The following is a 72,089-nucleotide window of genomic DNA, read 5'->3' as shown; positions in this document are numbered from 1 at the left end:
AGACGCAAATGGGATCAAACTAACCATAACAAAGTGAAAGGTATAATCCCAAAATGCGTGATCTACAATATAAGAATCATGATGTCCGGTGACACGCTTAAGGATAGAGAAGCGGCAGCTTTAAATATGTTCACCGATACAGCAGTTACGGAAACATTGCCACAAACTAACAATGTAGAAAGCAATAGAAGTGGAAACACTCTTAATGATAAGTACAGACAGCTAGAAAAATGTATGCGCCAGGAGCAAAGCAAATGGTGGGAATCAAAATCCTTACAAGGTTACATCGATGTGGGACGTATACCACACGGCCTCAGAATCTTTATCGCTCCAAGTTACGAGAACCCAAACCCAAAAATGATGCAGGAATGGGCACAATGTAATCTTGAATCCTCCAGAAATTTAGTCCTAATTCTAATTAAGTATGCCGAAATTGACCGTACCGAATTATTGGAACAGATTGACAAACTGAATGAGGAAATTTCAAATTACGAGAAAACCGAGGCAAACCAATCACAAATTGATAAATTACGCAAGGAAATGTTGACACGCTTGAAAAAGGAGGAGGACAAAATAAAGGAAAGGAAAGCCTACAAATTCATAAGAGATAAGAAAGACTATGAATTGGGACAGATCTTCACCTTCTCTAGGAAATACGATTCTTTGAGACGTACCAGAGCAAACCTAAAGGAAAGTCAAAGAAAAGACACATCAACAAGAGATAAATTGGTTACCCCAATATACAACTCTGATCTAAGCTCCGCAATGGATAGTGGTTCGGACTCCGAACTAAGAGACAAAACAGTTGGGATATCGGAACCGGTGCCTGAGCCAGGAGATGAGATCAATTTTTTATGTATGGACAGACGGCAAACTCTACGCCCACGAGTTCAACCGACAGAAAGTCAAGAAATTACAAACGAAGGCATAGGCGCAAGGCGAGAATTCGGGCCATCAAATCCCAGAAGGAGAGCCAGGGGAAGATGGATGAGAAAGTGAGTTTAAGCAATGAAACTAACCAAACTATCATCAATTTATCTGACATTGATCTAACCAAAGCGGAAGAACAAATTCTAAGCCTAGGCCTATCTTTCTGTCCGGAAAGCAACTTCAATTATTCAAGAACCAGGATGGATATTTACAGGAGTATAAGAAAATTAAAACTAAAAAAACACTTTTTATTACAAGAAAAAGACAAAACAAAAACAGAAAAAGTTAATCCTGAGAATCCAACAATGACAACAGTGACAGGGGCAATAAGATCAAATCCAACTGTGGCTAATCAAGAAACTTTACTACTGGACACTCTCAATGATCTATGGTGCGAAGGCAATGTACAACTCGACAACGAACCAATGATGGAGCCGAACATTAACATCAGAATGGAAGGAGCAGAAATCCCATCACCTTTCAAGCCAAAATCCACATTCGTACCAATTAGTCAAAGAGACTCCATTGATGTTTTTAATGAACACTTAACTGGTGCCATCAAGAAGCTACATCACAAGGTACGGAATGAAAAAATTCGATACAACAAAAGATCAGCGGATTACAATAAATTAATGAGCAATGATCCCTCCATAGTCATACGAAATTCGGACAAGGGGGGTAATATTGTTATCTGGAAGAAAATGGAGTACCTAAAGGAAGCATTATCACAACTAAATGATGGTAAATGTTATGTAAAAATAAATGGAGCAGATCTAAAAACAATATACCAGCAGTACAATGTCAAATTACTAAATTGGAGAATTAAAGACCTTATAACCAAGGAAGAATACAATTTCCTAAAAAATGATAGCCCAACAACAGCATCCATGTACTTTATTCCCAAGATCCATAAGAACAAAACTCAACCACCTGGCAGACCAATCATATCGGCACGTGGGAGTTTACTAGAACACACCTCACAATATGTGGACTATTACTTGCAAAGTCATGTACAAGGTTTAAAATCATATGTAAGGGATACAAGTGATTTCCTTCACAAACTTAAAGACATCCAATGGCAGGAGGACTATCTAATGATGGCATTAGATGTAACATCGCTCTACACGAGCATTAAACACTGTGATGGACTACAAGCACTTCGACATTATTTAAGCTGGGGGACGTCAAAATTAACACACCACAGCAAAATGTTAATAGACATGGTTGAATTTTGTTTAAATAACAATGTCTTTATGTTCAATAACATGCATTATCAACAGTTAACAGGAGTAGCTATGGGAGCCAGCTTCTCCCCCAGCTGCGCATGTCTTCACATGGGTTGGTGGGAGGAGCTGGTTCTAGCCAATGAATTTAGAGAAATCTTGAAGAACAACATTATTATCTGGTTGAGATTTATTGATGATCTTTTTATAATATGGAAGGGAGGACAACAGGAGGCAGAAAATTTCCTAACCTCTATCAACAATAACAATTTAAATCTCGAATTTACAGGTATTATCAACAACTCATCTGTTAATTTTCTTGACACTACCATATACATTGATAAAAACTAAATTGAAACCAAACTTTACCGCAAAAAAACAGCAGGTAATTCAACTCTGCATAATTCTAGTGCCCATCCTCGACACTTAATCAACAGCATTCCCTACGGGGAAATGCTCAGATTAAGACGTATAAACAGTGACGAGATAGTCCTCAAACAGTAACAAATACTAGCCAAAAATAGATTCCTTGCCAGGGGATATTCTCATAAAACCATAGATGGAGCAATAGCCAAATCCATGAACAGGGATCGCTTAGACTTAATAAAACCTAAATCAAAGAAATTCCAGTCATTAGCAGTAAATGCTATGGAGGATAGTGCCAAAAGAGAATTTCGCTTCATTATGGACTACAACAACCAACATAAAGAGCTACGTAAAATCATAATGAGTAATTGGCCACTTATCCTAAGCGATCCAGTCCTAGGAGAATCTTTGCCTAAAAAAGTATCTATTACGTACAAGAGAGGATTATCCATGAGGGACAAACTTGTCTCTACAACTCCCGAGGTAATTGAATCTTGTAGTTGGCTCAAAACCCATTATGGTTTTTATAGATGCAAAACATGCAAGGCATGCCAGCTGGGCATAAACAGAACTACATACTCAACACCCTTTTGTAAGGAGGAAATCAAAATAAAAAAGCTACTTACTTGCAAGACGGAATATGTTATTTATGTTCTAATATGTCCCTGTGGGCTACAATACATCGGTAGCACTAAGCTACAAGCACACAAACGGATCCTACAACATATAAGAGCCATCAACAATCATGACAACACATATCCGGTAGGTAGACATTTCCGTGAATACCATAACTCAAAAAGTCAGGATTTAAGATTCTTCCTAATAGACTGTATCCCCCAAAGTAGACGTGGTGGAAATAGAGAGGTTAAACTGAGAAAACTAGAAACACAGTACATTTTAAACCTCGACACAAAGACCCCAGGTGGTCTCAATATCACGGAAGATCTATATACTTGCATATGAATAACCTCCTATCTGTCTAGCATGTACTCTTGGAAACCGAATAATATTGGTAAAGTTTTATGGAATTTTATGAGAAATTTGAAAACATGACATATTTATATATTTTAAATATTGGTGTATTTATGTGCTTATTTATATATTTATATATTTATATATTTATATATTTATTTATGTATTTATATATTTGTATTTATGTGAGCATGATTTTGCACCACATGTTTGAGATGTATGTTCAAGTATTACCAAAATACCCCTTATATGATGCAATATACATATTCAACCATACATTTCTCTAGTCTGTCTATACCTGATACTACTTTGGACAAGATCAGAGAAAAACATTTTATGAATATAATATTTTCAAATGGCAATGCCTACCAACAGCAATATCGGTGTGACAATGAAATATATATATATATATATTTTTTAAATGCACTTACACATTTTATTTCATATCAATGTAGCACTTTATAGCACTATTTGCACAATTTCGGATACAGGTCTTCTTTTGTTAAATTGAGGGTATTTTACACGAAAAAATTTACAAAATACATTTCTAGTATGATTATAAAATTCACAGAAACCGCATTTAAGCATGTATTATTTTAAAGCATACCATGTCAAAATATATTATTATTATGAACATTGGAAAAATTGCAAATCATAACAACATCTAACGCAAATTGTTATTGTTAAGAAATGTATTTGTGCAATATATGATAAACGTGACAAAAGCCACGTAGAATACCTCTACTATGTCCATAGATTTGTGTGAACCAATCACAGAGCACGTTATTACTTTAAAAATGCTTCTGCCGCTAAGAAACGTTACCATGTGAACAAGACTCGAAGGAGTTGAAACGCGTTATGGCGGCATCTGAATAAAAACGAAAATTGGCACAAATCTGTGGTCCGTGTCCCTGTGTGGCTGTGAAAAGGCTGAGACGCTGTGGAATCGCAGACATATATACATATATATATATATACTGATGACATCTCAAATGACATCACTGATGACATCAATGGTGACGTCATATATGTGATAAAATAGTACATCTTCTCCCACCCTAAAATAAATTTAGAAACACCTACTCAAACTTTCAGACGGCCAATTTGAAAACCATAGATACTCCAATACAAATAACTACATACCCACGCATTGACTCTTAGATCTACATGCACCTCCACTCACTCACCTGTACAGTCACTTATACTTACAGTCACTCCATACAAGACTTTCATATGCATTTATACACATATATAGACACTCACACACTACCAATCATCCATTGAGGTACTGACACACCTAGTCAGTTGTGCAAATAAATAAACACAGTCCAATTAACTCACCTATACAGTTAAACACACTCAAGTTCACTTACTTATAAAAATAATAAAACATTTTGACACTCTTACTCAATTTCTAGTACAAGCACACACTCATCCATACCGCCAGTTCCGCAATCACACACTGTCAGATATAGATAGTTATATACTCTAACACACATATACACTGTGTTTCATATATGTAGTTACTGTCACATCTACAACTGAGATGTACATTCAATCCCTAACACACCCATACATACACTCAGTCAACCATACAGTTCAACACAGATGTACTCTAAAAACCATGCACCCATATAATCACCCACTCATACATCTATGCACAGAGTCACACACACCTCACCCACTAATACACTCAGGCACCCATACAGATACTCAGACAACAAATAAATAACTCATATAGATAATCATATAGCTATTCACAAAACCATGGAGCCACTTATACACCAACACACAGACACATACAGACATTCACACAGTTTAGTCACTAGTCTGCAGTAATATACATTTAATGACTCACATATAGACTCAGTTACGCATCCAGAAAATCATCCATTCACAAACTTGTACATCCACTCATTCTTCAACATGCCTTTCCCTATATATATTAAACATATTAAAACTGTTCATAAACACATAGTCAATGGATGATGTCATCAGTGATGTCATCAGTGATGTCATTTGAGATGTCATCAGTGATGTCATCAGTGATGTCACTGACTATGTCATGAGTGATGTAATATGTGACGTCATCAGCAGTGGATTTCGGGCGCGCGAGTTATAGTTAGCTGAACTAACTATAACGGTGGAATTTCATTGGTTTTTTACGAGTGAAATGTCCAGCTAACTATAACATGTGTGAAACCTATGGTTTTTTCAGTGATATATATATATATATATATATATATATATATATATATATATATATATATAAGGTAAAGTCGTCCAGCAGGCACAATCTCGCTCTGACGAAAAGACGAAGCGACACCATCACCACCATGACGCGTTTCAGCCCACGTGGCGCCTTGATCACATGACACGTAAGAGGATGTACAATATTATTTAAAGTGCAAAGTGCATGACGTACTGCCTAAGATTCAATAGACATAGAAATCATCTTGATCCAATGCCAATGGAGAATCAGGTCCTAAATACTCCGAATATATGTAAAATACAGTGATTGAAAACAGTCACCTAAAAAATTTCTTATGTTGCATAATCACAATAGACAAACAGTACAGGGATTAATTAGAATACATTTCTAAAAATCTAAAATCACATCAATATTAATATTTGAATCGTTTAAATATATAAATATATAAATATATTTGTGAATAAATTTATAAATACTTAAATACATAAATAGCTGCGTTATAATACAGTACTGATGTAGACTTGTTGTATAAAATGTGACTGGTATTTGACCTTTCCATGTTGATATGAGGGAAAGACAATTAAGCCCATGTGGGCCTTCTAATGTTTGACCCCAGAATGGATCCAAATTTCTATGTGCAAATATAGGCAGAAAGATAAAAACAGTGCAAACTTAGTGCGAAGGTCAATCTGATTTTCATTACATAAATATAATTGGAACATGTTAAAAGGGGGATAAGAAGCTGTTACAATATGTTGATGGTTCTGAATCATCTAGTGGAGATAGGTGAAAAAATCCTCACTAGCATTGAGTCCATTGGGGGCTTTGCAATCCAAAAGGATGATGTGCCTTGACTCAAGTTTACGCAATAGTGACTCACGATCCCCACCCCTTCTCTGCGGTGGGACTGAGTCAATTACAAAATACTTAAGGCCTGTGTTTTTTTTGCATGTGTTTCCTCAAAATGTCTGGCCATAGGATACGTGGTGTCGCCGTTGGTAATGGCGCGTATGTGCTGGAGTATTCTCTTGTGGACCTGAAGTTTTGTGCTTCCCACATACCGCAGGCCACAAGGACACTCCAGCACATACACCGCGTATTCAGTTTTACAAGTCAATTTGTTAGGTATGCGAGTAGGTGTGTTGCTAAGAGGAGTCGTATAGTCAGTTTTACTCACCCCATATCTACAAGCTTTGCATACTGAGCATTTGAGGAAACCCTTGCTGCTGTTCAGCCATGAGCTGTTGATTCTAACCTCTGGGCTGCTTGAGACTAAAAAATTGCTCATAGATTTGGCCTTCCTGTACGTAATACTAGGGGAATGGGCCAGGTATTTACCCAACACGGGATCACTAGCAATCAGGGCCCAGTTTTTGTTTACAATTTTACGGATACTCTGATGCTGAGTGTTATAGGTTAGAATCAATCGTGTTGCCTGTTGCTCAATTAGCTCTTTCTCTTTTGTATCTTTTTTGTATGGTGTTACCAACCAACTGCTGGAATTATTGGCTTTACAGATTGCCTTATCAAGCAATTCCGGGAGATAACCTCTTCTCAAAAATCTTTCCCTACAGTTATTCTGAGCCTATATATATATTCACTGAAAAAACCATAGGTTTCACACAAGTTATAGTTAGCTGTACATTTCACTCGTAAAAAAACAATGAAATTCCACGTTATAGTTAGTGCAGGCAACTATAACTCACGCGACCGCAATCCTCTGCTGATGACATATGTGTCTTTATGAAAAAAAAATATTTGTAATATATGTATAGCTAAAATTCAATGGAAGAAGACATGGGCAAATAAGTGTCTAAATACAGTATTAGCATCAGCAGAGGATTGCGGTCGCGTGAGTTATAGTTGCCTGCACTAACTATAACGTGGAATTTCATTGGTTTTTTACGAGTGAAATGTACAGCTAACTATAACTTGTGTGAAACCTATGGTTTTTTCAGTGAATTTGCAAGGTTTTTTAAATGCTAATTCCTAACTATAACGTGTGTGAAACCTATGGTTTTTTCAGTGAATTTGTACGGTTTTTTAAATGCTAAGTTACTTTACGCCGTTCGTGCCGTGCGTGCCCACTTCACGCAGTTCGTTCCGTGCGCGCACGGTGCGCGCACAGTGAGCACGCGGTGCGCTCCGCGCACCGCGCGCCCACTTTACGCAGTTAGTGCCGTGCACGCGCGTAGCGCACCGCGTGCCCACGTTACGCTGGATGGGCCATGTACGCACGATGCGCTTCGCGCACCGTCCGCACACGGAGGACATATTATGCGCTTCGTTGTGAAAGGTTATCTATTAAATGTTCATCAAATGTATATGCCATGCACAAAAGGTGCACTGCGTGCAGCTTTTGCACAAGGGGGGGGGAATTTGTGGAGTTTGTTTTTTTTAAAATTTATTTATTGCCGTACGCGTACGGTAAGCACATTCGCCGTTTTTTCGACAAAAATTTTTTTAAAATTTTTGGCCTTGGGGGTCCTTCTGGGACACCCTGACCAAGGCTAGGGGGTCAGGAGCTGTCTAGCCTGCCCCTTTTCATGTTATCCAACTTTGTTTTTCCTCCCCCCCTCAGAGTGACAGAGAGAAAATGGCGGCCGACACTTCCTGGTTTCGACCGATTCGAATGTTTACTAAGATCTAACAGCCAATCAGAATCGCGCTCGCGCACGGCACCGTACGCCTACGGTAAGCTTACGGTGCGCGCTCGGAGCGCGCTTACAGATATATATATTGATTTAAATGCTATTTTCTTTGGAAATACTGAACAGATTTACACCAAACCTACAAAAGGCACATCCTTGACCTGTAGACTACCTCTCTGCCAAATTTCAAGTAACTCTGTTCAGCCGTTCGGGCTGTAGCTGTGTCTAAAGGTCCTATGGAAAAATGCATGGGGAAAACGCGTTTTGGGACCCCCCTTTTTTCTCAGCCCCCGCTTGACGAATCCCCCCGAGACTTTCAGGGTAGGAGCGGAGCGTAGCGCCCCATTAGTTTTGAAAATTTCGCGAGGATTCGTCGACCGGCGCCAAAGTTATTCCAAATAGAATGTTGCGGATTTCCTATAGAAACAGGGTCCTAACTATAACTACCTACTGGCGACCGCCAGTAGGTAATATACACATATATATACATATATATATGTATGAATACAATTATTGAAATAAAATAAAAATATTAAACATAATATTACTTACATAATAAAATCTGCACAATAAAGTGTTATTAATCTAACTAGAGTATTCCTCGTACCTACTTGTAATGTAATGTAATGTAGGGGAAGACTTTTATAGCGCAGCTGCCACCCAACGGGTATCCTGGCGCTGGGATTACCAAAAAGACACTGTGTGTAACAGAATTGAAGATCATCTAGGAATTAATCTCTCGGGAAGAGTCTAGTTTTCAACTCCTTCCTAAAGCGTGCTAAAGTATTAATTTGTCTCAGCTCAATTGGTAGAGAGTTCCAAAGGCGGGATGTGGCAAAGTTGAAGGATCTGCCGCCCAGCCTGGCTCTGTTGACACGAGCACTACATAAAAGATTGGCTGAAAAGGAGCTTAAGCTTCTAACTGGGGTATACCATTGAAATTTCTTCTGTAAAGGCTTAGATCCAATTTTATGTATCGCCCTATAGACGATACACAGCGACTTAAACTGTACTCTCTGCACCATGGGCAGCCAATGAAGATCTTTTAAGGCAAGCAAGGCTGATGCACTACGTTGTCTAATTAATGCAATCTTAGCTGCCATGTTCTGTATTCTTTGCAGTTTTTTCAGCAAATAAACTGAAGCTTCTAGGAGTATGGCATTGCAGTAATCTAATCTGCTCATGATAATACTCCTTACCACTTGAGGTCCAACTGAGGCGGGTAAGAAAGGGAGGATTTTTTGGAGGGCTCGGAGCAAAGATAGACAGGTGCTCACGGTTTTATTCACATGAGAATCAAGTTGTAGATTACTGTCAAGTAACACTCCCAAGTCATATGCTCTCTTGACAGGTAGTGGAGGATTAATAGCAGGGATTGGCCAGAAGTCTTCTGGTAGGGGGCGAGGGACTCTACTAGCAGCGCAGCAGAGTACTTCCGTCTTGTCCCCGTTGAATTGTAACAAATTGTCTCTGAGCCAGTCTACTGTCTCTCGCATACAGTTATGGGATTTCTCCAGAGGGACTGCATTATTACCCTCAAAGGAGAAGACGAGCTGAGTGTTGTCTGCGTAGTTTATGACATCAATGCCAAAGGATGTTATTAGAGAAATAAGAGGGCACAGATATAGGTTCAAAAGAATTGGACTGATCGCTGAGCCCGTGGAACCCCATGTTTTACGGTTTAGGTGCCATGTCCTGGCCGAAATCCAAATTGGACATCGTCCAAGAATTTTTTTACCTTCAGATGTTTCAATAGGGATTTGCTCACTACTCTTTCTAGGATCTTAATTGGATAGGGTAGCAGGGAGATACGTCTATAGCTAGACGGGCATTGAGGGTCCAGTGTTGCTTTCTTTAGTAGGGGGGACACCACTGCCTTTTTCCAGCAGTCAGGTACTGTGCAATTAGTTAGAGATTGACAACAGATTTTGTAAAGATATGGGAAGAGCTCATTCCCAAAGACTTTCCACATCTTATGTGGGATCGGGTCCAGAGGAGAGTCTGAAGTGATACTAGCTGCAATCACATTAAACTCTTCTTGTGAAGAGATATGGAAGTATTTCAGGGGTAGCGTATCCTCCCTAGTGGAAGTTACATCCGAAGGTCCACCACTTGGTAGTGGGTGCGTATCCGCTTCTCTATTCAGTTTATTGTCCCTGGGAGAGTTAAGCCCAGTTAGAATTTTGTTAATTTTCTCTGCAAAGAATACTGCCAGAGTTTCACATAGAGCTTGTGATGCTGGGATCTTAATCTTTACACAGTCTGTGTTAGACATATCTCTTACTAGGCTAAACAGGGTTTTAGACTTGTAGATGATAATAAGATAGTCTCCTCCAAGTATTTAGCTTTAGCCTTTCCTATCATTTCTTTGTAGCTATGTACTAACTTTTTCAAGGCTATCTTGTCTCTCTCCTGATATTTTCTCCTCCATCTCCTTTCTGCTTGTTTGCAGGCGGTCTTCAATATTCTCAGTTCCTCATTGTACCAGGGGGCAGACAGTTTCTTATTAGCTTTGACTTTCTTTAATGGAATCATCAGATCTAATGAGCTCGTGATCTGATCGCATAAATTCAGATAGTTTACATACACTAAATTATTATAGTCAAAGCTACTACTATCAACAAGTCTTGGGAGTTCTTTTAGCTTTAGGATTTTAGACCATTCCCTACCTGGTCGAGCACTAACTGGTTGGGAAGTTTGTTCATATAGGACAGCTAGGTTTAGGGAGAACAGGACCAGAAAATGGCCTGTCCAACACAGTGGAAGTATCTCCTTCACAGCTACATCCATTACACTGGCAAAGATTAGGTCCAGCACATGACCTCCCTGATGGGTAGGGCATAACACCAGCTGCAGTAGGTTTATATTTTCACATGCCTGGTTTAATTCTTTACAGGCCATATCAAGACTGCCATTCTCCCAGAGATTAAAGTCTCCGATAATCATTAATTTAGAGTGGGACAGTGATAAATTATATATCACATCTATCATGTCTTGATAGTGGGGGACAGCACCACCCGGTGGCCAATAGCAGAGAATACCAGAGCATAGAGTGCCACCATTATCTTTCAGTGAGAACCCGAGTAGCTCGAAACCCTGGGCCTCCTCTACCATCAGTGGGGCAAGGTTCCAGGTATCTTTAAATATAATACCTAACCCTCCACCTCTCCCTCCCCCTCTAGGTTTATGAAATACTCTAAAGCCCGGAGGCAGGCCAGTCCTAGTTCAACTTCCCCTTCTGGCCTTGTCCATGTTTCCATAAGAAACAAAAAATCCAGGTTTTGATCTTCCAGTAGTAAATAGATCTCTGCGTGATGTTTAACAAGAGACCTTACATTAATCAACCCACATTTAAGTTCATTTAGCTTGGCTATTTTAGGGGCAATCTTACCACCAGTCTCTCTCCTGTTTTCTAAGGCCTTATGCCTCTGTGCTTCAATCGAGATAAGCTCCTCTCTGGAGTATATACCGCGGGCAGCAAAAGATACAGCATGGCTGGCGCTGAGCGCAGCTGGTGCCGGACGGGCGCAGACGGGCTTGCCTTGGGCGCGCCTTCAGCGAGCCGCTGGCGGTCCCACTGCGCGCTTGCATCGCGTCTTTTAAATTGTAAAGAGTGCGATGGGCAACTAGACCGCTAACCAAGATGGTCGAGTTTCCGGTGTCTCGCTCTAACAGGCGAGAACACCAGCACACCCTGGAAGCGGTATAAAGTGGCTAAGTGCAAGTGCAAGCAGCAATTCTGTAAGTGACAGTACCCCCGATACGGTACAGTTTTTTACAAAAACGCCCCCTGTAAAATTATGTACTTTTTTAAAAGCCAATGTTTAAAATAGCGCGATTTAGATGCAGTCAAAAACGCAACAATTTCCTGTGCAAACAATTCCTAAAACGCGCAGCGGGTAATCAGTTGTTTACCGCGCGCTTGCATCGCGTCTTTTAAATAGTAAAGGGAGCGTTGGGCAACTAGACAGCTAACCAAGATGGTAGAGTTTCCGGTGTCTCACTTGTAAAGTGCAATGGACTGAAGGCCCTATTTAAAGTTATACAAAGCAGGAGCCCCTATAATGCGATGGTGCTTCTAACCTACCAAACACATTTCCACTACCATTTAGAGGTGGGAGAACCACTGATTGTGCATTGGGGAGCCTCTGCTGCCTCAGGTATTTGCACAATCTTTGGCTTTAGCCTGTCCACAACATGGCTTCTGTCTTAAGTGCTTTATGAGCCCTGCCCTATGGAGCATAGTACTCCCTATGTAGATTTTTCCTGTCTTTAAACGCCATGTGAAGCATGTCAGAGCTGAGCAGGGAAAATTAGCAATGGCCTACATGCCATGTCCAGAAGATATCTCCTTGCATGTTGGGTACATTCATTTTTTGATCTACCAGAAACCACTCTACCCTGCTTAACCCATACTCACGGACTTTAATCAGAATTGCATAAGAGTTATCGAGGGGGAGCAGCTTCTACCCCTGATTTGTCTTTTTACCTCCGACACTGCCTTACCGTCCCCACTCTCAGGTTCGCGAAGGCAGTACCAAGCAAAGAGCACCCTGCGCTCTACCTGCCCTCTTTACCTTTTGGTACGTTCAGCTCTTTCCTTCTTCCTCTATCAACTGAGCAGCAAATGAGAGGCTGCTGAGGTCCCTAAGGTATGACAAGAAGTTAATAATGGGATGATCCTGTGCATCAAAGCAAACAAAATATCAATTTCTCCCCCCTTGCTACATTCATGGACAGACACCTTTACAATAAACGGGTAAACGAGGATGGACACCCTACTTGTGCTAATACCTGCGGAGGGATACATGTTGCTTCAAAGGTGGTGAATGGAAACCACCTGCCCCTCTATAGATACTCACGGTGGTAATGCAATACCTCAATTTAAAGCCTCTGTTCCAAGATCCACCTAGGGATAGAAAAACGTGATCTTATCTTATAATATTTTATGTTCCTGGAGGCGAAACATATGTAGATTTCCAAATGCTGGCAGCCTTGCGCTTAATAACGCTCAGAGGAATTAGTGTATACGATTGCACTTTGTCTCACAAGATGTTTTGCAGAAGCGAGCCTCATTTATGCATTTTAACTAACTGTAAAGTCAACGAAGGGGCATCATTTGCTGCTAATTAGACGCCTAGAGAATTACCCAGTTGTTCAACAAAGCCCCCTGGCCTATTTATTCAATCTTTTCTAAGTTCAATACCTAAATTAATGATATTTCTTGTCACCTCGCTTTTCACTGCCAAGGTAAATGGTAAGTAAGTAATGTAGGGAGTGTATTCATTTCACCGTTTTGCCTCTTTTCAGAACAGTGCGTGGCTGAGGTTGTCAGAATGAATATCATGAGAGGTCATGTGTAAAGTGTGATAAACGTCACATTAATTTACAATGCAAGGAAGGTGGCATGATACAGCAACTCTAACTTCAAAAGTATCCTTTGAACTAGACGTTCACATAAGGTCACATGGTCTGTGGGTCTGGCTGTTGAACAATCCGCATGAAAGTACTAATAACAGTGAAAATCAGATCCTATCCTATGTTAGAAGTAGCTGTTAAAACCTATCATGTGAAGAGGCATCCAAGTGATGTTTAGTACAGGCGAGGTGGATTGTGAGGTGAGCTTTAGCAATTGTAGCAGCACCATTTTTGGAGGTTTGTCACTATGCAAGTTAATTTGAGATGTGCAAAAAAGTGTGATTGTGATTTTTAAATGCACGCACAACGTTAAAATGTCTCAAGAACACATTTTGCCATTTCACATCAGTCTCCCTGTGGCATTTGCAATGATTTTTATGCAAAATCCTCTTGGATGAACATGTTATACAAAATTGAGAAATCAACACATTTTAACGGAGTAATTCAAATTTCACCCAGGCCTAAAACTAACACTGTATATTATGCTCGTTTAAGTGTGAACTACCATTGCTGCAAAGAGGCCACAAGTCATGTGTAACACCATTGCTATTTCTACCTTTGTAGCTAAAGACATTTTGCATGCTGGAATATCGAGGCTCATACATGTAATGAGAAGTGTAGCACCCTCCCCAGCCCGGGAGCATTTAAGGACCAAAGGACCACGCCACACACAGAACTCTGGCTTGCACGTCTTTATTCAACTGCATGCAACCATTAACTGAACGTACTGCATCATGAAATTTATTGACCACACCCAGATACCTCTCAATCTATTGTGTAATGCTTGTAAGGAGTCCACTGAGGTCCACTAGAGTCCTCATGCGCATTAGCTCACAACACAACATCAAGCATGCATCAAGTCCCAGAATGCAAGATGTTCCACTATCAAACGTTAGGTCTAGCAGATAATAACCATGGGACATGGTAAGGTATCTGCAGTAGGGACTTACATTCTATTGGGTTTCTACTGCTATCTTAAAAAGGCATTGCAATGCATGCATGTTAAGAGGGTCAGTGTTTCCAGTGCCAGTTGGCATTTACCACGTTACTTTATTCTAGCATCTTGTGTTTTAGTTCAATAGATCTCACTTGCTCAGCAGACCTCAAAGCAACAATTTGTACACAGAAATTGCAGAATTGGCAATGTGACAAAGAGTCATATGATAACCCTATACTAAAGGTAACCACAAATACGTCCTTACAAGTGTAATAAGATGTCTGAGTTGCCTAGGGTGAACTGCTAGACCCAGGAAACCATAAATATATATATTTGTCTGGTCCCTCTGACCCAGGTCTAGGAGAAAAAAAGTTGCAAACTACTTCTGGTCTTAAGGAGAGCGACCCAAATTGGTCTCTGAATCATACAAGGTAACAAGATTCAGCTTCCGATCAATTAGTACTTTGTGTCCGGCAAAAATATGTTTTCACTGTGAAACAGTTTGCCTATAGTTACAAGCACCATAACATATTACTGTATTAGTGAAATCCCCCCATTCCCTGGGAATTGCCAAGAAGTTATTGCTGTGAGCGTGTTATGTCCTACAATCCGATGTACTAATGTTGAGTTTTGTTTTGTATCTGATATTGTGCTCATGCAAACTCAATTAAAAACTTAAACATTACAGAAAACAGCCTATGGACAGGTTATTTACTAAAATGAAGGTTATATTTCTGTGCTTTTAAGTGTTACGTAATGCACAAAAGAACATTTGCGTACATACGGGGGAATAGTACTTAAACCCCTCCAGGCGGCGAGTCGCCCCGCTCCGCTCCCCCTGTCCCTCTCCACCAACTGCGCACTTTTACCTTAAATCACCACTGACAACTTTCTTGGGTGCCTGAAAAGGTCGCAGTTTATTCAAACATAACTTTGTACATTTCAATAGTTCATGGACATATACACATTTATTGTCCATGTTATTTCTTTACTTTACTTATATTGCTCCTGCAACTTTTTTCTTGCTTTTCTGGACCCAGCCTCCACAAACCTGGGAGGGGAGGGCCCCTTTTTTGGGCTTCCATTTCACGGGTCTAAGCTTCAACTTGCTACCGATTTGGAGGGTATCCATCTGGACCTGCCCGGGCCGCAAGTGCCTTCCCGCTCGCCCTGTAACCCTTTTGTGGACCCTCCCTTCTCCCGGGGTCCCTGCTGCCCAAAGCATCTCAAGGACCTTACTTGAGCATCTACTTTACTTTACTTGTGGCTGAGTCCTTGCCATCTTCTCCCTCTGTACCCCTGCCATGAGGCATCCCAGGGGTCCTGCGGGAGCATCACATCTATTCTTTCTATGGTGGCACGCTGCCCTTTGACTCCCTCAGTGCCCCTGCCTTGAGGCATCCCAAGGACACTGTGAGAGCCTTCCATCTACCTTCTAGTAAGTTCTCTTTTTACAAATTTTTGTTGAGATTGTTCCGCTAACCCTCTACCCATGCGGCTGCGACGCCCGTTGTAAGAATTGGTTCACAACATTAATTTGTAGAAATAGCTGTTTATTCATAAGAAAGGATCCCATCCACAAGGAGCAGTTATATCAAGCTGGTGCAGGACTCTCAGCCAGGCTCTCAATGCCCAGAACAATACATTCAACTCATAACATTCTAAAGCACTAGGCAACTAGCACAGATGCTTGGGATGCCACACATCTCCCTTCTTAATAAAACCAAATAAATACATTTCATTTGATAAGATAAAAGAGAACCAAAAGGAAAACAAACTTACTCTAAACACCATAAAATAAACAAGAATGAGATAATGATGACTATCTGACAAAATCTCTTAAGTGACTTGGAGAGTACGATATCCTGCTGGACCTTCGGACGGTTTTGGAATTGTTTTGGGTAGAAGGAGACACACTAGAGGAGCTATTAGAGTCAGGAACAAAATCTTCCCTCACCACCACTACCCTGTTCAAGTTCCAAATCCGATGATCAGTGGTCTTGACCGCATTATTGAACATTTTGACCACTTGTATGGGTTTCAAAAATGCAGAAGAAGACTTTTTATTAGATGGATTCTTTATGAGAATCCAATCACCAAACGTGACTGTGGTTTGTTTTACAGATTTCCTTACATCATGAAGCCTTTTCCTATCTTCAATCTTCTTTGACTCATTAGATTTCCAATCACTTTTTTCATTCTCTACAAAACGGTCAGGTTGCATGTCATTAACCCAAGCAGGAGCAACTATTGTGTTGGCACATCTACCCCTAAAGAGCTCAAAAGGGGTTCTCTTCATGACTGCATGGGGAGACAATCTATACACCTTAACCTTCCTCTAAACCTCAGTACGCCAATCTAAACCAGACGTCTTAGCCATCTCAATGCTCTCTTTGATCACACGATTAAATCTCTCGGCCATACCATTTGTCTCTGGGTGGTAGAGTAAGGATTTTTTGTGTTTAATACCAAGCCTAGACAAAAACTGTTCCATTTCCCTAGAAACCAATTGTACACCATTGTCCGTTAGGATATTGCAGGGAATTCCTTCCCTCGCAAAGAGCTTTTCTAGGAATGAAATGACATGTTTCGTCTCAATACCACGAGTGATGGCAATTTCTGGCCACCTGGAATAGAAATCAACAAGAACCAGTATATACCAGTCTGTACCAGATGAGCAAATGGGGCCAACAATGTCCAAGCCTACTTCTTTCCAGGGACCATTTGGACGATCCCTTATAACCATGGGTTGTACCCTGGGCTTGGCTACTCTTTCACTCAATGCACATTCTATACAATCCCTAATTTTCCTTTCTATCTGTAAGTCCATCCCTGGCCACCAAAACGATAATCTTAGCCTTTCTTTTGTTTTGAAATGCCTAAATGTCCTATATGAGCCAACGAGATAAGCTCCTCCCTGATAGAATTTGGAGGGATGAGTCTCATACCTCTGACAAGCAGACCATTCAATTCAGAAAGTTGATCTTTGACATGCTAAAACCTCTCAAGAACTTTATTATTCTTAGGCTTAAGTCTCCAACCTACTTTAATAAACTCTAAAACTTTCATTAGATCATCATCAATGTGCAAGGCCTCTTCCCATCTGGCTTTATCAATAATATTTTCCTCAACGACACAAACTAAATCCTCATCTTGTTCCACTTCACTTTCAACGTCTACATCATCTTCAAGCACAAGTCGAGATAATGCATCAGCCACTTTGTTTTCAACCCCAGGAAGATTTTTGATGTCAAAACTGTAATCCTGCAGGCCTACCACCCATTTGGTGATTCTACTTGAGACTGCATCAATACCCCTTTTTTTGAAAATCTCACATAATGGCTTGTGATCAGTTCTTACCTGAAAAACACTTCCCCATAACAAATGTTTTAGTTTCTTCACTGACCAGTAAATCGCTAGGGCTTCTCTTTCCACAACGGAGTATCTCACCTCAGCACCACTTCTAGATAAAAATAGAATTACTTTGTCTTTTCCATTGACTCTTTGAAAGAGAACAGCACCAAGGCCTTTCAAGCTGGCATCCATTATGAGAATAGACTTCCTCTCAGGATCAAAACTGCTTAATTTAGGAGCAGAATTTAATTTTTCCTTACGGTGACAGAATTCTTTTTCACAAACCTGACTCCATACAAACTCACAACCTTTGTGCAGCAATGCTCTCATATTAACACACAAAGAAGCAAAACCTTGCACAAATTTACTATAGTGTTCCGCCATACCCAAAAAACTCATCATTTCTTCCTTGTTCGACGGTGAAGCCATCTTTTGTATAGCGGTAATCAGACTTTCTTTCGGAGAAACACCACCCTCTGAAATGGTGTGACCCAGATAATCAACTGAACTTCTCCTAAATTTGCATTTCTCAATTTTGACCATCAGACCAAAATCATTAAGTCTGTTCAGAACATTCAAAAGCCTCGCATCATGCTCTTTATTGTCAACTCCAAAGATCAATATGTCATCTTGATAGATTCTTACCTCACCAAGTCCTCTCAAAAAGTTTTCTAGTGCCCTTTGAAAAACTGAAGCGGCTGATACCAAGCCAAAAGGAAGTCTTAAAAAACGGTACGTACCATAGGGAGTAACGAAAGCTGTTAAGTCTTTAGACTCCTCATCTAACCTGATTTGGTGATATGCTGACCTCAGATCTATGGTGCTGAAAATCTTTGCCCCTTTAAGCAACATAAGCATGTCAGCAATTTTTGACAGAGGGAAAAGAATTCCCAAAGCGTTAATAAATGCAGAAACCCTGTTTGATAGTAGTGATCTCAGAGAGGTGGGAGTCTGTCTTGACTTGCTGGGTGTGCTTGATCAGGATTCATGTGAATCGTGATAATGCAGCGCTACTGACACTGTATGTGATTTCAGATGAATTAGCAGTATTTTAGGATTGATGGTGTCAGATACCTCTGAGAGGACTACGGATCAAATTTCAAGTCAGTCCCTGGTCTAGGTAATCAACAGTTCTGTTGTGATGTCCTGCATTATATGTTCACTATACCATTGTGTTGGAATCCTAACTGTATATCACATGTATATGTTACTAATCACAAGAAGAGATGAGAGTTGCTTAGTAATCACAGTTTTGAATGCATTTTTGATGGAAGAATAGGGGGAGTTTGTCAGTATATCTGGTGGATCAGAGCTTGAATTTTTTCAGGAGTGGTGTAACAACAGCATGGTACAGCTCGTGAGCGACGTTGTGAGTGGATAGGAAGGTTGGTGATTGTTGTAACAATATTTGGTAGAAAACATGCTGGTGAGTTTCGTATTATGGATGCATGCCAGTGGCCAAGCTTTGTGGTTATGATTAGCCGGGTAAATATATGTTTGAATATACACAGAACCAGAGGAACATATAGAATACATGATGCCAGATCCTTCCTACAAAGAAGAAGGGGTTAGATGGCACTATTTCCCCAACACAGTCTTTTTTTGTCATCGTTCACTTCAAAAGCACTGTTAAGGGGATGGGGAATTGTTTTACCTGTAAGATTCAATTTAAGGCTGAATGTTCTTTCAGATTTGAGTGGCAATCACCTTATGATACGTGTAATTCTAAAAAGCATTATTTGAATTAAATACCTAGACTCTAAATGTCCATGGCAACATCTTCTTTGAGACAGTGACAACCACGGCCCAATTTACCATGTTTCACAAATTAATGCACAGCTCTACTATATAGCGTGAACGATAGGAAACAGCTCAGCACCATAAGTACAAATAGTCACCTGCATGATGTTAGTGGCGATGCTTGCGCTACAAATGGCTCTTTTGAGCGACAAAAAGCCTAATGCAATGGGGAGTCTGCGATGTCCAGTATAGACTTTGTACTGGAGTTACAGCCTCCACCAAAAATCCCTACCAGTAGACAACAGCACAAGGCTCTTTTTTGGGTACAACCACACGTTTTGGTATAGCAGGCGACAGAACGCGTGTCCAGCAGCTTAAACCTGCTTTAACTAGGCATTAGGAACTGGGGCAAAGCCAACTCACAATAATTTTGTATATCTGTCTTTACACCAAACCCTAAGGTTTTGGCTCTGGACTACACCTACATATATATTAGTAAGGGAAAGACATTGGTATTACAGAAGGGGCCTCAGACACTTGTGCGGCCCCTTCTGTAATACCGATAGCTCTGGCGCACATAAAGCGCCAGCACTATCTGCAGGTGGGGTGTTCCCTCATTTGCATAGGGGTGTGGCCCATGCAAATGAGGAAATCCCTTTGCCTCTGCACCTGTGCCGTATTACAGACGCGGGCGCATAGGCAAAGAAGCTTTTAGGACCTAAGGTGACGTACTGTCATTGCGCCCCCTGACAGCAGCCCTAAGCAGTGGGTAAAGGGTATCCCATGGACCCCCAGACATCTCTTTGTAGGCAGGTGCAGTCACTGACTGCACCCGCCTGCAAGGGGATCTCTAATCCCCCTTCAAAGTACAGGCAGGTTGCCACCTGCACAATGAAACACTGAGCACCTGCTTCAAAGCCGCTCCATATTTCACTTCAATGCGATGCCCCAGGGTAGCACCAGTTTACAGCTGCCCTGGGGCTAGTGCATTCTTTGTATTAGAGCACACTTTCTTTATTTGCGTCCTGCACACCTGTTTTAAGGTGCAAAGGTGCAAACAGGGAAAGTGTGCCCTAATACATAATATGACCCCTAGACTTTTGTAGGAGACAATTGACTTTACTGGGGTTAGACGAAGTAAGGAGAGTGCTATACTCAAATGAACATGCTTTCTCTTTTTACTCCTCAATGCGTAAGGTACTCGCAATCATTGACCTTTTTAGTACTCTTGAGGAGGCCATTAGAAATGATAAAATGTTCATTTGCCCTCTAAGTACAAAGTACTGATTCAGAGACTAGGACCAAGAGGCAGAAATTTGGGTCCAGATTTACGAAACTCTCTTTCCACGCAGTTCAGCACCTAAAGTTACTGCGCTGCATTGTGTTAGAGGGAGCTAGAAGGACAGCATCATATCTACAGATGTATGCCACTATCCTCCTTGTTGCGGTGATTCTGCTCATGCACAGAACTATGCGCAGGAAACCAGGACCTCAGTGAATTGTGGTGTACCAAAAAACTAACCTCAGTACCCAGAACCCCTATCCGACTAGCATCAGTGTCTCATTCGTTCTCCGTACTACAGCGAAGCTACCAATGATTAGACAACCCAGAACAAGCGACTTCGAGTACTCTCAGGAATGGTGGGAATCAAGAACACGCATTTGTTTTTATTCTCATATCAGTCCACAACGGGAGTAATCAGAGACATGGAAAAGTTTAAAATGTTTATTTTTAACTAAGTGCTCTAAGATACAGTATCTGGGCTAACATAAGCAGACGAATGATTAGAAATAAAAACATCAGCATTGTTACAATTCCATAAAACACAAAGGGAGAAATCATATTATAATGATAGTGGAAACGGGTCTTATAGCGCCTTGTGTACCACCCTCCCCTGGCTTACAAGCTAGTTTTATAATAATAGAAGGTCTCTAGGCTTGAATGGGGAACCCCATACCTCCAAGATCAGCTTAGGTGAATCACATCACAGGATCAGCACTGCTCTCTGTGTCTGGAAATGTTTTCTCCAAGTGCCAGCATCATGCATGCAATGCAATATTAAAGGCACCCGAGTTTCAGATATTTGCAGCTGTGTGTTTTTTATGTCTAGAGCGTGGGCCGATCAACCTGAATTCAACAGCATACATTGTTATTTGACCTTGATGGCTTCTGCCCACAGTGTTCAGACTAAGGTCGTGGTGTGAGTCTAGGGATGTGAAAAACAAACCGTTCTCATGTGAAGAAAAAGCAAGCAAGCAGTTTTACTTATAATATCAGCTACCTGTAGTGTCGTGTGCAAAAGCTGCAAAGTGGCTGGATGGCGTTAACATCTAAAACGCTTATGCTAATGATAGAGCAGGTAGAATGAAATTTTGTATACCTCCTCTATTTTTGCATGAGAAGACTAACCATATAACTTACTGATTATAATTTTACTAACAGTGTGGTGTGTAATTCTAACTCAACCTTTGCATACACAAATTACACGTGGGAAATTGCTATTTGCATGGCTGAATAACTCAAATAACTAATCCAGATAGCAAGAATAGGTAAATATAATGACCTGCGATTTGAATTAATTGATCTAGAAATTCTAAAACTTTTGATGAACAATTGCTAATATTTTTTTTTTTTTTTTTTTTTAAAACCTTTATTTCTTCAAGAGTCTGGACACAGCTATTCAGCCGACAACCCGGAGGTTCGGCAGCTTCGATAGAGAAGGACAAAGAAGCGTCCACATTGCATTGAAGGAGCAGTGAAAAGATTCCATTTTTAAGTAAACACAAACACACAACAAACCCCAGCAAGGCAAAAACACTGAATGCCCATGGTGAAAGCCCCCCAGGGGAGGCCGGACCCCAATCATCTAACAGTCACAGTACTGTGATAAGAGGAAGAAAGGGGACAGCAGAGGCCCAAGAAGTCAATTAATCATCACATCTTATATACTGAGCTGGAAAGAATGTCAAGAAGAAAGCTGTTCCTCGGGGGGATCCAAATCAGGGGCAAGACATATTCCCCCCCTGTATTGATTCCACCGCCCCCAGATGGCGTGCCACTTCCGAGGGCGGCCTCTAGCGCAATATACTGTCTTCTCCCTGAGCATACTCCAATCCATATTTTCTTTCCACGCGGTCAATGTGGGGGGCCCCGCGGAGCCCCACAATCGCGCGATATCTCTCTTAGCAACCATGTTACCCAGAGTCACCCATTGGGTCTGTGCCGCATCGTGATCAGTGGGCCCCCAGACATTCAGGAGACAACACCGCGCTTCCGGCTGCATAGCAATGCCCGTCACCTCCCCCATCACTGCATGGACTCTCCTCCAGAATTCCGCAATGACACCACATTCCCAGATGATATGCAGGAAAGTACCCACCATACCACATCCCCTCCTACATAGGCCTTCCTCAGAGAATCCCATATGAACCAGCCTTGGCCCCGTTGTGGTAAATATTTCATTACCGGTACTATTTTTTATGCGGTAAAGTCTAGTAAGAATAACTCAGTAAATATAAGAGGCAGAATCTGTGGTATTAGAGGTTTAAAAAGGCTTTATTCCTATACAAAGGAATACAATTCGAATTGCAGGCTTCTATTCCATCACCACGAAAGTTCAGGAAGGAAGGGCACACATTATTGACAGATAATTAGTTTTATAGGAAATGCATTACAGTGTAACAGATGCAAGAGGCGTAACAGCTGATAATACAGATAAAATGTGCATACGTAACTAATAGAGGCGGACATATGGGCGTAACTTAGTAAACGTCATTATACATGATGTCACAAGTGGGTGGATCCATAAGAGAATCCTGCAATGTCAGCAGAAATATTTGGCAGAGATGCGCGCACAGCCGCATGACGTGTGATTGACGTGCAACTAGAGGGTGAAGGGGACTTGACATTTAGCTCTACATGTGGAGACAGAAGTCTGGGGGTCATGTCAACCTAATCCCAAACCCTATCTAATATCCTATGTTTAAAGAACTGTGTTATCCAAAAGGAAAGGTCTCTAGGATAGAATCTATTCTATACTGACTGTTAGTGCGTGTACAAGCGTCTAAGTGTCTACATGAGATGCGAGGGGGTAGGAATATTCCATGGTAACGGGGCCTATGAATTACTTGCATGAGGACAGCGAGGCCTGGCCCTTTGCATGGTAGCTGGAGGAATGTTTACCTAAACTACCAGACAGGAATGCATCGGATGAGGAGCGGAGTAGATAATCTTGAAGGTGAAATACAGTTTTTTGGCAGGCAACAGGCTGGATCAGGCACCGTTAGCCGCGCAGGGAGTAGGACAAAGTTCATGGATACAGATGCGGGCTCAGACTGGAGCTTTCAGAGGCAGAAGGCAGGAAAAGGCTTGATGACAGAATTCAGGGCCTACTCGCCTGAATCTGTAAAATGTGGAAAGTGAACCACATAAAGTCGGTGGCCTTTCATACTTAGGAATGGAATATCTGACCCATTCATGGCGGATCTGAAAGAGGACATGTTGACGGTGGACGCACATATATTTGCGTCTTCAAAACTGGAACTGGAGGGAACATACATGTACTTATAGCATGCACATGGAGCCGTTGGGGTCTACGATAGGGGACATAACTGATCACAAAATTCATATTTCCTCATTCCCTCCTTGTCCCCTACGGACCCTCAGGAGATATCGATCTTCATCAATCCATCGATCTGTTCATATAGCATCATTTGTTCTTCTTTCTTCTTCCGGGATCTTGAACGAAAACTTGGATGTGGGATACACGATGTGGCACACAGACCACAAATCGCTGGCCCACATTGTAGACATAAGCAGCAACTGAATAGTATGAGAAAGCCAATACCTAGGAAGGATAGGATTCTCCATCCCCAGGCTGACAACACGCTCCAAAACCAACCGGACCAAGTCCAGGTGCCTGGACTCTGGTGTATCTGGCTTATAATCTTATGAAGGCGGGTTATGGCTTTATATACTGACGGCAAATTTTCTGGTATGAAAATGCAGCAACTTGATCCGATGACCCTACAAGCTCCGCCCCTATCGGCCAGGATGACGTCAAGGACAAGACGATTTTGAAGCACAACAATCCGCATAGCAGACTGCTCTTCTGTTAAATTGCCTAAGGCGGAAGTAGTCTCATTCACTACTGCTTCAAGGGTTCTGGTTAATCTACGTATCAGCTTACTATTAGTGACTGTACCTATATAGGGAAAGAAACCTTTATTGAAATCTGTGTATTGTTCCCATGCTGTTTCAGTGTAATCGACAATTGGGAGATCTCTCTGCTGTCTATTGTGCACTAAATGGGTATTTCTGTGATAATCAGGAGGAGCTAGGAAAACAGGTGGCAGAAGGAATGCTATGTAACAAGTACCATCCCAATCTAGAGGTAGACGTATATATGCGGTCTGGCCACATATAAAGAAGGAATGGCGAGAAGCTCTAAATGTAGACTTGCCCTGATCACTGAATTTTATTACAGTGGTGCATTTACTATGGCCCATGTGTATGGAACCATTCTTTCTTACACATAATTCCCCTTTTACTGGGAATACTGACATGGCAGGCAAGATTGGTGTAGCTTCAGATTCAACGTTCAGGATCATGAGGTTAAGTGTAAAATTACCTAATCCATATACTTCATTTTCTAGATCAGTTCCTGTTCTTTTGGGAAGTCCCTCCTTGTTAGGGTAGCAGACTTTAAGCAAAACTAGGTTCAGGTTTCCCCATACCCAGTTGTCTTGATAAACTGCGGAATTCGAATCTAAGGAATTAATCAAACTAAACCATGCTCCACAGGAGCCATTGTGTGTGAACGGATAGGGAAAGAGGGGCAAAACTCCCTTATAGTTCTGATAGGGAGGGAGTCGGCCACATATCCAACAATTTGTGGCATTGCTGGTCTGATGGGAATGATGTAACATACTAATGAATGTGTTGTTGCGCAGCGCAAATCTATAGGACAACTCATGCGGAGGTAATTCGCTAAAAGAATGTTCTGCAGTTACATTGTAAGCACGCTTAAGAATAGGGTAATACATATGCAATAGTATGCTGAAAATAATGATCAGAAGACTTAGAAAAAACAAAATTAATAATGTTACTGTGCAGTGACTATGAAGTGATTTACAATACGCATGCTTTTTAAGCTGCATCTGTTGATTTCTTTCTCTATTCCGGTCTAGAGGATACATGTCAGAGACAAATTCAACCGATTCACCTTGGAGAGGACTTAAACAATCAAATTGTCTGACTTGCTAGACCTTAACTTTAGTTTGTAAAGTTCAGTGTTTGTTAATTCAACCAAGGGGATCTTTGAGTCTGTCTGTGAGGGAATGCAGGGTTGAGCGTTCACACTAGATGGTAGTCCATAAAATTTCTTGATATGACTCGAGTGCAACCACCCTTTACGTCCCTCGATCTTCACGGCTGTCCTTGTAGTTAGTAGAACAAGCTTCGGCGACTTCCACCTAGGCTCCAGTTGGGTCTTCCGGTCGAAATTCCGGACCAGAACCAGGTCACCAGGAACCACGTCATGGGGCTTCACCTCAGTATTATCGGGAAAAGCTGCGGCTACCTGTGAATGACAAGATTGTAGTGCAGACATCAAGGAAGCCAGGTAATCTGTCAGCATATTACAGTCAACATCAGTGATTTTGCGAGGTATAGGCGTCCCCCACATATTTGGTGGTCTACCGAAGATCACCTCGTACGGGGATAGCCCTGTTCGAGAATGTGCTACCATTCACATGTAAAAGAGCGCAACTGGTAAGGCTACTATCCAATCGACACCTTTTTCCCTACATATTTTGGACAATCTAATTTTCAGAGTTTGATTATGGCGTTCCACGAGACCTGCTGCCTCGGGATGTCGGACACAGTGGAATTTTCATTGGTAGCCTAACAAAAGGGAAACGTGTTTCATTAGTTCGGATGAGAACGGCTGGCCGTTATCTGAGTAGACAACACGTGGTAAACCGTACCGTGGGAAGAATTCTCGAACTAACTGTTTGGCAGTAGTCGGGGCAGTGTAATCTGAAACCGGGTAGGCTTCTGTCCAACGGGAAAGAGCACAGACAACTACGAGAACATATTGGAATCCTCGACATCGTTCCATCTGGATATAATCCATCTGGAGGACTTCAAAAGCATGATCGGGAGGTTGAAATCCACCCTGTTCTACGGGGATGCTTTTACCTGGATTAAACTGACAACATATCATACAGGTACGAACTTTTTGTTTAGCTGCTGCTCGCAAGTGTTTGTTGAACCAAATGTGTTGAATGCTGTCTAGCATAGCTTTTTCTCCTAGGTGCGCTGGACTATGTATTGTGTTAATGATGACTTGAACCATGGAGTCGGGAAGAAACCATATAGATTTTTCCTTCGTCATCCATCCTTGATCCGTTTGGATCCCTCCTAATTCAGTCCATTTCTTTATTTCTTCTGGTGTAGCATGTGTCTGTATGTCAATTACATCAAGGGCAGGATCCTTAACTGTCATGCAATGTGTTGGTGTCGGAACTATTGTCTTTGTCGTGTCAGTTGTGTGAGTCTGATTCTGAGCAGTCTGTTTAGCTGTTCTGTCAGCTAGGTCATTACCCTGAGAAATGATATCGGTAACTTTTGTATGGGCTTTGCATTTCATAATCGATATTGCAGTAGGTAGATGAATCGCGTCTAATAGGGCTTGAATGAGGGGTCCGTGTTGGATGTGGGCACCGTGAGAAGTTAAATAACCTCTCTCTCGCCACAGTACGCCGAAGTCATGGACGACTCCGAATGCATAACGTGAATCTGTGTATATGTTGACTTTCTTATTTTTGGCTTGAATACAGGCTTGTGTCAGAGCGATGAGCTCTGCTGCTTGAGCTGACAAATTGTTAATACAATATGTTTCAATGACTTCAGTGTCTGTTGTGACTGCGTAAGCGGCCACTAACTCTCCTGTACTTATTCTCATACATGACCCATCTACATACAATGTTAAGTCTGGATCTGACAAAGGGATGTCTGTCAAGTCTTGTCTGGGTTTCGTCGTGATAGTAATGACTTCGACACAATCATGTGCCAATGGATCTGTTCCGCCTACTGGCAACAGTGTGGCAGGATTTAACGTATTACAACGTCTGATTTCTATGTGTGGCTGAAATAATGTCAATTCGTAACCGGTGAGTCTCGCTATAGTCAAGTGTTGTGTTTGTGTGCGGTTCAAGAGAACCTCTACTGCGTGTGGTACATGTACTGTCATTTGGTGTCCTAACACTATGGCATCGCTTTGTCTGATTGCTAAAGCTGTTGCTGCCACCGATTTCAGGCACGCGGGAAGAGCCTGAGCTACTGGATCTAATGTACTAGAGAAATAAGCACATGGTTTGTGTGATCCTGCTTGTTCCTGAGTGAGTACTGACAAGGCAGTACCTTCGCGTTCTGTAACAAAGAGTGTAAACTGTTTACTGTAACATGGTGTTGCTAAAACAGGTGCTTGGCATAAAGCTTTCTTTAAGCTTTCAAAGGCGTGTGTATGTTCTTGAGTCCAAGGGAGGACAGTCGATGTGGCTGCCTCCTGTGTTGTCAACTGGATGAGTGGTTTTGCTAGAAATGCATATTGAGGGATCCACTGCCTACAGTATGAAGTGAGGCCTATAAAAGCCCGCACCTCCTTTTGTGTCTTGGGTGGTGGCATGTTAGCGATTAACTGGATGCGGTCGGGTGTAAGCTGCCTTCCCTCCTTGGACAGCGAGTGCCCAAGGTAAACAACTCGCTGGACACAGATTTGCAGCTTAGAAGGGGACACCTTGTGCCCCTTGTCGGCCAGAAATTTTAAAACCGTCAGTGACGCTTTTTCACATTCATGTTCGCTTCGGGCGGTGATCAGCAGATCATCGACATATTGAAGCAAGGCAGTGTTAACGGGCATGTGGATACTGTCAAGTTCTCGTTTCAGTGCTTGGCTATAGATGCTGGGGCTTTCTGTAAATCCTTGAGGTGCGCGTGTGAATTTAAAACTTCGTCCATTTAAACTGAATCCGAACAGATATTGACTTTCCGGATCTATTGGGACGCTAAAGAAAGCATTCTTGAGATCAATTACAGTGAAAAACGTTGCTTCTGAGTCAATAGCGGTGAGTAATGAGGAGATATCTGGGACCACAGGGTATTGTGGTACAATGCATTTATTCAATTCGCGCAGATCAATAACTAATCGATATACTGGTGGTGCTTTTGGATCCGTTCTTTTAAGAATCGGAATTATCGGGGAATTACATACATTGGAGTCGGTTTCGACAACCACTCCTTGTGCAATGAGCTCGTCAATGATTTGCAGCAAAGCCACAACAGCATCTGGTGGTAACTTGTATTGTCGCATTCGTGGTAGTACTACTCCTGTTTTTAGTGTGACTCGATATGGTGTAATGTTCATGCAACCAACATCAGTGGGGCCTTGTGCCCATAAATGTGTAGGTAAATTCTGCAGTCGGTGATCCATGTCTCTGGACACGTAGTGACCTTTAAAGTCACGCAAAAATAATCGTAGTCCTTCCGGGGAACAACATATTATAGCTCCTAGAGCTTTCAATGTTTTTATACCTAACAAGTTTTCTGGACATGATTTAGTAAGCAATAAATCTGTAGTACGTGTCAATGGACCAATCGTAAGTGGAAGAGGTTGTGTTACGTCATTTATTATAGGTTTTCCTGAGAATCCAAGGGAAATATTCTGTGAGCCTGAGAGGGGTGCCCCTGGAACTTCACTGCGTCGTATAGTCGTTCTGCTTGCCCCTGTATCAAGTAAAAACTTTCTGTCTTCCCCTAATAGTTCACTATGTACATAAGGTCCCTCTTGGTCTACAGGAACCTCAATAAGGGGTAAGCCAACTTCCCTCTCTAGGCTATTTCATGTATATCGCTGATAATCGGGATAATCTGCTTGTGCGTACTGATACATCTGTTGCGTTGTCGCTTGTGTTGCAGCAATAGGCTGCGCCTGTGGCGGTGCTACGGTCTGTTGTGGAGCTCCCTGTTGCGGAGCTAGTTGTTGCGGAGCTAACCTAGGTTGTGCATGCTGAGGGATTTGTTGTTGATTCTGATCCTGTCTAGGTGGACGTGGTCTCTCCTGGGTTCTACCTGTAGCAATGTTATGTTTCAGGACTGGACAATCGTGTATATAATGACCTTGTTGTTTACAATAGTTACATGTCCCTTTCGTAGGACCTGCGGAATCACCCTTTTGATGACCATCGGCTGGAACTGACTGGGCAACAAGCATTTTCATTTTTGTATCTTTCATACGTCTTTGTTCATGTTCTTGTTCTTCTCTAATTCTATTGTGGTGATATTGTAACATCTGTAACATCTGTGATGGGGTATTACCTTGCCAGGTACTTTCGAATTTCAATACTCTATTCTTGACTTGTAGCAGAGAATTTTCAACTAATTTTGTCACAAACAGATGTGGATATGACTCACTACTGGCTTTTATGCCACTATTTATACCAAAACATTTTTCAAATCGGGAATAGAAATCACTAGTGTCTTCATCTGGCTTTTGTTTACAGGCTGATATCGCACCCCAGTCTTCCTTTTTCGTAGTTAATAAACGTGGCAGTACCTGCACTAGTAGTCCTGCTAGTGCTGTAGTCTTTTCCCCAAGTCCTGCTCCTGCAGCTCGGGCCCTTTCTTCGTTTTCTAATGCTGTCCAATCTATCTTTTGGTCTCCCACCTCCCATTCCTTTTCTTTGAGTTTCTCGTAAACACCGGCGGGTAATAGGACTTTTAATATTTTCATAATGTCGGGGTAGGTATACTCTCCCATGAGTAACATGTCTTTTATTTCACGGTGGAAACCTGCTGGATCCTTGTCATGGCTGGGTACTACTTTCTTCATTTCTAATAATTCCAGTTTAGTTATAGGCGTATATACAAACACGCGTGTAAAGTTATTACCGTCACCTCTGATTGGGTGTACTTCGCGTAACGGGTTCTGTCTATCTATGTGATACAATTTTCTTCCCATAATGGGGACTGGAACGTGTTCTGGGCATACGAAAGTTAAATATTGGTTTCGGAATTCTAGAATTTCTTTAATCAAATCAGTACCTGACCCTCTCCATATATTCGTGAGTAGTTCTGTCAATATGTCAGGTAAGGGTCCTGGATCGGAGTGTTGGCTTTTATACAATATAAGGAGGTGTTGAATCATATATATACTAGCTAAACGCTGTTCGTATGGGTCAAGATTCAGAAACGTGTGTGCAAGTACATCATCATTGTAGTCGCTGGGACTGTCAGCCCATTGTACTGCTGACCTGGCTAATTCTTGTTCGTCCATGGAATCGAGCATGTGGTACCCCCTTCGATCTCGGAGTAATTTATCCGCGGCTTGGAATAGGTGCTCAGGGGATTTTGTATTTAACATAGGGGTTTGAAAATGTCTATTATGTTCTGGACGTATCGGGCGTATCGGGTCATTAAAGCCTCTAGTATTATTATGGGGTCTTCCTCTACCTACGTAAGCTATCGTTTCCAATTGTTCTGAGTCTTGCTCCTCCTCTTCTTCTGATTCTACTCTGTCTGCTTCTCGTCTTTCTTTATGTATTCGTTCTACTTCCTTGCGGATCTTTCGACACATGGCGATTATACACGCCTGTCTATCATGTTTCTCTTCTGATATGTTCTGACCCCATTTGACAAGTTTTTGCATGGTATCATGATCTGCCCCAGGCCTGTCTTGGTTCCTAATCACGCAATTTATGAAGAAACGTAGTAGTTGTCTTTGTACATCCACTTTCTGGTATTCCATAGCTTCGTTAATACTTTCTGGACCTCGCCCTGTTTGGACAAAGCGATATATATTGTCTAGGTGTTCAACCATTCCTGGTATCGTCATTAAATATAATGTAGCTCGTCGTATACGTAGTGATGATATGAGCAATTTGTCCTGTCTGCCTGGCACTGGATCGTATCTACAATCCACAAGCTGTTCTTTAAACATGTCGGATGTCGCTAATTGGGGTGTACGTTGGAGTGCTAAATCTCTAAGGGTCTGTTTGTTTCGCGGCGGGGTGGCAAACATGTCTGTCATACCTCCTGTAGCACCATCTGAGGTGCTGGGCACGAAAGGATTCGTTGGACGTAGGATAGAGATTGTAGATGCGGGAAAAACTGTAGAAACGGACGGACCTGTGGGAACTTGTGTAGGAGGTTGTAGTTGCGGGGATACAGACGGATGCTCTTGGTGTTGGACACCATCGGTAAGCGGTGTGGGTGGCATGGTATTAGCATACTCGGGAGCTACGTCATCTAAATAGGAGGAAAGGAAAACGTCCTTTGCTGTTTTGGGATGTGTTTTGAGATGTGCTTTTATCGGGAGCAATGGAGGAGTTAAGTCTTTTGGTATTTCCGGGGTAGCCTTAGGTAACCCTTCGGCCAGAAGAGGATACATACCATTCATAAGAGTGTTTCTTTGTCTATCTACTTGTTCTGATTTTACTCGGGTACCTTCCTCAATTAATAGATTTTCTCGGGTTTTATTTGAATTCTCTCTACCTTTCTCTTCCTGTCTGAGCGCTTTTTCTGTACGTCTATATGATTCTTTACGCCATAATTCAATGGCATCTTTCTGTGACTGTCTGGCTTTCTTTTTCCATAATTCTTCTTCTACTCTCATGATGCAATCTGCATCCCAGGTCCCCGCTGCGGGCCATCTCTGATTTTCTGGCAAATCCTTGGTGTAGTCCACCCATAAATCAAGAAATAATACGGCATCTAGGCCATGCTTATGATACATAAAGTATCCTGGAGTGTCCCTAGGTGGAATGGGAACAGCTTCTTCGAGTACCCTTTTCTGGTTTTGATCTGTCTTAGTTTCGAAAAGAGCGGCATTTTTAGACCTTATTACTAGAACACACTTTATACAATAAACACAATAATGAACAGTCATTCACACCACAATATATAGAACGTATTAAAACATTTAACACTTAACAGTTTTAACGAACGATGATAACTAATAGAAAACTAGTTACTGACATAATACTGACACTAGATAATACTAATTTATATGCAAGACATACTATATATACTGCTAAACAGTACAGATACACTGCTGAAACAGTGCAGACCGGATTTGTGTACCCAAACCCGTCTTGACCGGCACAGACTATGTGCACGTTAAATGCCTCCCCGGTAATGGTACTCACCGGGTAGCTCGGAACGGAAGGCCTCGGAACGGGACTGAAACTGGACCGGACTGGACTCGACTCGACTGGACTCGGAACTTCGGAACCTGGTGGGCCTCTGTATACCTCGGATCTTGCTCTCTCAGCTAGGCTCTGGTCGGGATACTTCGCACTTCTCACCGCCTCGTCTGGGTGTTGATCGCAGCCTCAGTCGCCCCCGCTTGGCCGGAGGGAGATACAGGAAATCCTGCAGGTCCGCGTTTTTGTCCGTTCAGCTGTGGCAGGAGACCGGGCCTGCAACGCACCTCCGGCGCGTGAGATGAGAAAGTGTCCCTGTTCGGGCGCCAATTTATGTGGTAAATATTTCATTACCGATACTATTTTTTATGCGGTAAAGTCTAGTAAGAATAACTCAGTAAATATAAGAGGCAGAATCCGTGGTATTAGAGGTTTAAAGAGGCTTTATTCCTATACAAAGGAATACAATTCGAATTGCAGGCTTCTATTCCATCACCACGAAAGTTCAGGAAGGAAGGGCATACATTATTGACAGATAATTAGTTTTATAGGAAATGCATTACAGTGTAACAGATGCAAGAGGCGTAACAGCTGATAATACAGATAAAATGTGCATACGTAACTAATAGAGGCGGACATATGGGCGTAACTTAGTAAACGTCATTATACATGATGTCACAAGTGGGTGGATCCATAAGAGAATCCTGCAATGTCAGCAGAAATATTTGGCAGAGATGCACGCGCAGCCGCATGACGTGTGATTGACGTGCAACTAGAGGGTGAAGGGGACTTGACATTTAGCTCTACATGTGGAGACAGAAGTCTGGGGGTCATGTCAACCTAATCCCAAACCCTATCTAATATCCTATGTTTAAAGAACTGTGTTATCCAAAAGGAAAGGTCTCTAGGATAGAATCTATTCTATACTGACTGTTAGTGCGTGTACAAGCGTCTAAGTGTCTACATGAGATGCGAGGGGGTAGGAATATTCCATGGTAACGGGGCCTATGAATTACTTGCATGAGGACAGCGAGGCCTGGCCCTTTGCACGGTAGCTGGAGGAATGTTTACCTAAACTACCAGACAGGAATGCATCGGATGAGGAGCGGAGTAGATAATCTTGAAGGTGAAATACAGTTTTTTGGCAGGCAACAGGCTGGATCAGGCACCGTTAGCCGCGCAGGGAGTAGGACAAAGTTCATGGATACAGATGCGGGCTCAGACTGGAGCTTTCAGAGGCAGAAGGCAGGAAAAGGCTTGATGACAGAATTCAGGGCCTACTTGCCTGAATCTGTAAAATGTGGAAAGTGAACCACATAAAGTCGGTGGCCTTTCATACTTAGGAATGGAATATCTGACCCATTCATGGCGGATCTGAAAGAGGACATGTTGACGGTGGACGCACATATATTTGCGTCTTCAAAACTGGAACTGGAGGGAACATACATGTACTTATAGCATGCACATGGAGCCGTTGGGGTCTACGATAGGGGACATAACTGATCACAAAATTCATATTTCCTCACCGTCACATACACTCGATGCAGTATTTTGAGCTGCACCAGCCTCAGACGCGACGGGATCGCAACCTCCTTGGGAGAGGAAACCGCAGACTGCCAATCCTCGTCATCCAACTCGAGTCCATCCCTAGTCCACTGGTCCCGCAGCCCCAGAAGCGTATCCGCCCGGACGTTTATCAATTTCTTGTAGATGAGCGAGATCGTGCTCTCAGGCATATGGCCATCAAGGATCCGGTCCTCCAAAGGAGAAGACTCAGGCACCTTCTCACCCTCCACGAGGACTGACCGGAGGGCATGACGCACCTGAACATAGCGGAAAAACTCGGAAGTCCCCAGCTCATACTCCTTCTGCAACTCTTCAAAGGACTTCACCCTCCCCTTAATCAGCACATCTCCGACCCTAGAGATGCCGATCAGGTCCCATTTATCAAAACCTTTTGTATGCCAAAGCCTACCCAATCTTTCAGATTCAAACAGCGGGGTAGCGAGGGTGAGCCTACCCTTCCAGCCCAGCGAGTCAGTTGCCATCTTCCACACACGCACCGCCACCCCAGTGGGCCCCGTGAGGGACAAGTCCAGGGACCGCGAGTACAACGCCCTGTGATAGTTACCACCACGCAGCAACCACCTATCCATGGCATAACCAGGGCTGAGGGCAGGCCATAGAGACCATGATTAATCGCGCTCAGCTGGGTGGCCCAATAGTAGCGTCGGATGTCTGGAAGCGCAATACCCCCATCATACCATGGAAGCGTCAACTTAGCAATTGCTATTCGCGGCCGCCCGTCCCACAACAACGTTCGTTGGAGGCTTTCGATCTCCCGAAAGTATTTGGCCGGTACCCAATCTAGAGTATTCTGCAATGCGTAGAGGAACCGGGGAAGAGACATCATTTTGAACAAGGCAGCGCGCCCAACGAGGGAGAGCGGCAGCCTCCGCCAGCCCTCTACATCCCGCCGCAGGCACGCTAGGGGGGGGAGCAGGTTCCTCTCATACCGCAAAGCGGAGTCCGTGGAGATAAAAATCCCCAGATACACGAAGCCCTGCTGAGCGATCTGGATCGAACAAGTTCGCGGGATCGGTGGAACCTCGCCACTCAGAACATATAAATACGATTTACTCCAGTTGATGACGAGACCCGAGTTCCTACCGAAAGATGTAAGAACGTCACAGACCACTATCAGTGATTTGTTGGGCGAGGCAAGATACAACAGGATGTCATCAGCATATAGCGAAATGCGGTCCTCGTGTTCGGGCGACCATCTAAGTCCCCGTATATCCGGGTCCCAGCGTATCCACGCCGCCAGTGGCTCAAGGGCGAGGGCGAACAACAATGGCGACAGGGGGCAACCTTGCCGAGTGCCCCTCCCAAGCTGAAACGGAGTCGACGCCCGGCCATTTACCACCACACTCGCAAGGGGTCCCTCATACAGCAACCTCACCCAGCTCACAAAGCCATGGCCAAAGCCAAACTTGGCCAGCACAGCCCACAAATATGCCCATTCCACCGTATCAAAGGCCATCGTGGCATCGAGAGACGCCACAACGGCTGGTTCACGCAGCGTGCCCGCCCTGGCGATTACGCCATGTAGGCGCCGAAGGTTTAACGCGGTGTTACGATGCGGAATAAAACCGGATTGATCCGGGTGGATCAGGTCTCCAAGTACCCTGATCAATCGGGCCGCAAGGACTTTAGCCAGAATCTTCGGCTCGGCGTTAAGAAGTGAGATAGGCCTTTGTGTATAACAACAATTGTCGCCAGTCGCTGATCCAACGGGAGGGTCCCACTCCCCCGCGCCTCCACGAACATGTCGCGCAGGTGAGGGGCAAGCCTATCCGGAAACATCTTATACAGGTCAATTGGCAAGCCATTCGGGCCCGAGGCCTTGCCCGAGTTCAGCGCGCGGATAGCTCCCGCCACCTCATCGACCGTTATGTCTCCATCCAAATTGTCCCTATCTACGTCGGAAAGACAGGGCAAAGCGATATCACGCAAGAGGTCACGCGAGTCCTCGGGCGGCCTATCCGACACTGAGGCATAAACCATACGGAAATAGTCCGTGAAGCACTGTACAATCCTCTCAGGTTCCACAATCACCTCTCCCCCCTCTCCCGTCAACTCCGGCACTACTCTATTGACCCGTTCTTTTTTGTCCAGCCAAGCTAGGAGTTTCCCGGCCTTGTCACCAACATCATACAAGCGGCCCTGCTGTTCCCTACTGAGGGTCTTAGCAGCATTCGTCACCAGGTCCTTATACTCGGCTTGCTTCAAGCTCAGCTCATGCAGTGAGGCCTCTGTAACCTCCTCCTCTAGCGCTCCCTCCAAAGCCACGATCTCCTCCTCAACCTGCATAACCTCGCCATCCCTCCGCCGCTTGGCCGCCACTACAAGGGAGAGGGCCTCCCCTCGCAGCACGGTCTTAAATGCTTCCCACAGCGACACTGCCGAGTCCACGGATCCCTGATTATCCTTGAAAAAATTATCAACTGTCTTCACCAGTGCGCTGCGCATCTTGGGGTCTCGGAAGTACCAAGGGTTAATAGGAGCCACTCTTCCCCCTCCCTCACGGCCAACATCCAGCCTGACCCACACTGGCGAATGGTCCGATATACCACGCGCCATGTGCCTGGCCTCGGACACCATTGAGGCGTGCGCAGCCAGAGTGAGCAGGTAATCAATCCTAGAGAGGCTACCATGCGCTCCGGAGTGGAAGGTGTATTGGCTCTGTGTGGGGTGCCGGAGCCTCCAGCAGTCTATCAGGCCAAGTGTGTCAAGAAAGTCTGGAATCCACTTCTGAGCCCCCCCCGTGTCTCTGGGCGGGTATCTATCCAGCAGACCAGAGCCGACAGCATTGAAGTCACCCCCCACCACGAGCATACCCCCCGGGAGATCCAGCAAGGCCCTACCCAGATCTGTAAACGTGGAGGCCTGTAGGGCCGGCGGGACATAAACCGAAACTAAAACCAAAGTTCTTCCTTCCCACCGCCCCGCCACCGCCACAAACCTCCCCCTATCGTCAACAATGGTGGAGTCCACCTCAAATGGTAGCGAGGCTCTGACTAGGATGCCCACACCCCTGGACCCAGAGGAAAATCCCGAATGTGCTATGAATTTATAACCCTTCCTATTAAGAGCATAGCACGTGTTACCTATAAGGTGCGTCTCCTGCAGTAGGGCGACATCCGGCAATGACCGTTTCAAGAATTGCAAAACAATCCCGCGCTTAATGCGATCCCCCAAACCATTAACATTCCAGCTAATAACACTTAAACCCCTACCCCCCATCCCCAAACGTAAGGAGGCCCACCCCACTCCCGAAGAGCCACCATGGAACAGTCCTGAAAATAATCAATACGCCTTGCAGAAACAAACCCCCCAACAACAAACCCAAAATCCCAACTATCCCCCCCACCCTGCACCCCTGCTGCAGCTTACAAAGCCCCCCCAACTTGCAGTGTGCCTGTCGCCCTACCAAACCCAAAATCTACAAAAAGTACCCTAAGGGAGGAAAGAGCGCCCCTCGTCCTCCCACAACCCTCCGTATTTACTGCATTCTGTTCAAGTCATTAACTAGAGTCAAATCGAGTCAGTCCGGTTCCGAAGACATCAACCTTGTTCATCCCGGCCACTGTCCCCGTCTGCGGCAGTGTCCTCTCCCGTCCGTCGTCGGGGCAGAGCGCCCAGCCATTCATCGGCCATGACAGGCGACTCAAAAAAGAATGTTCGGTCTTCGTACACCACACGTAGTCTGGCAGGGAAGAGCATGGCATATTTCAGTTCCCTCTCCCGAAGCCACCTCTTCACCCCCAGGAAGCCCTGCCTCTGCCTCTGCACCTGCTGGGTGAAGTCAGGATAGAAATTCACCGAAGCGTTCTGGAAGGGGACCGGGCCCGTCACCCTCGATGCCTGCAGGATAGCGTCACGATCTCGAAAATGAAAGAGCCGGGCGACAATCGGCCTCGGTGGGGCTCCCACCTTGGGCCTACCACCCGGCACTCTATGGGCCCTCTCAACTGCGAAAAACTTTCCAAGACCCTTAGGCTGCAGATGGTTAAGCACCAAGTCCTCCACTAGCAGGTCTACAGAAGTCTCGTCCGAGGACTCCGGGACCCCGATAACGCGCACGTTGTTGCGCCTGGCACGGCTCTCAAAGTCCTCCAGCCGACGGGCGGCGAGATCACTCTCGGTCCGCAACTTACGGACCTCGGTCTGTAGTTCCGAGACATCATCAGCGAGGCCCGTGGTCTTGAGGTCCAGGGTTTTAACTCGTTCGTTCGTTTTGCCCAAATCCGCGCGGATCAGATTAACGTCCACCAAGATGGCATCCACTTTGTGCGCCAGGGCATCAAACTGTCTCCCAATCGAAGTCTGCAGCCCTTCGAGCGCGCCCATGACATCCTGGAGCGAGAGCTCCGGGGCCAAGGGTGAGGCAGCCTTCTGTGCAGCCGGCGACTGGCTCGGTCCACCCGGTGACCCCTTCTGCTGGGCGTAGCGGTCCATATTATTGGCCTGAGTATAGGCTCCCCGCCTGGTGGCCTTAGGCTTCAGCCGATCCACCTCTGCTTTGCCCGACATGGTTGGCTCAAGCAGGTCGGTTCAAACAGGACGACCCTCTCTCAGCGAAAGGAGGAAGGAGTGCGCAGTCCTGCGATGGGCCGCCAGAGTAGCGTGCAGAGCGTCCAAATGATAATAAGGCAGCCGAGAGCACTCCCTGGGCAGGGCCAACCAAGGGCGAGAAAGTGAAAGTGAAAGGATGGGGACCTCCGTCCGGTAGTTCACACCTCGCCTGGCCGCTGTTGTTCAATTAGAGGTCGGGCATCCTGCCAACTCTAGCCCTTGGCATCCCTCGGAGATAGGCCTCAATCTTCCGCCATGCATAACTCCGGTTCCCGGTGGGCGATCCGACCGCGGGTAGCATCAATCGCCTCCCTGACAAGTCATCTGCACGATGCCATGCATGCAAACAGGATTAGAGACAGGATAGTCGACGGAGGGCACGAGGGTCTCGGGAGCTCAAAGCTCACGCGGCCATCTTGGTCAAGCGCTAGGCTCCTCCTCCAACAATTGCTAATATTAACTGCAAGAAAGATTTAGACAAACTGTGGAAATGTGGATTTTCCTGGTCAGTTATGTCCCCTATCTTGGACCCCAACGGTTCTATGTGCATGTCACAAGTACATGTATGTTCCCTCCAGTTCCAGTTATGAAGACGCAAATACATGTGCGTCCACCGTCAACATGTCCTCTGTCAGATCCGCCATGAATGGGCTGGATATTCGCTTCCTAAGTATGAAAGGCCACCGACTTTATATGGCTCAGTTACTCCATTTTTACAGTTCAGGCGAGTAGGCCCGATTCTGTCCTCAAAGCCTTTCCCTGCTCTCTGTCTCTGACAAGCTTCAGCTTGAGCTCGCATCTGTATCCATGAACTTTGTCCTATTTCCTGTGCAGCTAACGGTGCCTGCCTCGGCCAGTTTCGCCTGCCTGCCAAGAAGCTGTATTTCACCTTCGAATTATCTACTTTGCTCTTCAGCCGATGCATTCCTGTCTAGTAGTTTAGGTAAACATTTCCTTTAGCTCCCAAGCAAAGGGTTTGGCTTCTCTGTTCTCATGCAAGTAATTCATAGCCCTGTTACCATGGAATATTCCTACCCCCTCGCATTTAGTGTAGACACTTAGACGCTTGTGCACGCACACACAGTCAGTATAGAATAGATTCTGTCCGAGAGCCCTTCCCTTGTGGATAACATAGTTCTTTAAACATAGGATATTAGATATGATTTGGGATTAGGTTGACATAACCCCAGACTTTTCGTCTCCACATGTAGAGCTAAATGTCAAGTCCCCTTCACCCTCTAGTTGCGCGTCAATCACACGTCATGCTGCTGCGCGCGCATCTCTGCCAAGTATTTCTGCTGACATTGCGAAATCATCTCCAGGTATCCACCCACACATGACAATTTACCCATTATCATCAAGTGGACGCCCACATGGACGCCCACCTTCACGCCTACTTACACGCCCACATGCTCTTATCTCATTCTCTCTTGCTCTCTTGCTTACGTACAATTGAGAAATGTATATATACTGTACTCTGTGAATAATGTTTTGAGAATATTGAGAATACTTTTCAGCCCCGTCCAGATCCTTTTTTGGTGATGGAGATATTCTCCCTTTGACTCGAGTTATTGGAATAAAGCCCTTTATGAATCTGATACCACAGACTCAGCCTCTTGCTTTATGCATGATCTTATTGATATCTGAAAAATTATGACAGCGTGATATTTTATTTACCACAGAATGGCGCCCGAACAGTTTAATCTCTTTCCCCACACGCCGGAGATGAAGGTCCAGTTTTGCCCCCTTCCATAGCCGTGATGGACTTCAAGCGTGCACGTCGCGGGTTTTCCCGCCAACTCCCTCAGGCCAACGAAGGGGACAGACTGCGACCAGGCATCCATACGAGGCGGTGAGGAACGCAGATTGTCTACCCAGAGCCCACCTGCGAGAGAGCTGTGTCCGAGGTATACAGAGGCCCACCAGGTTTTCGAAGTCCCGATGTCCAGAGGGTCCGATGTCCGCAGTCGTCGAGTCCAGTCCATTCTCCGAGGCCTTCCGTTTCAAGGAGCTACCCGGTGAGTACCATCGCCGGGGAGGCGTGTTGACGCGCACATAGGTTGTGCCGGTCAAGACGGATTTGGGTACACAAATCCGGTCTGCACTGTTTAGCAGTGTATATGTACTGTTTAGCAGTATATCAAGTATTCCGAAGTATCTAGTTATTGTCAAGAATTCTGCTTGGTGATTAGTTATGCAGACTGTCATCATTGTTGGTCATTTTTAAAGGTTAAAATGTTTTATGTTCAATGTTTAATGTGTTAAAATGTCCTGCATATTGTGGTATGAATGATTGTTCATTATTGTGCTTTTTGTATTAAGTGTGTTCAAGACCAGGTGTCAGATCAGTTGTCAATATGCCGCTCTTTTCGAAGTTCAGACAGATTACTACTAGAAAAGGGGTGCTTGAAGAAGCAGTTCCTATTCCTCCTAGGGACACTCCAGGGCACTTTATGTATCACAAGCATGGCTTAGACGCCATATTATTCCTTGATCTATGGGTGGACTACACCAAAGAGTTACCAGAAAGTCAGAGATGGCCCGTAGCTGGGACCTGGGATGCCGAATGTATCATGAAAGTCGAAGAAGAGTTGTGGAAGAGGAAAGCTAGACAGTCACAGACAGACGCTGTTGAATTATGGCGTAAAGAATAGCATAGACGCACAGAGTAAGCGCTCAGAAAAGAAGAGAAAAGTAGGGAGGATTCAGACAAAGCCCGAGAAAACGTGTTAGTTGAGGAAGGTATACGAGTAAAAGCAGAACAAGTAGACAGACAACGAAACACTCTTATGAAAGAGAAAATGTAGACCAGCTTGGAAGGATGCCATTGAGTTTTTGGCGCAAGGCGTCACATAGAAGGTCAGAGTAAGTGTTTCACGAAGCAGAGAGAAGTGGACTGGTGTCTGGAAAAGCCAAGGATGAGATGTTACAGGAAGAATTAGAGCTGGTAAAATGAGCGTAGGCTGACAGAAAAAGAAATACTGACGTTGCTGGTATTTATCCCGTCCTTTCAGAGGACCTAGCAAGAGTGGCCCCAGCAGAAAGACCAGTTATAATACATATATTAATTACATAGTAGCCCAAAGGTTCTTGAGCCACCCACCAGATGAACAGCGCATAGCTGGTGTTTACATGGTCCAACATTTGACTACGTTGTCAAAAGGAAATTGAGAGGGGTGCAGCTAGAGAAGGAGCAACTCCTGTGATTTGATGACACCCCTAATGTACAAAGTGTTAACGGAAAGATAATTAATGAAAAGTTTAGCTTGAAAAAAGAATTGTGGGTATTTTGAATTTGCAAATTGTTCATGAATACAGGTTTGTGTTCTTGGTGGTCCAGTGAGCCAATGTGCTGGGTCAAGTCGGTAAGATTATGACCCCCTGAGAGCAAATTGTATATAAAAATAATTTTTCAATTCGGCGAATTATTGCAGTTTTTATGGAATTGAGTAGTCTTTTTGTCTTTGACAGCTTCAGAGTGAGGAGAAGGTGGGGGCTGTGTAGAGCAGAATGTGATACAGAAATCGGAGACAGATTCTGACCTTGTAGCCAGTGTAGGTGGGGGCCGATGAGAGGAGCAGAACAGGGCACTGCTTAGAAGGCTTCTCTGACATCGCATCTGTGTAATGACTGCAGCTGGAGAGCCTTGGGGCCAGGAGTAGGAAAAACAAAAAAAAGATGGCTGGCAGCCCAGGCTCAGGCCGCGCTGAGGGGCTATTTTTAACTTCTCTGATAAGACAGGGCAGCTGAGAAATGTAAGTCGAGAAAGATTCCCTTGTTCTATTCTGTGCAAAACAAGTGCCCCGAGGAAATGTCTATGGAGAAGATTTGTTTTATTTTTTAGCAATTGTTATATTGCTTCTGGTCAGAAAGTAAAATGTTGCTCTTGTTTGGAATTTTAAGGGCTATGTGCCTATATAAAAACGATTTTCAAATTCAGACATTTTTGAATTGTGGCCACAAGCTGCCACCAGTTGCGTTGGATAAATGATCCAGTGGTTACGGGTCTGTGAGGAAAGATGTGAGATGCATCTTCAACTAGGACATAAGGGTACATTGTGTACAAAGATGCATAGCTCATTTTTATAAAAAAAAAAAAAAAAGAGACAGGTTCGTGTGTTCGTCATTTTTTGATTATTATTGCTGATCCTGTGTGTCAGACTTGACGCGGTCATCATTGGGATGACCCACTGTCAGATGGAGGTGTATAGGGCAGGTAAATCAGTTATTGATTATAAACCTGACAAATTAAGCAGGCCAGAATGTTCGCATCTGAGCTGTAGGTACTGTAATTGCGCATCGCTGCTCATTTATATATGTTAGTGTAATTGTCTATGCTTTCTGTGCCTGGTATACTGATGGCTTGGCATATGTATTTTATATATGTTTTGTTTTTGTGTTGTATTGACCAGTCTGTTTAGCGTTTAATACCAAGTTCTCCTGTGCAAGTACAGAGATAGTCATGACGACGGCGATCTTTGCACAGCGCTTGGCTGGAACTTGTTCACAATTACTAAATTTCACAGACGTGATATTACCTTTATCATGCTGTCAAAATAGCAGACAACACGTTATCAGTGTATGTCTAATTGGTGTTGGAGATGAATGAAATAAAAGGAAAAATTATGCAAGACTAAAATATTTTTCACATGACTGCCTTTCTCTTATAGACAGGCAGCCTCGGTCATATGTTTCCAGATTGGACATTAAGGAACACTTATGATCTGTGCACTCGCATCTTAACTCTTGAAGGCCTGTTTTAAATAAGGACTGCCACCACAGAGTGACAAATGAGGCCCGGTATTTAGGGTAATGAGAAAATATCTGACAGAATTTCCTTTTTAAAGTTTGCTTTAGTAAGCTCATTCTTGTGAGTGGTGGCCCCAAAAGTTGACTTGTTTTTGAATTAGGCTATTTATTGTATAGGTGGAAATTATTGCACAATGACTGATTTCTTTAGCAGATAAATTATTAATTATCAACATTAACAACTGTTCTTAAACTTGGTTTTCCGAATATTTAGGTAATTTAGCATTCCTATTAGGGCCTCCTAGCATTAATATTGACTTCAGGTTGGTGTAGGTTAATGTAATAGGGACATTTGCATATGGGATGTCATTTGGCCAGCTTATGAGCTAACACAATGAGGTTTGTACATTAATTTGAAGGATTTCTCGCCATTTCAAATACACTGTGTATCTCCTATAATTTTGCTTACGCCCAGTAGCTACACACAGGGATTAATAGTGTTGACAAGACACAGGGTTTGATAGTGTTTGACAGCAGTGAAATCTGTTTCAGATTTCCTCCTGTCAAAAAGGGGGGGGAAGGAGGAGAATATTGGCTTTCTGCTGGCCCCTGAGGAGGTTCGCTTCCCGCTAGCCCCTTAAGAAATTAAGCCCCTTAGAAATTAGCCCCCTTAGAAATTAAGCCAAGGAAATAGGTATGGTGTTTTCCCCTTTTTCTCATGTTTTATTGTGATCTTTCAGGGGAATTAGTCCAAGCCCCTAATACAGCTTCTACTAAAGTCCTCCCTTGGACACAAGAACACACTGTGGCATTTGAAGAATTAAAGAGAGCTTTATGTCAAGCACCAGTTTTAGCAAACCCTGATTACAACAAATCGTTTATGTTTTTGTGACAGAGCGGGATGGAACAGCACTATCTGTCCTAACACAAGATCATGCAGGAAAACACGAGCCCTGTGCTTATCTTTCTAGTACATTAGACCCAGTAGCACAGGCTTTGCCTGCGTGCCTAAAATCAGTTGCAGCAACGGCCTTAGCCATAAGACAAAGTGACTCGATAGTGCTGGGCCACCCTCTGACAGTACAAGTACCACACGCAGTAGAGGTTCTCTTGAACCGGACACAAACACAACACCTGACTGTAGCTAGACTGACGGATTATGAGCCAACGTTATTTCAACCACACATAGAGATCAGACGATGCAACATACTGAATCCTGCTACCCTTTTGCCCTCCAGTACAGAAAGCGTTTCACCACACAACTGTGTTGAAGTAATACATACCGTGACTAAAACAAGACAAGACTTGACAGATGTTGCACTCCCAGACCCCGACCTAACACTATATGTTGACGGCTCATGCATGAGGACAGGGGCGGGAGAATTAGTGGCAGCATATGCAGTGACTGCTGATACTGTAATAATAGAGACTAAAAGAATAGACATATTGTCAGCACAAGCAGCAGAGCTCATCGCCCTGACACAAGCGTGCATAAGAGCTAAGCACCTGAGAGTAAACATTTACACCGATTTTGTGGAGAGAAAGAGGTTTCTTGACTTCTCATGGGGCCAAGATACAGCATGGCCCCCTTATTCAAGCCCTACTGGAAGCAATACATTTACCAACAGCCATAGCTATCCTAAAATGTAAAGCACATACTAGAGCCACAGATACCATTTCCCAAGGCAATGATCTGGCAGACCGAACTGCTAAACAGACAGCTCAGACCCCACTAGACATGACAAAATCACAGATACTATCACTGTCCAAAGCCATGACAGTTAGGGATCCTTCCAGGGATGTACAAGACATTCAGACACATGCTACTGTAGACGAATTAAAGAAATGATCGGAACAAGGAGGGGTACTGACTGATCAAGGTTGGATGACAAAGGGCAAATCCACATGGTTTCTTCCTGATACCATGGTACAAGTGATTATAAATACCGCACATAGTCCTGCACACTTAGGAGAGAAAGCAATGATAGATAGCGTACAGAATATATGGTTCAACAAGCACCTGCGTGCAGCAGCGAAACAAAAGGTCAGAACATGTATGATCTGTTGCCAATTCAATGCAGGTAAAGGCATTCCGATGGAACAAGGTGGATTCCATCCACCTGACCACCCTTTTGAAGTGCTCCAAATGGATTATATCCAAATAAACAGATGTAGAGGTTACAAATATGTCCTGGTACTAATGAAGCAGGTGTCCCTTCTGTTAGGGTATACCTGGAAATTCCATTGTGTGCGACATCCTGAAGCAGCAGGCCTTGTAGAAAGACATAATCAGACATTAAAAATTTGCGCAGACAAAGGTATAGACTGGATGGTAGCCCTGCCGGTTGCCCTCTTTTACATGCGAATGGTAGCTCATTCTAGAACAGGCTTATCTCCCTATGAAGTGGTCTTTGGTAGACCACCAAAATATGTGGGCACTACAATGCCTAAAAGATTACTTATGTTGACAGTAACATGCTGACAGATTACCTGGCTTCCTTGATGTCTGCACTACTCTCTTGTTGTTCGCAGGTTGCTGCCGCCTTCCCTGACAACACCCAGGTCAAAGAATACTCCATCGCTCCTGGATGAAAGGCGCCAAAGTCAGTGCTCTGGACCACGGGGACGGCCGTTAAAGTCAAAGTGCACCTTCACCACTCTTTTACAAAGGAAAAAGACTTTGAACTTGAATTTTGGATTTTAAACACCATTTTCTAGAGGAGACTCCCCAGCAGTTTCCACAAAGCTAAACTTAGATCTAAAAAAAAAAGTCAGAACCCGTTTGATCAATTAAGTCCACTAGGTGGTGAAGCGGTTGAACATGTATTCTGGCTCGCATAAGATCTTGGACAATAACATAAAGCAAAAATAAGAGAGCTAGATAAGAAGCAAATAGATGTATAGTGACTGTAATTTTTCAATCTCTTACGTGCATCACGATAATATGTATCAGCTTAATACTACATGCTATTTTTCCTCCTATTGCCTCACTCTTATACTCCTCCACTAATGATACCATAAAGCACACCATAAAGCACACATTTAGTGATCTGCCATCCTATGAGCTATCATATCGACTTGCCTTACGCAACAATACCTTTATTCAGATGCTGCACCATTCATATCAGACTAGCAATGCTACAGACTGCTGGGTCTGTGGCCGACTCCCCCCCTATCAGAACTATAAGGGAGTTTTTGCCCCTCTTTCTCTATCCGTTCACACACAATGGCTCCTGTGGAGCATGGTTTAGTTTGATTAATTCCCTAGATTCGAATTCCGCAGTTTATCAAGACAACTGGGTATGGGGAAACCTGAACTTAGTTTTGCTTAAAGTCTGCTACCCTAACAAGGAGGGACTTCCCAAAAGAACAGGAACTGATCTAAGAAATGAAGTATATGGATTAGGTAATTTTACACTTAACCTCATGATCCTGAACGTTGAATCTGAAACTACACCAATCTTGCCCGCCATGTCCGTATTCCCAGTAAAAGAGGAATTATGTATAAGAAAGAATGGCTCCATACACATGGGCCATAGTAAATGCACCACTGTAAAAAAATTCAGTGATCAAGGCAAGTCTACATTTAGAGCTTCTCGTCATTCCTACTTTATATGTGGCCAGACCGCATATATACGCTTACCTCTAGATTGGGATGGTACCTGTTACATAGCATTCCTCCTACCACCTGTTTTCCTAGCTCCTCCTGATTCTCATAGAAATACTCATTTAGTACACAATAGACAGCAGAGAGATCTCCCAATTGTCAATTACACTGAAACAGCATGGGAAAAATACACAGATTTCAATAAAGGTTTCTTTCCCTATATAGGTACAGTTACCAATAGTAAGCTGATACGTAGATTAACCAGAACCCTTGAAGCAGTAGTGAACGAAACTATTTCCGCCTTAGGCAATTTAACAGAAGAGCAGTCTGCTATGCGGATTGTTGTGCTTCAAAATAGTCTTGTCCTTGACGTTATCCTGGCCGATAGGGGCGGAGCTTGTAGGGTCATCGGATCAAGCCATTGCATTTTTCATACCAGAAAATTCGCCATCTGTATATAAAGCCATAACTCGCCTTCATAAGATTGTAAGCCAGATACACCAGAATCCAGGCACCTGGACTTGGTCCGGTTGGTTTTGGAGTGTATTATCTACCTTTGGATGGAGGGTCCTATCCTTCCTAGGTATTGGCCTTCTCATACTATTCAGTTGCTGTCTATGTCTACAATGTGGACCAGCGATCTGTGGTCTGTGTGCCACATCGTGTATTCCACCACCAAGATTTCATTCAAGATCACGGAAGAAGAAAGAAGAACAAATGATGCTATATGAACAGATCAATGGATTGATGAAGATTGATATCTCTTGAAGGGCAAGTAGGGGACAAGGAGGGAATGTGGAAATGTGGATTTTCCTGGTCAGTTATGTCCCCTATCTTGGACCCCAACGGTTCTATGTGCATGTCACAAGTACATGTATGTTCCCTCCAGTTCCAGTTATGAAGACGCAAATACATGTGCGTCCACCGTCAACATGTCCTCTGTCAGATCCGCCATGAATGGGCTGGATATTCGCTTCCTAAGTATGAAAGGCCACCGACTTTATATGGCTCAGTTACTCCATTTTTACAGTTCAGGCGAGTAGGCCCGATTCTGTCCTCAAAGCCTTTCCCTGCTCTCTGTCTCTGACAAGCTTCAGCTTGAGCTCGCATCTGTATCCATGAACTTTGTCCTATTTCCTGTGCAGCTAACGGTGCCTGCCTCGGCCAGTTTCGCCTGCCTGCCAAGAAGCTGTATTTCACCTTCGAATTATCTACTTTGCTCTTCAGCCGATGCATTCCTGTCTAGTAGTTTAGGTAAACATTTCCTTTAGCTCCCAAGCAAAGGGTTTGGCTTCTCTGTTCTCATGCAAGTAATTCATAGCCCTGTTACCATGGAATATTCCTACCCCCTCGCATTTAGTGTAGACACTTAGACGCTTGTGCACGCACACACAGTCAGTATAGAATAGATTCTGTCCGAGAGCCCTTCCCTTGTGGATAACATAGTTCTTTAAACATAGGATATTAGATATGATTTGGGATTAGGTTGACATAACCCCAGACTTTTCGTCTCCACATGTAGAGCTAAATGTCAAGTCCCCTTCACCCTCTAGTTGCGCGTCAATCACACGTCATGCTGCTGCGCGCGCATCTCTGCCAAGTATTTCTGCTGACATTGCGAAATCATCTCCAGGTATCCACCCACACATGACAATTTACCCATTATCATCAAGTGGACGCCCACATGGACGCCCACCTTCACGCCTACTTACACGCCCACATGCTCTTATCTCATTCTCTCTTGCTCTCTTGCTTACGTACAATTGAGAAATGTATATATACTGTACTCTGTGAATAATGTTTTGAGAATATTGAGAATACTTTTCAGCCCCGTCCAGATCCTTTTTTGGTGATGGAGATATTCTCCCTTTGACTCGAGTTATTGGAATAAAGCCCTTTATGAATCTGATACCACAGACTCAGCCTCTTGCTTTATGCATGATCTTATTGATATCTGAAAAATTATGACAGCGTGATATTTTATTTACCACAAAACAAATATTGATTAACAGAAATTATGAGTTTGTGGTCTTTCGTTAAAGAGAATAAAGGATTCTGAGCCTTAAAAATGTGTTTCAGCTGGTTCTAAATCACCATCAACCAATCCAACTTATTGGTCCACGACCAAGTGGGTGGAGTGCCTTGATGTTCAGGATTAGGAATCTTTAGGTGACGAACGGTAATGTATATTCTGTAAAAAACCTTTTCTTTCCCTATAGGTTATAAGGTACCCCCCCACATGTCCAGCGCGATATCGTCATACCTCCTGTGTGCAGACTTGTGAGTCAGAGACGTGTGAGTGTTGGTGTTATGGGCCCCACCAATGACTGCATGTGTGAATGAGCTAGTGTGAAGTTGGGTTTGCGATGCAGGTAGGATAGTTATATGATTTCCTTCTTTTTCTCTCTCCGGTCCCGCGCTGGATCACTAACATAGCAATGTGTGCATGAAAAACCCTGTCCTCACTACATCCTCTGTCCCTAGTGCTGATGCAGAATTATGCTGCTGTGCTATGCAGACACCTTTGTGCCATAGTGCAAAGATGTCTGTGTGAATCTAGTATAGGTTTTGCACTGGAAGTGTACCCTTACAGTACAAAATACTATGCTTAGAGTGACTTTACAACTTTTTCTACTTTGTTTTGTGTGTGGCACAGTGCAGCACACCTGCAAAATTGGTTAAAAAGGTGTAATGAAAGAATTTCTCCTTTTAACACCTGCTTTCAAGTGGCGTTAAGTTTTGAGACAAAACCCTGTCTACTATTGTTAGTAGATAGGGTTTTGCGTCAAACACCATGGGTGGTAGTGGGGGCACACCCATGTACCACTCACTCAACGGCCCATTTATGCACAGTATGGCAAACAGCGCTTTGGGCTGGCTTGCGTTACTTTTTCTTACAAATCAATGCAAACAACAATTTGCGTTGATTTGTAAATCCCCCAAAAGGTTTTGCATTGGTTCTACGTTAATAAAGTAACACAAACCTGACTTTTAAATATGTGCCTTGAACAATGGGTTGACTTCTGAGTTTTATGACATTTACTGACTTATTCGCCAGCGGTCTGTTCAGTGGCATAACAATAGCCCCTGCAGCTCCCCCTGCGGTGCGGGTCGGCCCCCAAGCTCCAGGGGGCCCCTCTGGCACTGTGTATGAGCACCGGGCCCCTGGCTTGAGAGCTCCTAACTGGGTGTGGAGCATGGCGGCCCCCTTCATATACTATGCAGGTGGCCCACAAGTTTTGTCTCGCCACTGGGTCTATTAGCGGTGCTTCTACTTCAGGAAGCTTTTCAACAGGGAACGTGCTGTCCATTATGAGACAGGCAGTGATGGAGATTGCCTCTAATATGGAAGAGAATGGTAGTAGGGCCTTGCCAGACTGCCCTCTGTGCCTAATAGTAAACTCATGTCATTGCCTTAAATACGCCTACTGCAAAGAGGCACAAGGGAAATACCTACTTATGTCATTGCCTTAAATAAATACGCCTACTGCGAAGAGGCGCAAGGGAAATACCTATGCCTAATTCATCGAGATCAAAGTATTCCACAATGAGTGCTGCAACGAATCTGCCCCAGTTCTGGAGGCTTCAAGAAATGTATAGGGCCCAATAGCCTTAAAATTATACTATTCGACATGGGAATTACTTTTTCCGACACATTGGTTGGTTGCAGTGGGGTAGGAGAACCAGAAAAGATTACAATCCTACATATTATGAATCATACTGTGGGGATATGACAAGGTGTAGTTTATCTAAAGAATTGTTGTTGTGCAGTGGCACAGAACTGCAATGCCCTTTTCCCTTTATCGTTTGTGCTACTGCCATTGAACTATTACAATCAAACTTCTTTGCAGGAGTACAGAGTCCCTGTAGGCAGACAACTCAAGAGAGTATCATTATGTGGAAATGATTACTACCACATAATAAATACCCCTTGGTGGTATTTCTCTCAATGCTGGAATCGTCGAGGACTATGGGATTGCCTAAGGTTTATGTACTGACTGGAAAAAGTCATAGCTGGATTCATTGTTCCAGATGTGGAGAGCTGCATTACTAGACTGGAGCTGGCAATAGAGACTGTAGATCTGCCAGAACTCTAACTTAATGCATTCTGTAAGTAGTGATCTTGAGTCCCATCAATTACACCGACTGGAATAAAGTACTAAAGTAAAGGCTACAATTACAGCATCTTGACATTTATATGAATAAGTCACCTTGTAAACGTAACTCTACACAACACTGTCATGGAGCAGCAATCACCTTTCACGATATAATACACAATGTGGCATGACCAAATAAACATCTGCTAATGTCTTAGGGCTGCATGGTAGGGTAATTTTATACGACTCTGGGAAGGATCAAAACATGGATGAAAAAGATACAAGAGAAGAACATGGGTAGAGAAGGATAATGGCTAATTAAAAATAGCCTCTAATCTGGGGAAGAAGGGGATTAGTCGAGGGTACAAAATGCTTTTTTACTAAACATGTTTAAACAGTATTAATCGGAAAATCTTAATCGCGCGAAATGGAAGAGGCCCTAAAAATTATAAAATGAGTCCATTGAAAGCCAAATGATGCTCAAGAAGAAGTTCCTTGTTGGTCCTCTATGTCTTCTAAAAAAGCTGCTCGCACCTCTTCTGGGAAAGTACAGATGGGACAGATGGTCCTGGCAGCTCTGTGATAGTGGAGTAGATTAGCAAGGCTGAGGTCTCACAATATTTACCTAGAGACCTTGGCAGGTGTGAGCCTTCACTAGGCCATCATTGCCGCCTAGTGTGAGACCTGACTTGTGCTGGGCCTCAAGCAGTGAGTGGAGCCAGGCAACGATGGGTGCCGCCCTCTCAATTTTCCTACTAAGGGTGGCGAACCTCAGGGACTGCTGTCCAGCACATTTGATGCTTACTCCCTGGCACACAATGAGGACTACACAGGTTGGCTGGAGAGGACAGTTGTGGAAGGGTATAGGTGGTACTGACTTGAACCTGCAGTGGGAAGTGAGTGTTGGCAATGAAAAACAGCGAGCAAATCAGGGGGAATTTGCAGAAGCCATCAGCCTAGCTGAAAGGAGACCAGCATCCCCCAAGACTCTGAATGGTGGACTGGCGGGCAGAAATAGTTCTTCTAGCAGATGATAAGGATGGCTGCTCATGAGGTAAAACACCATACTAAGGAGCTTATTTACAAGGCCCTAGCGCCACTTTTTCATCATTTTTAACATGGGAAAAGTGACGCAAAAGTGGCACAAGGGGTTTGTAAATCTGCCCCTAAGTTTGCAATCTGCTGCTGGGGTGGAAATTGGGAGAGAGGTAGAGATTTGTCCGAAATGGTGCCAAATGACATGCTGAGACTTTACGCATGAGGGCTACAAGACGAGCAGTGGATCACTTGGTTGAGCGACAAAATTAGTGAAGCCGTTAACCAAATCCTGATCAGGAAGACGGCATGGGAACACCCACAGCAACACCCATGGAACACCCCTTTCACGCAGTGTTCTGTGTGAAAGGGGCTCATATTTACAAGGCCATGAAAAGCCACGTAAAGTGGCTTTACATGGCCTTGTAAATATGCTGGGGCACATTGCACCACCAGAACGTCAAAAAAGTGATGTTTCGGCAGCGCAAAAGTGCTCATAAATGAGGCCCGAACATTCCATTTTTAGGAACCTTAAAATATTCTGTAAATCAAGCACTGATTTCACCAGAGCAATAACACCATTTTGAAAAATGCTGACAACTAGGGGCCATATGTAGGTAAATTACATTTACCGATTCTTAAATACCAAATTTTACCGATTCGGTATTTATGAATCGGTAAATGTAATGTAGGTAAATTATTACCGATTCGGTAATTTTACCGATTCGGTAAATTACCGAATCCTGAAATATGCCCCCTACATAGCAAAAGCCTAAATACCGGTCGGTAACGGGATATTTACCGAAAATCGGCCGTTACCGACCGGTATTTGGCTTCCTACATATGGCCCTAGATGTTTTGGAAATGAGAACAATAAATATCACACAAGTACCAGATGATAGAACCTGTAGATTTTTACATTGCATCAGCGCGAAAGTTTTTGGCAGTTCTGTTTTTTTAACTAGTTTGTTATTGCTAGGTAGACGATTAACATCGTGATCTGACCTTTTGTGTAGTAAATATATCAAAATGCAAAACAGACAATGCCCACACATAATATGATAATGGGCCTTCAAAAGAAACACAGATGGTGACACGACGAAGCCTTGCTTCCAGCACGCGCTAATTAATTGATGGCGCCCTATTTTCAGCTCTTTGCATCGGTGCCAAAGTTGTATGGCAAGTGACTGCATACATACTTCAGCCATCATTTGTTGATAATAGGGATGTGTTTCTCTACATCTGTTAAACTAATTAATTAATGAGATAAGCAGAGTATTGACTAATTTATGAAACTGGCAACGCATTTGACGGATTCAGCTGTTATAAACAAATGGAGCCTTACCAAAAGTTGTAGAACTTGTCTTGCCTTATGAGGGTCTATTTCCAAAGGAAGAGGCTGACGATGGAAATCCAGTGATTTAAAAACGTAAACACTATGAGAGAAAATGAAAACCAACAGGCTTCTGCAAAATGTAAGTTAAGAAGCACACAAAAGGAAACACTAAAAGCACACATATGGAACTATAGATCCCTATCACAATTTTTTATGTACATTTGTGTGCAAAAAGAAAATTACGAGCATAAATTTCAAGAATCACAATTTGTGATTGTAAAATGTAGTCACGAACTGGAGAATATGCCATTAGGTGAGATTCCCACTGTTATGGTTGGGAGATGAGCAGGGGATTTTCAGGGTAGAAGTAAATGAAGACTCATTTACAAGCACATTGCGCCACTGGTGCGTCACTTATTTAGACACAACGGCGGCACAGTGTGCCTGCCCATATTTACAAGGCCACATAAACTCTCCCTGCGTGTCTTTTCATGGTTTTGCTAATATGGGCCTTTTGTTTTCATGCATTACTCAGCGGTGTAACAAAGGCCCCCGTAGCCCCTGCGGTGTGGAAGGGGGTCCGAGCTCAACGGGGCCGCCTAAGCAGAGAACTTTGGCCTGAGAGTTCCTGACTGACTCTGGAGTGGGGCCCCTCAATATACTTTGCACGGCGGCAACTTTCGTTATGCCACTGCTACTTTGTGTGAAAGGGGCGTTCCATGGGCATCAGCGGCTGCTACTGGACCCAGGTAGTGGGGCGGGGGGAGGAAGGAAAAAAGAAGAAATAAAAAAACACTTACCTCGCTAAGGCTGGCCGCCACCTCTCCTCTGTCATCTTTTTCCTGTGTCCGGTCCCAGCAACAGGCAGCACCCGGGCTCCCAGGCTCCCCTGAGCCAATCACAATGCTGCAATGCAGCACTGTGATTGGTCTGAGCGCTGTGGTTCGGTGCTTAGAAGGGGAATGGGAGGCTGGGAATGTTCCTCACCAGCACTTAAGGAGTGCAAACCACTCCTCCCCCTGCTCTGACCAGCCCCCCGCCCCAAGAACCACTGACTACAATAGGAATACAAAAATGATAATAATGATACTTTATGATCATTTTATTTTTTCCTCTTGAGCAGTGAGGTGACACTCCTCCGCCTTAGCGGATGATCCGCCACTGTCCATGGGTGTTGCTGTGTGTGTTCCCACGCAACATACAAGCTACAATTCCTGATTGGAAAGGAGTAACTACTTCATTTTTAATATCTTTGGATGGTGATGATAACTCCTCTTTAGTGGTAAAATTGGATTTGACATAACCATCATAGAAATGCCACATTTAGAACGTGGACATTTCTCTGCTCTTAACATTGCACTAAGTACCTGCAGTCTGCCTCCAGTAAACATCTGGGTTGGGTGACAGCTACACTTTGTGCACACTCTCTAGACAGCCACAACACAGGAAGGGCTGTGTGCAACAGGGGATACATCTGCATTCATATGCATACTTATAGTCTTCCTGGGCAGGGAGAGGGAGAGGTGGTTCTCATTTACATCTGAATAGGTTGTGTCCTGCCCACACACAAAGGACTGATTTACCCCCTACCAGTAGTCTGGAGCGACGGCTGGGCTGAATGGCCCTTTGGAGTATATGTATTAGGGCTCTGGCACTATCAGATCAGTACACCACTGGACCTGGAAGAAACTCTGCTGGAGTAACGGCTGCTGTGCTGATGGATTGCCACTCTGCTGTGCCTGACTGTTCCAGAGAACTACTACCCTGCTTTGATGTGCTGTCCTTTTGTCTACTGACCTCTACCTTGCTAGAGGGCCAAGGATTAAGCCCCAAAGTGACTCCAAGGCCTTTCTGACTTGCCCCTTGTTCTTCCTGAGGTCTCAGGGACATCAAAGACTTCGCCCTACCAAGATCTGCACTTTTGGAGCTGCAGCACTGACCGATTGACACCGGTTCAGCACACTGTGAGTTTCCCAACAAGGCCCTGTGATTTTTGTTCTATGCGGAGGCCGTTTTGCACTCTGTGCTGACTAGTATGTTCCAATCCTCCCTCTTGGTACTTGTGCTTGAAGGACTCATGCTCCTGACTACAAAACACGTCCTTTTGTGTTCTGATTCTGCCTCTTGATACAAGCGCTTGAAGGACTTGTGCTCCTGACTACAAAACACCTGTGCATGTGTTACGATACAGCCTCTTGGTACGATCGCTTGAAGGACTCTGTCTCCTAACTACAAACACCAGCGTGTGGGCCTGGGTCCGGCCTCCCTGTTGTCCTTCCAACTGAGACACGCACCCTAGTGCAGGGCGGGCCAGACTAAGGCATGCCTCACCTCCGTCTACGAGCCAGGCAGCAGCGTGACTCTCCGCACAGCGGCTGCAGCCATTCACCAGAAGGTACTGTGGTTTCAGGGTCCATGCAATCTGTTGCCAGCCCCGCACCCTCCGACTACCTTGGGGGAAGTTGGGTGAAGTAATGGAGTAATATTCCAGTCTCTTCAAAGCCGCATAAGACCCACCTGAGTTTTGACGTGGGAACAGCCATTGTGTTGACTTTGCAAATTGCCGTAATGGCTCTTAATGGAGCCCCATTGATTTAAGTACTGCTTTGACATTTATTTCTTGTTTGTCATTTTGGTCTTATTTTACACAGATAAATAAGTCTTATTTTTCTAGGCAAGTGTGGAATATTTTTGTGGGGTATTCATTCTGTTACTGTGTGCGAGTGTTGCACAAATACTTTGCACATTTCCTCTTGCCATAAGCATGCCTGCTCTGTGCCAAGCTACCAGCGGATGAGTACAAGTTATCTAAGATGTGTAGCTAGCTTACCCAGACTAGAGTGGTAGGTTCTGCCTAGCTTAGTTGCATACCCTAGCCAACCAGAAGCCCAATTTCTATCAGTTTGCATCACAAAAGTGTCCCAAATCATCACATTTTTTTTGCAATGCTTTGTGTTATTTAGCATCAATGGGGCGTTCCATGGCTGGCACATGTGTGTTCCTGAGCAATCACCAATGGTTTTTAATGCAAAACCCTATCTACTAACAATAGTAGAGATTTTGCTTAAAAAATGAATGCCACTTGAGAGCAGACATTAAAGGAAGAAATATTTAGCCTTTCTTTTCAGACTTTACATGTATGTTGCACTGTATAGCACACTGCAAAGTAGGCAACGTTTTAAAAGTTGTTTAGGCATAGCATTTTGTACTGTAAGTCTACCCTATTCTTATTCTAGACTCACGTACACACCCTTGCACTATGGCGCAAAGGTGTGTGCATGTCTCTCAGCAGCAACATTCTGCACTGGCACTAGGATGAGGGGAGGAGAGTGCCATATCTCTAGAAATGGCATTCTGCTCTCTCCCTGTCATGCAACGCAGCACATTTGTGGCTGCTGTGCTGCGTTTGGTAAATTTGACCCCTGGTGTGCAATTTATTTTGCAGTTAGAAATCATTTACACTTTCTAGGTGTCCTTCTGAGGATACCTAGCAAGCATAAATGGAGCCATTCACTGCTATAAAGATACATTTGAGACCGAATATCACTTTATGAATTTGGTTCAATAATCAGAACAAGTGTATTTATCATGCTCTGCAAATTACATCCATCACTAACCCTATAGTACAACTATTACTGTATGAAAAATAAACCATATGTTATACATGCAGTGACCCATGAAAGGACCCCATGGAAAATGACAGATCTCTACTTCCCTCTCCCCCCCGGTAAACTCCCAGAATCCAAGTGGGAATCAGCACAAAGGCAAGCGGAACACTGCAGTTGGCTATTGTCGTTGTTTGTGTTACGAGAGATTCTAATTTATTGCCTGTATTGTATAAAAATATGGATTTGTCTTTATAATATATTCCTTGCCTTAAGAGGGTATCCAATGGCTAGTGATGCATGCTGGTCTCTGTGGCTGTCCTTATGCGTGGTGGTTAGTTTCTTTGCCCCTTGCCTCCTGGAAGAAAGTAGTGGTGCTGAGAATATTTGAAGGCTTGGCCTTTTTCCAATGAGGCAAACACAACTTTCCAGTAATTTAGGCATTCTGCCTAGAGAAATCTTTGGTTGATGGGTAAGATTATTTCCTACAGGTTCTGGATTATTAAGCATGCACTGCTGTTTACTAACTGTATAATGATAATAAAAACATTATCAGTGTACAAGTTACTACTGGAAGAAAACAGATGCATGGGGATCGTTTAGCATTAGTCTGGGAAATTTATTGACTCCTATCAAAGGTGCACATTCTGTATATCTTCCACTCCACATTATAGAGTGAATGATTATTTAGGGAACCTATCGATAATTCCCATTCCCATAGACAAACTAATGTTAAGTAGCATCATATTTCAAATTAGGTGGCATTTAACCTTAAGGAAGGGGATAGGTGTTACATTGAGGAAAAGTACTCTGGCAGGTAAGTAGTCCAGTAGCCGTAGGTATAATTAAGTAGGTTTATTAGTCATAAGTTAGATGGTAAAGAAGGCCCCACCGGGAGCAGCATCCAGCTGCTCAGCCCATCACACTCAAACTGACCACACATTCAAACCATGCATTCACGAACATTCTGATTACATCACACACACAGGCTGAGCAGCAGGGAGAAGGAGACACAGAATAATATAGAATATAACACATCTCCCTCCTTCAAAGCAATGAAAACAAAAGAAAGCAAAAGAGAATAAATACAGTATGCCATGACGATAACAAAGATAGAATTTCCAAATAAATATTGAGTAAGAATATAAGAATGACTACAAATAAAATTGTGGAATAGCAATACAGCATAATAAAGAACTGAAACAGTGTAGAATAAGTTACAATAGAATAATTAATAGCATCACACCCAAATAACGAAAACACCACTTGCGCTAAATCCGAAAGAAAGGTAGGACGTCACATCTAGCGCAAAACATAAAAAGAGGCATAATATCACCTCGCACGAAACCAATGCAAAAACACCAGATGACAATACAATACAACAATTCAATACAGAAACATCACATGGCAGCTCAATTAGACAATAACTAATGCAAAAATTACACACGACAATTCAATCAGACACTTAACTTCACATAACCACCATCCCTCATCCCTCATCACAAACCAAAAACCCTAAAAATCACAAATCACGCCAGTTGGCCAGACCAGCACAAAAAGCGATAAACAGGGAACCGAAACTATAAAAAAATGGCAACAAAAACAGGAACGCAGCATTACTAAACTAAGCAACACACAGCATGGGGTATAAGACTCCTCAAAACACGTAGGTTAAATGACTATTCAAACATATACCAAGGCAAAACACACTTTAAAGGATACTTGACACCCAACGCAACGGGGTACGCGACTCCCCGAAACGCACGCCTAGGCAAAACACATATCACACTTTAAAGGGTATCTGACCCCCCAATGCACGGGGTACATGACTCCCCGAAACGCACGCCTAGGCAAAACACATATCAAGTTAAATGACTTTTCAAACATATACTAAGGCAAAACACACTTTAAAGGGTACATGACTCCCCAGTGCTCGGGGTACATGACTCCCCGAAACGCACGCCTAGACAAAACACATCACACTTTAAAGGGTATCTGACCCCCCAACGCACGGGGTACATGACTCCCCGAAACGCACGCCTAGGCAAAACACATATCAAGTTAAATGACTTTTCAAACATATACTAAGGCAAAACACACTTTAAAGGGTACATGACTCCCCAGTGCTCGGGGTACATGACTCCCGAAACGCACGCCTAGGCAAAACACATTTCAAAGGCGTACATAACTCCCCTACATAACGTACTCGAATCACAACACACACCACAGGGTTCATGATTCCCCAGCGCTCGGGGTACATGACTTCCCGACACGCACACCCAAAATAAAACAAACATTATGGGGTACATAAGGCTCGAAATGTAACCCCCGATCATAACATTTCAAAAATTCTTCGCTACTTGCAATTGTTGGGGGTTTCAAAGTGAAAACAGTCAGTTCCTTTCAAAAGCCAAATGTTTTAATTCTGTAAGTTGTCTGTTAGCTTGAAGCTTTAACGACACGCCAAATCCGATGCCAAAAACTATTGATGTGTAGACTTAAACCTCACCACTCTTAATATCCAGCATGCTAGTGGGTTGACATAGATGCAAAGATGAAACTTATTTGTAGGTAGGCACACACAGGATGGTTGTCTTCACATCAACATATTTTAAATGCCTGAAACTTTTAAAAGGTAGGCTGATGTAGGCTGGCTGTAGTCAGGATTATTACTATGTAGGCTGATTGTAGGCAGATCAAGACATTCAACCACACAATGTCCAACGCCCCAAAACGTACCTTTGTAGGCAGTCAATTGTAAAAGACACCGGTGGGGCATCAACGGCGTTGACAAGCTTATCTTCAGGCATAGCTGGAAATCATTTTTGTAGTTCTTTGTTTCATTTCTTGTTTCTGCACGCGTAGTTCTTTCATAATCGTTGCCACTGTTACATTGAGGAAAGGTACTCTGCAGGTAAGCAATCCAGTAGCCGTAGGTATAAATAAGTAGGTTTATTAGTCATAAGTTAGATGGTAAAGAAGGCCCCACCGGGAGCAGCATCCAGCTGCTCAGCCCATCACACTCAAACTGACCACAAATTCAAACCATGCATTCACGAACATTCTGATTACATCACACACACAGGCTGAGCAGCAGGGAGAAGGAGACACAGAATAATATAGAATACAACAATAGGTAAACAATATGGCGAGTGAGAATTTCTGATTTGTTACATTTTTCCATAGTGTTGAGACAGAAAAGTAAACCTTAAACTTTTCTGAACATACCTCTACATTGTCGAGTTTGTAATCACAAAAAAATGTGTCAGCGCAGTAAATCCCAAAGTGGAAAGCAGCATGCAGGTTAATGCATTTTTGTTTTGCTCAGCCTTTCCCAAATAGTGCACTAGTTTTTCTTTAATATATTAATGATATCTTTTATTATTGAGGTCGGGCTGAGCAAAAAGATGGCCACTGCTTTATCATCTATATTTGAGATTTTGTATGACCCACTATTTGTGTATTATTTGTGCTTGTTCTTGACATGTTTTAGCCTGCAAGGCAATCCATCAGGTGACACCTATTGTTCATGGCTTTAGGCTCCAAAACTGTGCCAAAGTGATACAGCTGCAAAGCATACCCACATAACCTGCATTACGTTCCATCTTGCCATGGGCAAGGTGTTTCAGGATTTAACTTTGTTCCTTTGGCCAGAGACGAATACATCCGGTTCCTAGGTAAAATTTGGATCCCCTTTAAACGCTCTAGCTGCATAGTCAAGTACTGCAAATTCAGCAATACTTGCCAAATACACTTCAGGTCTGTATCTCAGGACCAGATCTAACTGGATCTCCCATGACCTACCTAACCCAAAAATGTCCCATATATTTTAGCAACTTTCTTTAGTTCGCTTCATGTGTCCTGTGGCCTCTTCGCAGTTAACACCCTTGAACTGACTCTTTCATGGTCTTGAGAGTAACATCCATATGGCAGTTTGGGTAAATCTTGCCATTATAGTCTCCGTTAGATGCTTAACACTGGCTACGCCTCTTTATCTTAGATCAAAAGACCTTTACTCCTTCAAACGCTTTGTCATCATGTTGGGATCATATTTAGCACCAGACGTCTTCCGAGACTCTCCATCCGTGTTTCACTGGTTGTCTGGGTCATGTCGCAAGATTTCCTGGAAATATACTGTGATGCAAGGTACCCCAAAAGCATAAGTTAAGACTGGCTACACCTTTTCATCTGGGCTCACTGGACTTTTACTCATTAGAAAACTTTGTCATAATGCTGGCATCATACTTAATGCCAGAAGTCTTCCAATACTCGCCTTCTCTATAGTTGTCTTGGTTCTAATCACAAGATTGTTGGAAATATACCATGATTCAAGGAACCCTAAAACCAAAAGTGCTATGAGGCAATTACCTGGTGGTTAGTAGCACTATACAAAAACATCAAATAAAATAAAATAACATACAAATACATAGATGCTTAGCTTTCCATGTGGATCCAAAAGATAGATCACCCAAAGGTTAGCAGCCCATCTCCAACAGTGGAAGCTTTCAGACATCAAGAAAGAGTCCTGGGGCATTCCACAGTAGCTGATTGTTGGAGTAGTACGGTCAAGGAATCTTTATACAGACATCTCACCAAATTTGAACTGGACCTCCAGGAGTCCTAAACCTCACTAATATCATGTAATTTGGAGAGCCGAATTTATGTAAACATCTAATAAATATATAAGAGTGATGGAAACAACTGATACGATGAGGCTGCTAGGTTTTCCTATTGGATATCTTTAAGTTTCATACATGCCACTAGAAATTGTGAAATGGCAAAGGAGGATACCTGAGCACGTATATGCTATTTATATCAATTTTGCCTTATTAACCCTTTACACCAACTTGTTAATCCCTAGAGAAGGCACGGACTTCTGGTAGGTGGTAATTATGGCATATGGGCTTATGCACAGCATGAGATAAAAATCAGGTTTGAGACGATGGCTCTTCATTATGTATTTGTGAGTCATAAATATCACCTGTTCTGGACATATTTTAGTTTTATATAACTCCTTTCTAATCCTCATGTTGTTTGGCGCAGTTAGATTATTGCATTTTGGTAGTCATGAAAGTGTGGTGATTTAGGGCCTGAGTTAGAGTTTTTAGAAATGATCATAAGCACTTAAAAATTTTTTTTCAGAAGCTGATTGCTAGCTCAGGATAAAGTATGTGTGAATCAGCACAGAATGAGCACAGTCAATGTGTCAATGTTCACATTCAAATAGGCTCCAATGTGAACCGACAATCAGCTTCTGTTTAAAAAAAGACTTTTGAACTGCTTACGCTTTTTTACAAAATCATACTCACCTGCATTGTTATATTCCCGAGTTAAGCCCAATCAGCGAAGCAGTTTATTTTTTACATTGTCCTCACTAATAACATTTCCAGCTGTGACCTTTTGCACATATTTGCATGCAAAACAATGCTGGATTAGTTTCTCTGAAACTAAACTTGTTTTTACATCTAGCTTCGCACAACATTATCACAACGCCCTGAACATCATGTACTAGGTCTCGTTTCGGACTACGTACAAATGTCATCACTATCTTCATCCACGGGGTAACAGGGATATTTACGTATCCATAACACCACTAATCTATGAGCACATTGCAATGCTGCTTTTTAATATAAAAGATGAGCATCATGATAGATTATCAGAGGAGGCACATCCGCTGACACTGAGGGTCCTTGCAAGAATGATGTTGGTTCAATAAATATTATTGAAAACGTCCCACTGTGTATTCTCTTTATATTTCTCTGAGAATAATTGAGAATGAGTGACTGGGCGAAAGGTTCTGTACTGTTTCCACGATCCCTTAGGGGTCAAGGATGTCATGTTCAGTGGTTGCCAGAAAACCATTTGCTCCCTGGTAGGTTAGGGGGAAGCTTACGGTGGCACTGTGAGCTAGCTGGTCTATAGACCAACATATCCTGCAGGGGTGTCCGGAATCTGTCTTGACACCAAACCCTTAGTTTATGTTGTCCAAACAATGTGCAGATCCTGCGGATTAGTAGGAACTACACAACATGGCGCTGCCAACATTGGTTAGGCTCTTATTTAATGGTCAAATCTGAGTAGTTCAGTCGTGCTTTCTCAGACACCCCTACTCATTTTCAAACCAGAGACGTCCATTTTTGGAAGACAATTAAATGCGCCTCAGCTGAGTAGGTATACCCTATGTATTGGCTGTCGGTTAATCAAGCTTGGAGGATTAGAAGTTCCTACATTGTGCATACCATATCTCTATAAGAGGATTATCTAAATACTACTCTTCTGATGACGACCGAACAAGGGGAGGACATTGAAGAACAGATAGTTGGACTAAATATTTCAGAAAAATGCAGACAGGCAGTTACCATGAATTTATTACAACATGGCCTCCTGGCAATGGGTGAAGATGTTACCTTAGATGTTGAGGCACACTAAGCATTCAGAACAGAGGTATTCAATTCTTGGGTTAAGTTCTCACCTGCAGACACACACACAGGGTTATTTCATGAATACACTGAAGTTGAACCACCAGATGAGTATTTCCCATACGTGGACTTAGAAGTCCCATTAACTTACCAAGAGCACATTAATTGGTTTAAAGGCGCCCTACCCCATACCACAGAACACTTGAGACTTGGCCCGCTCTGCAGAGAAGGAGTGACTTGGCCGGTCTTAGCTTCATATACACCGCATCCAGAAATTGCTACTTTATCAGCAGCAGAGCTGTGTACACTCTACAGAGATTGAGTACAAATTTGCAGAAATCTTACACAATACGTTATAAGAACATTTACAGTTTAACCAGCAAGGGCTGCTCAGGCTACACAACCACACATTGTTACTACAGGTATTAGTCCACAAACACTAAACACTGTTATGGGAAAAGTTCCCACCAGCGGGGAACAAATCCCGTTCTGGCTAGCACAAAAAATAGCTGAGCTGGTAGCAGTTTTTCCCCATACGGGTTCCTAGGGAAAACACAGAATGCTGCCAATTTGCTTGTCAATGGGGATGGCTCCCCTTTTAGAAGATTGAGTCACCTGGGGTACCATCTTCACTGCCGTATATACAAGAACACATGGTATCCCTTCAATAGCGGTCATACCAGATGTACTAAAAATGATTCATAATGAGTACGGGGCAGAGCCTGCCCTAGATCTGGGGATGAAACTGATGGTCAATTTTGCCCAGGTATCAGTCATTATGTTGAGTAACATAAAAGGGAAGGCAGCAGCAGTGGCTATAACCCAACACCTGAGGGAATTCACTCCTGCACAATAGGAGCGAGAATTGCCGAAGATTATCGAAGATACATATTCCTCACATGGCAGAAATAATCTGGGAGCCAGGCCTGGGTTAAGAGCAGTTCTGAAAAGGACAGCTCTTGCACCCGATTTTTCAAAGAAATGGGATAATAAACATAAAAATAAACAAAACAAAACACAGTCACAGGGTGGGTCTCCTCAACAGGATCACACCAAAAGAAAATACAATCTGAGAAACCGTGCAATATTAGAAAACCTGACAGGTAACAGGATACTGATAGACATTCATCTTGTTCTTTTCAGGAGACAACCGAAAAGCGTACGGAGAGAGAAGAATGGTCACAGTACAGATCGGAAGAGCTAGTCAAGCCGAAAAGGGAGAAACATCGCACTTCGTACTACATCATTAAACAGGAAGACAAACATAAGGCTTCAAAACCTCACATTCAGAAGAAGAAGAATGTAACGGGATTAAAATTAGAAATGCCAAGGCTACTGAGGAATCTACTCTGAGCGGGGAACAGACAGTGACGATGCTGGACAGCGCAGCAGAAGTCACAATAGGTCATCAGAACCTGATGGATTATCTGGGGGTAGTAGCGCTGAGTGAGCATATCACAGTGGAACCACCTCCTACAAGGGTAAATGTCCCACATCGTTTATATGAAATAACACTCCAAATGTAGGGGTAGAGGGTCTGTTTTGGGAGAATCTGACATATGGATTTGTAGCCCAGCCTTCGATAATGTATTTTCCAACATCAAAACGCTCCCCCTAGGCTATTTTTATCCCCCGCCCACTAAACCCCCTCCTTTATGTCCCAGCCCTCTTTTTCCATCCACACAATTTGCCGATTGGGAGTATCCTAAGGATGGTTTGCGGGGTAGGCATCCTATCAACAAAGCTGGATGATGTGGAATGACTAGAGACACAAGCTAACTGCACTCCTCCCTATACCCTCACCACTGACAATATTGATGTTAAGAGAGATCTTGGCGAACTGCCGGTGATGATTACTGAGGGTCTAACATCCCCGGTAGCTGAAGCCATTCCTTCTATCCCCGCCGGTTCCATGTGGGATGCTCGCATTGAATACCCTGCTCTGAGGGGCGCTCCTGAGACCCAACCAGCTTTTATAGTCCCACTACCTGTCTATCCTAATCATGTAGAAACTCCTCTAAATACTGAAAGCCAGCTTAAAGTTCTTAACTGGAACATCGCGGGCCTAGCTACAAATATTGGCAACCCAGAGTGGTGCTCCTTTATTGACCCTTTCGGGGTTTGCCTTTTCCAGGAAACCTGGTCAACTGAACCCATACATCGATCGGGTTTCATTACATATATGCATCCCGCTGTAAAAAGACATCGAGGGAGGCCATCGGGGGGTTTGTGCGTCTGGGTGGGCACTCATCTTGGCTTTAATATCAAGAGGGTCGATACGACAAGTCCTGATATATTATGCATTCTTTTGTCACATAAAAAGACTCCTAAGATTGCACTTATTAACATTTATTCGCGTTCCACTCGAGGAGGCGGTCGTTCCCCCACCCTAGACTCCTTGTCATCACTTTTGGAATCACTCCCAGACAGGGTAGTGTTGATGATTGGAGGGGATTTCAATTGTCACTTTGAGCCTTTGTCTGGAGTGATCCCACTTACACTTGAAGAAGACAAGGCCAGACTTATACCTCCCTTAAGTATGTATCCAGTTAAACATTGGACCCCGAAGGTCCTTCAGCTTACCTCCCTCACTTATGCTTTCTCTATGAGAGCATGTAATGGTCGTTTCAACGGAGATATATCGGGACAGCCAACCTATAGGGGAATGGGACACGAATCTGTGATTGACTATGTTCTGGTGAGCCTAGAGTTATGGCCCTAATGTCTTGGACTTTAAAATAACCAGACGTACTGAAAGTGATCATGACCCCCTGACAGTTGCCCTAAACTTTTATCTATTGAACACAGGGTTAGTTACACCTACTCCTCCAGTAGGTAATTTAAGAATTATCCAAGGGGGGAAGAGGATTCGCTGGCAAACTCTAAAACAGTCTGAAATGGCAATAGCCAGTATGTACTCTAAAATACTTCCATTACTTGATAAGGTGTTTAAAGGAGAGGCCAATAACAGTGCAGTTGACGCAACCTTAGATATGGCTAAAATTCACAAAGACCTAGTAGACACTTTGTGTGGTTCCTTTTACATATCCAGCACACACAACGTAAAGAAGCCGGCCAATTCAAATTCCTGGTTCACCAAGAATTGTAGGCTAGCCAAACAGGAACTACTCCATGCCATTAGAGGAGGTAATCCCTTATTTATTAGGGAAGCTAGGCGAGCTTACAAAAAGTTAATCTTTATTGCTAAGTCTGAGTGGGAACAGAAAAGATGGGATGCTTTGAGACTAGCTCTCGTGGCAAAAGATCCAAGAACATTCTGGAATCTTGTCCACTCTGGGAATTCTGAGGGCAATACCCTGATCGACCCAAACGTTTCTGAAGACGCTTGGGCTTCTCACTTTGAAAACCTGTATTCGATTGACATAAGTAGGTGCATCGATCCCCCAGCTATCTTAATGGACAAGGATCCTTCCTGGCTTGCTCCCCCCTGGACCCTATCAGAAGTGGATCTGGCATTGCACCAGCTTCAAGCCAATAAAGCCCCGGGGTTAGACCGCATTCCAGGGGACCTTTACAAAGATGAACCAAAGATTTGGGCCCCTTACTTTCAAATTCTCTTCAACACCATCTTACAAGGCTCACCGGTACCTTCAACCTGGATGGGTGCGGAAATTATTACCATCTTTAAAAAGGGATCCCCCCTTGATCCAGGCAATTATAGGCCCATAAGCCTAATAGATGTGAGCCAAAAAATCTACTCTAGGCTTCTTCTTCAACGCCTACAGAGCTGGATAGAAGAGAATAATATACTAACCCCACTTCAAGCTGGATTCAGGCCAAAACGTCTACTATGGACCAACTATTTAGGCTCCAGATGCTCCACTGGAAACATGTCATATTGGATGGGGGTAGCCTATACATGACCTTTGTGGATTTGAAATCCGTATTTGATATGGTGGATCGTAACCAGCTATGGCACCTACTGCTGGCCATGGGTGTCCCGCCATACTTATGTCACCAATTGAAGACTCTCCACGACGGGACCTATGCTAGAGTCCGTTATGGAAAACATGGCAATTTGACCGGCCCCTTCCCTGTTGCAAAGGGAGTTCGGCAGGGCTGTGTTCTCGCCCCAACCCTGTTTTCTTTATTCCTTAATGGCATTATTGCCGACCTTCTTGATGCCACTGACATAGATGCGCCAAAATTGGCCTCCAGCAAATTCCCTGCCCTTATGTTTGCTGACGACACCCTGCTGCTGTCCAAATCCCCAATGGGCATGCAGCGGGTGTTGGATCAGTTCACTACCTTTTGTAAAAAAAGGAATCTGGTGGTCAATATAGGCAAAACTAAGTACATGGCCTTCAATGTAAAATCCTCTAATTATCCACACCCCAAAATGGAAGGAGTCGCCTTGGATCGGGTTTCTGTATTCCAGTACCTAGGCTTGACCCTAAATGACAAAATGGGCTGGTCCCCACAAATCTGCAAAGAAAATTTAAAACTTAACCAGGCTGTGGGGGGCATCCTTAAAGTCCACAAGAAATGTTGCTCAAAAATCATAAGTGCCCCTTTAGAAATCTACTGTGTTCAATCCAGATCTTCTACACTGTATGGGGCTGAGCTATGGGGCCACACTAGCGCAAATGATTTGACTATTACGGAAAATAATTTCTTGAGGAAACTCCTATCACTTCGAATCAATACTCCGCTTATGCCATTGAGGTTGGATCTTAACATCCGTCCTATTCCAGAGGTCATTGCCTCTCGCCCGGTGATGTACTGGAAAAGACTCTGGAGTACACCAGAGTTGGCATGTTACAGAGACGAACTGAAAGTAATCTTGGGCCTACTTGGGGCTGATAAGATTCCTTGGCTCCAGTATGTTAGGCAGACATTAATCAACATTGGTCTTGCCCATCTCTGGATTAATCCAGAGAACTCTACTTTAGGCATCTCCAAAAAAACTCTTGCCCTCACCCTCAAAGACTACTTTCTAACAAAAGCTTATAGTGTAGTCAAGCCTTCTAGCCTGACTGATATCTCTTTAGATGTTAAATGTCACTACGCCTTTGTACCTGACCTTGACGCTATTCAGCCCACTTTTGCAAAGAAGCTGTTCCTACAGTTCAGATATGGGACACTCCCCCTCTATTCTTTTACTGACAAATGGGTGGGTGCCCTCGAGCACAGTTGCCCGGGGTGCTCATCTGAACAGGAAACTATGATACACGTTGTGCTCTTTTGCCCAGCATACGCCGGTATTTGGAAAAAATGGATTATTCAGTTATGCTTAAACCTAGGTATTAGGAGCTACCTCGATTTTTTCAGGATCTTGCGAAGTGACTTAAGTCCACTTGTTGTGGTAGCAGTTTCCAAGTTTCTGTTTGCGATGTGGTTAATTCGTAGGAAACTAATAAGCAATAATACAGACTGATTGATTGTCTTAAAAAGGGCCTGTTTGTAGACTAAATATTATCCCATCTTCTTTTTTATCATGGTTTATTGTATCAACCGAATATGTATCTTAATGAATTGTTTTATATGTACTTTTATGATTTTAAACAATCGAAATAAAGACTTTTTGATTGATTGATATTCTTTTCACCGAAAAGGACTGGCCACCTGAGTTCGTAAATAAATTGCTCAATGGGAGAAGAAGTTATTTTGCCTGCTTTCCCTGACCTCGTATTGGAATCAGTTAAAAATTCATAAGTGCAGGAGTGGGCATTAGCGTTAGCTCCTACATTTTATTTATTTATTTTTTAATTATTTTTTTAAAGTTTGAAAAACCTTTATTGTACCATTAAAGTGTACACAGCTATTCAGCCAACAACCCGGAGGCAGGCAGCTTACGTTTGCAGCGTCAAGCCGCTAGCTCGGATCAAAGCCACACACTTTAGCAGAGTCCCAATAGCAACGTTATCTTGGCTTTCCACGTTTTACAATTTTAAGTCATGAACTAAACAAACAACAACAGCGGCTGCAATCTAGAAATGAAGGAGAACAGTCCAGCGCCTGAACAAAGTATGCTGGTAGTGAACCCCCAGCGACCATTCAGTAATACTCAGGCGACGGGGCGAGAGCCCCCGCACATACGGCCCCACTGCGCAATTACACGCCAGCTCTGCCACATTTCCAATCTTCCAGCAGTCAATCTCAGTCATCACCAGCCTCCTTCGACGCTGCCAGCCAGTCCACCAGCGGTTGCCAAATGTCCGCGGGCCTCGAGCGCGGCGGCATCTGATCCCAGTAGGCGGACAATTGCTCCTTGCAGTAAATTGCTGACGCCACCCATCCCGACACCCTCAGCGGAGCCTCTCTTTTCCAGTGTAACGCTATCTGACGCTTAGCAAGCAATAGGAGAAGGGCCACTAACCTGCGCAATGCACTAGGCACGCTCAACACAAAGCCCAGAAGGGCCACAAGAGGGTCCGGCACGATAGTCAGACCCACCATCCTCCCTATGGCGATGAAGATTTCCTCCCAATACCCACGGATCGGGCCACACACCCAAACTAGGTGGTAGAATGTAGCCTCTCTTTCGCCACATCTCCAGCAATTCGCATCCGTCTGTAATCCCATTTTACAAAGTTGCATGGGTGTGCGATATGTCCTGTGAAGGAAATTGAAATGGATAAGTCTCAATCTATAATTAGGAGACAAGTGTTCAAGTTGGGTGCAACAAAACTCCCACTGTTTTTCTGTAATTTGAATGCACGCCTCCCTCTCCCACAGGGACCGCGAGTTCGCATGGGCTATAGGCGTCGCATTTTGCGTAGCCCTATATATGCGCGTGATCAGCTTGCGCGAGGAACTGTTCGAGAGTATGTCTTCTAGCGCCGCCACCGCCGGTGGGGCCTTCGGGAACATAGGGTACCTGTGCTTGCACGCGGCCCTCAGCTGATAGTATAATAGAAGATCTGAGGCCGTCGGCTCTGTCGCATCAACCATGTCCTGCATGGTGAGAAACATGTCGTCGGGGTATAAGTCACCCGCTAGTTTCAGGCCCAAATTACTAGCCCGCTGTGCCACCGCCGCATCAGTCAGTGGTCCCAGCAGTGGGTTGCCCTTCAACGGCATACTCGGGGCATATAGGTCAGTCACACCCGCGCTCCTCGCGATGCTCGACCAAGCCCAGCGCACCATCTCCACTGTAGTAATGTCTTCCGGGGACCGTCTATATCGCTGATATGCCGCCGTCCCGAGGGGGCAAGGCGCCGCCACGTCCATCTCTATAGCTACGTGGGGTTGGTAGGGGGTCGGATGATGCCAGAAATGTAAATATTGGGCTTGAGCACTGTAGGCGTACAGCTCAATGTCCGGGGTGGCCAGGCCCCCCTGACGGAAGGGGAGGGTAAGTAGGTTCCAAGCCACTCTGGGCTGCCTGCCCGCCCAGACCAACTCAATCATGGCAGAACGCAGTCGGCTGAAAAACGCCTTTGTCAGCGGCAGGGGGATGTTAACAAACAGATAGAGGAATTTGGGCAGCATAACCATTTTTAGTATCACGATGCGACCCGTTAATGACAAGGGCAGTGTTTTCCACCTCTTCAATTTACTTTCAAACCATTCCATAGCCACCCCAAAGTTCGCCAGCCACAGTTCGTGAATTGAACAGCCTATAATTATTCCTAGGTACTTGACCTCGTCTGCGGCCCAGTCTATTGGGAATTCAGTGTGGCACGCGGTCGTGCCATCCATCAGTGGCAGCATGACCGATTTAGCCCAATTTATGTCTATGCCAGTGAGGCCGCTATAGCGCACCATTTCTCTCATAAGCGGGTCAAAATTGTCCGAGGGATTGATCATGTATATGGTGATGTCATCAGCGTACATAGAGATGAGCAACCCTCGCGACGTGAACCCAACGCCACGCTGAGCATGGTGCTGTCTCATGCGGGCTGCTAGTGGCGCCGTCGCAATAGCGAAAAGCAACGGTGAAAGGGGGCACCCCTGTCGAGTCCCTCTGGATATGTGGATTGGATCGGACATGTGTCCATTCACCCGCACCCGGGCCGTCGGGCCGTTATAAAGTATGCCAATGCTCCTGGCAAACAGTGGGCTAAAGCCCATGTGGGTGAAAAGCGTAAGCAGGAATTTCCACTCCAGGTAGTCGAATGCCCTGGTCGCATC

The sequence above is a fragment of the Triturus cristatus genome, chromosome 9 (assembly GCF_964204655.1).
Source record: "Triturus cristatus chromosome 9, aTriCri1.1, whole genome shotgun sequence".
Classification (NCBI taxonomy): domain Eukaryota; kingdom Metazoa; phylum Chordata; class Amphibia; order Caudata; family Salamandridae; genus Triturus; species Triturus cristatus.
Note: the sequence above shows the minus strand (reverse complement) of the source record.